The sequence below is a fragment of the Leptodactylus fuscus genome, chromosome 2, assembly GCF_031893055.1.
Source record: "Leptodactylus fuscus isolate aLepFus1 chromosome 2, aLepFus1.hap2, whole genome shotgun sequence".
In the NCBI taxonomy this organism is placed as follows: Eukaryota; Metazoa; Chordata; class Amphibia; order Anura; family Leptodactylidae; genus Leptodactylus; species Leptodactylus fuscus.
Genome location: NC_134266.1, coordinates 54,643,969 through 54,716,057, shown reverse-complemented (window position 1 = coordinate 54,716,057; position 72,089 = coordinate 54,643,969).

The window sequence follows — 72,089 nt, the reverse complement described above, 5'->3', positions numbered from 1 at the left end:
AATTTAGTCATAAAGAATCAGAATTTCTTCTCGCACGTTATTTCACTTTATGTCACTCCAGTGAACTTAATTGCTCTCCCTGATATACTAATGACCACCAGAGACTACTAACAATCTGGCAGAAGCTCTAATAACAAGGCTGATGCTTCCTCTGACAGACATCTACTGCTATTCCTTCAAGCCAAGGCTATTAATAATTCTATATCAGAGAGTGACAGAACAGGTTCTACAAATAACGTATTATGTGTGCTTGTAGCTTTAAAATGGTATTATGTAATATATATATATATATATATATATATAGTATTATGTAATATAATGTAATATACCAAACAATGGTTTACAAAATATTTACAACAAAAATATTTGTACTAGTTATAGTAATTATTTGTTTTATCTAAATTATAAAAAATAAATAAGTAAAAAATAAAGTTACCCCCGTCCAAACCCATTGTTAGGCTATGTTCCGAAATTTGAAGCTGATTTGGAGGTGGTTGCTACATCAAAATAATCTCCAAAAACATTCCGGGAACTGCCTCCCATTGCTTTCAATGGGAGGACAGTTATGGACACTTATATTTTTCAGCCCACTGAAGACAGAAGTGTCCTGCTCGATCGGGGCCACACGGTGGCTCAGTGGTTAGCACTGCAGCCTTGCAGCGCTGGAGTCCTGGTGTTCAAATCCTGCCATGGGCAAAAAACCATCTCCAAGGAGTTTGTATGTTCTCCCCGTGTTTGCATGGATTTCCATCCCATATTCCAAAAAAAGACATACTGATAGGGAAAAATGTACATTGTGAGCTCTATGTGGGGCTCACAATCTACATTTAAAAAAAAAAGAAGTGTCCTGCTCGATCTTGCTGGGGTTTCCATAGTTGATTCAGCCGCAATATGAGTGATTAGCCTAATTTTATCTGATCAGTGTACAAGGTCTAGGAGGAGACTGCCTCAAATTCCTCTTCAGATTCTTCTGTGTGATCCTGCCCTAAGAGCAGAAAACTATCACAGATTCCCTGCCTCTCAACTCCAGCTCAGCGCCCCTTTTGTTAGAAAGAGAAGAGAGCACTTATGACTGTATTCACACTATCATCAGAGAATGTTCATGCAAGTTAAATGGGCCAATGTTATGCAAGAGACTGCCATGACAACTCATCAGCACCCCTCTAAGTATCTGAGGATATCACATTCAGAGTGGTGTAGTACAAGTAGTACAAGTAGTAAGCAGTATAGTGAATTGAGTAGTACTGTCTGCAGCATGTTAAAGGGAATCTGTCATCAGAACTTAACATATCACCCCAGCCTCGAGGAGGATAGGTTAGGGTTACCTGAATCAAACATTGTTTTCCCCTTGTCAATCGGCACCTCCATTGCAGAGATATCACTGTTCATGTCAATATACAAATGAGCTCCTTGGAGCTATGAGGATGCCGACTTTGCTCCAAAAAGATAAGGTGCAATGCTGTTGTTACTTCAAATAGTTCATTTGCATATTGACATGAATGGTGATATCTCCAAAATGAAGGAACCAATTCACAAGGGAAAAATACTGTTTGATTCAGGAGACCTCAAATTATTTATATGTTGAGTTCTGGTGACAGACTCCCTTTAAAGTGTTTGTGGTTTCAACCTTTGTTAAATATTTTGCAACCGTAAAGGTGACCCTATATTGTAAATATGCTCATGTATATTTCTCCCAAGAAACTAATGGAAATATCGACATTAATGGAGATGAGGGGAAGGAGGACTCCAAACTGACTATAAGCAAAGGTCTGGTAAGAGAGCACTTAGCCAAGTTACAGGAAACCAAGTCCCCAGGACCAGATGATTTACACCCTAGAGTCCTGAAAGAGATAGCAGAGGAAATAACAGAACCCCTTGCTATAATCTTCAGTAAGTCATGGGAAACAGGAGTGGTCCCTTTAGATTGGAAAAGGGCAAATGTTGTCCCCATCTACAAAAAGGGGAAAAGGGACGATCCAGGAAATTACAGGCCGGTAAGTCTGACCTCGATAGCAGGAAAAATCTTTGAGCAAATTGTCAAGGAACATTTACTTCGGTACCTGGATGGGAAGGCATTAATTAACCAGAGCCAGCACGGCTTTATGACCAATAAATCTTGTCAGACTAACCTGATTTCCTTCTACAACAAAATCACTGAATGGTTGGACCAAGGGAATGCCGTGGACATAGTATATCTTGACTTCAGTAAGGCATTTGATAAAGTATCACATAACCTTCTTATTGAAAAAATGATTAAGTATGGCTTTGACAAAAAATCAGTTAGGTGGATTCACAACTGGCTTAATGATCGGGCACAACGAGTAATACTAAATGGCTACACATCGAACTGGAAGAAAGTCAAAAGCGGGGTGCCGCAGGGCTCTGTTCTGGGCCCTGTACTTTTTAATATCTTTATAAATGATCTGGACGATGGAATTATTGGGGAACTCATAAAATTTGCAGATGATACGAAGATAGGAGGAATAGCCAACACTAGAGAGGAGAGAGAGTGTATTCAAAAGGACTTAGACACACTGGAACAATGGGCTGAGGCCAACAAAATGGTATTTAACAGGGACAAATGCAAAGTTCTACATCTGGGTAACAGAAATGTAAAAAACATATATAGTATGGGAGGAATAGAACTAAGTGATAGCATAGGGGAAAAGGACTTGGGCATAATAGTAGATCACAAATTCAACATGAGCCAACAGTGCGGTGCTGCTGCAAAAAAAGGCTAATAAAATTCTGGGATGTATTAAGACAAGCATTGAATCTAGATCAAGAGAGGTCATTATTCCGCTGTACTCTTCCCTGGTCAGACCACACCTGGAATACTGTGTACAGTTCTGGGCGCCTCAATTCAAGAAAGACATCGATATATTGGAGCAAGTCCAGAGAAGAGCAACCAAAATGGTGGAAGGTCTGCAAACCATGTCCTATGAGGAGCGGCTAAAAGAATTGGGATTGTTTAGTTTGCAGAAGAGAAGGCTGAGGGGAGATTTAATAGCAGTCTACAAATATCTGAAAGGTAGTCACAGTGCAGAGGGATCTACCCTATTCTCATTAGCACAAGGAAGTACAAGAAGCAATGGGATGAAACTAAAGGGAAAGAGATACAGATTAGACATTAGGAAAAACTTTCTGACAGTGAGGGTAGTGAGAGAGTGGAATAGGCTGCCACGGGAGGTGGTGGGCGCTCCATCAATGGAAATCTTCAAGCGGAATCTGGATAAACATATAGCTGGGATGATTTAGGAAAACCTGCACTCGCAGGGGGTTGGACCCGATGGCCCTTGAGGTCCCTTCCAACTCTACCATAAGAATAAGAATAAGAATAAAATGAATCATGGTATCTAGATGGGCATTGTGCCCAAATCATTGTACTGCCACTGTTGTGCTAAGAGAGAACCATTACCTAAGAGGTGTACAGTTATTCATAAACATCCATCATAATAATATTAGCTATTCAGAATTTCTGACCCTTTATTTTTCAGATGAATTGTAATATATTTGTGTAGATATGGTGTTAGGTTAACCATCTTGCGCTATATCTATTATAAGAACATTTTATGTGCTGTGAATATTGTATCCTAGTAACGCAGGTTCTCATCAAATTAAACATGCACTCTGCTGGCATTCACTGATGGATTTATATTTCCCCGGCTTTACACTACAATAAACTTCAATTTATTTACTATGCACTGTATACCTTGTAATCTTTGAAACTCATTTATATTGGGGAATTTTTCGCTCTTTTAATATACATAAACCACATTATTATTATGCTTAGACAACCTATATTACTTACAAATTGTCATCATAATGCATAGTGATGTATACTCTAATACCAAAATATACCATAAATTCTGATGATTTGCTACAGTCAGTGGACCTTCTGACTAGCGTTATCCGTATGCAGAGAATCCATAATTTTGTCCTGAGTACAAGTTCAAGGCCGAACTATTTTCCTTGGTCCATGACCAAACATATTTAATTTTTTTATGTAGTTTTGAAAGCAATAATGTGCTATTAAATAATATGCTTTTTTAAAAAAAATTATTCACGTTTTTTATTAAATTACATATTTTTTCAATGATACCTAGAGCTTTGTAATTTTTATTTATGTTTTTCTTTAATTTTTGGATATCCGATAAAATATATATTTTTTATAGCACAAAGTTCCACTAATATACTTTTTATGATTAGTCCTTTGAGGGAATTTCTCCATTGTTGCATTATTTGTATTGCTGATTTTAAACACAACTGGAACTGATATACTCTGTCTGCCAATAAGTATTTGGACACCTGTAGTCCGAGCAGCACAAGCAGCAATTACAGCCTCAACCCTCCGGGGCATGCTTTCCACAAGTCCTTGTATGACGGCTAGTGATATTTTATTCCATTCAGCTTGGAGTAGACAGGTAAGTTCTTTCACCGATTTTGGTCGGCTGCTGCACCCCTTAGTTCAGTGATCCAACTCATCCCAGAGGTGCTCAATAGGGTTCAAGTCTGGGCTTTGTGTAGGCCAGTCCACTCGGTTAACCTGATTGTCACTGTACCAAGCCATGGTAGACCTCGCTACATGACAGCTGGCGTTGTCATCCTGGAAGTAACATTGGTCCGACCCATAGAACCGCCATAATATAGGAAGCACACTGTTATCTAAAATAGCGCAACAGGCGTCGGCGTTGAGTTTACCAAGGGTCCCAGTCTATACCAGGAGAAACACCCCCAGACCATAACTCCACCTCTTCTGCACTTTACTGGGTTTCCAAATACTTATTGGTAGACAGTGTATTAGACCCAGTTAATACAAAAGGCTGTGAGTAAAGAAGTATATTTCTACTCCTCCAAAACGTATCAGCAATGCCTAGCAATGTAATGGAAATACAATAGATCCCATATGTCTTTAGTTTTTTTAGATGTGGATTTATTTAATTAAAAGTTAAGTTTTATGGAGTCACTGTGTAACATCTCTGCCTGTTCAGGTCACTGTGCCACCCTCTGCTTGCATGCGGAGGTGCAGGAGGTGTGTGCAGTTTAGTTCCTTGCTTATAGTTTTTGGTTGCACTGTGTGAACATGGCTCTAGTTCTTTAATTGAATTTGCACCACACCCGTCTTTTGCCCTTGTCTGCCTGTGTCCATGAAGTAGTTAAATTTGGTCTTGCCCTGTGATTGACAGCCTGCCTTCCTGTCAGCTCCAGGGCGGGTTCATCCTCCCCTATTTAGTCTTGGCTCACATTCACACTGGTGCCTGTTATTGCCTTGTGCTTTCTGGCTTTCTCTTGCTGTTTAATTACTTATATTCTGATTCTTGACCTTTGGCTTTCCCTATTGACTACTCTTTTGGAGTTTGATTTTGACACTGTGTTGCTCGACTGTTACTGGACCCTCGGCTAGCTGACCTCCCTTTGTTGTTGTTTGTCTTGTCTGCGTTTTGTGTTTCAAGTATATAGGAAGGGATCGACTCCAAGTTGCCACCTATTAGGATAGGACCGGCAAGAGGAAGGGACAGTGGGTGGCTTCAGATTAGGGCTCACTGTCTCTTGTGCCCCTTTCTCCAGGGTTTCCAGCATCTACTGGGGAATTTTCATCAAAGCAATTTCCTAACACAATGACTGCCGGATATTCCATTTTGTATTAATGCCCTACTCCGGGCCAAGGGAGTGTTTACAGCAGTTTCATCCAAACAGGAACCGCGTCTGGATTCTAGAGATTGAAGTGTGGTGAGTGGGCTGTTATTCCCTTTCCCTTTTTCTCTATTATATATTACTTAGACCCAGTTAGGCTGGGTTCGGATGTGCGTTGGAGTCTCTGTTTGGATCTCCAAGTGCAGATGTTAACATACCATTACAGCAGGAATATAGCCTTGTGAAATGCAAAAGAGTTGATCTAGGTCTGCAGTTACCTGGAAGTTGAATGATAAGTTTGGCACGTGTTTAGATCTAACATTACAATGCCTATTCTTTGGCTTAGTTTAATGGAATTAATAGTTTAATTCTGTTGCATTTAGCATAGTAAATTAATTCAAATGTATCTAATGTATTTATGAATTTAGCTTATAAAGGTTAGTAAGTATTAAAATCTATAGTATTAGTTAGCTGTTAAAAGTTCCTTATACAGGTTGACAAGGAATTTATTTATTTATTTATTTTTTTAAATGTAGATTGTGAGCCCCACATAGAGCTCACAATGTACATTTTTCCCTATCAGTATGTCTTTGGAATATGGGATGGAAATCCATGCAAACACGGGGAGAACATGCAAACTCCTTGCAGATGGTTTTATGCCCTTGGCGGGATTTGAACAGCAGGACTCCAGTGCTGCAAGGCTGCAGTGCTAACCACTGAGCCACCGTGTGGCCCCTGACAAGGAATTTATTTTTATGGCCTCAACTGTACAGGATCATATCTGATGTCCATACTGTACACAACATGGGGTCAACAGCAGTTGGAGTCTGTCCTTTTATAGTGGCCAGCTGTTTGTACGGGAGCTCAGCTCAGCTCAGTGTTTCAAAACAATAACTGTAGCTGTGATGTGTAGCATAAGTAATGCATTTGAGGTTTCCTTTTAGTCCTACCCATACTTAAAATGCTAAACTACAGTGCCTTGCAGTTTTTTTTATATTACAGTTGTTAGGGAATTGCTTGATGACAATTCCCCAGAAGCTGCTGGAGAACCCTGGAGCCCTAAGCTGAAGCCCCCAACTGTCCCTTCCTATTGCCAGGCCCTATCCTACGTAATAGGCAGCAACCACGAAGACGGTCCCTTCCTGTATATGTGACACACAAAACGCAGACAAGATGGACAACAACAAGGGAGGTCAGCTAGCCAAGGATCCGGTAACAGTCGAGCAATGCAGTGCCAAATCAAAGTCCAAAAGAATAGTCAGTAGGGAAAGCCAGAGATCAAGGATAAGAGTACAAGTAATTTAACAGCACGAGAAGCCAGCAAGCACGAGGCAATAACAGGCACCAGTGTGAATGTGAGCAAAGACTAAATAGGGGAGGAAGAACCCGCCCTGAACCTGACAGGAAGGCAGGCTGTCAATCACAGGCAAGACAAAATTTAACCACTTAATGGACAGAGGCAACAAGGGCAGAAGACGGGTGTGGTGCAAATACAATCACAGAACTAGAGCCGTGTTCACACAGTGCAACTAAAAACTTTAAGCACATTATCAAACTGCACACACCTCCTGCACTGCAGCACGTGAGCAGAGGGTGGCGCAGAGGCCCGAACAGGCAGAGATGTTACAACAGTATCATATCCTCTACTGGTGAGGACAACTAAGCCTGATTATATTTTACATCCTATTTGTTATGGTTAGATTCAAGGCCATAACAAAAGCAATAGCTGGAGAAGGGCTGATAACTGTGAGCAATAGAGACAGCTTTTTAAAACTAGCAGATCTCTGTGAGCAAACACAGACCCCCAGCTGCCTTCACCAGAGTTCACTGCAAGGTCAGTTGGACTTCTGCTGAATCTGAGAATCTGATTTGTCACAAAACAGAAATATGTACCAATAATAAATGCACTGCTGCAGAAACCAAGACAAAATCTACTAAAACTTAGAAAGGACATGGACACAAAAGCAATTGTACAAGCATAGGTCAAAACTAGTAGAGAATGTAATATGCAAGGTCAGGAGATCAGAGCAGGATCTGGGAAACAAATCCAAACTGGAACATCAAAGCAGAATCAGGAGGTAAACAGGGAATCCAGACAAAATGGAGAGCCAAACTAGGAAACAAACTAATTAGTTGTTGCTTGTGTCATGAAAGAGTGGTCTTGTATAGGTCTCTTCAGCTGTTAATTGGCCAAGGCATGGAAGTATATAACACAAAATTTTCCCCAGGTTGTCACGTCAGCCTTAAAGAAGCAGCAGCTGAAGTGACAGTCCTGACACTATTAACTCACAAGTTATAAAATGTATTTATTTTCAAACACTGACAGCCAAAGGAAATTGGTTACCCCCATCATCACGGTAAAATTAAGAAATGCCTAGTTTACATTAAGTAGTTGACAGAGAATGACTGGAAATTCGACATGAAGAATGTAATATAAATGTTGTGATGCGTAAACCTTGAAAGATTTGTTTTGTGACTATTTGAGAGGCTCTTTGGCAACTTCTTCAGAAATGCAGTAGTTATATTAATTGTAGGCCAGGGAATGTGCTGTAAAATAAAACCCACTGATACTCATACCTTCCCTGGGCTCCACTGTGGTGTACAGTCTTCTTTTCCTAGCTTACTCAATATGCTATGGCGTCCTTGTTAACGTTAGTGGACCCAGGCCACTACTAAGGCCTGTGCTTAGGCGAGGGGGCATCACTGTAATGACCCAGAGCAACTGACATCAGTGAGGAGGCTAGAAAACCCTGGTCATGGTCAGGAACAATGGGATTTGTAGTATGAGTGCTTTTTTTTTAATCTTCTCTGGTCTTTGATTTTATAATATGGGGTCTGAAGAGACCCTATAACATAACAATAATTTATGGGTGGTGAACCACAAAAATTTCAGGATTGGCCAAGCCTGAAATTTTTGAAAAATTCCTAATAAACCTGATTCATTATTTCCAGTAAACAGGATGTAGGAAGTTTTTGAACTTGGCAATATCATTATAATGATATGTTATAGTGTATTCCTGCCATATACCTTGGCTTATATAACCTTTACAGTATACATTTCTGCTATTATATTAACTTTACTGACCCAAATTAACAATTTAAAGTAGTTGATTAAATGTAAAAGTTGTTAAATATTTTGTTCCTATAGTGTTAAGTATCAGTGGCTTTCAATATTCTTCCCCCTGATTTTCTTTTCCATTACACTAGGTTTCCATAAACCTAATCCACTTAAAAACCAGTTACTGGTGGAAATTACAATGGGGTCTGTTGGGTTTACGCCCGCTTTTCACCCGAAAAATGCAAAAAAAATGCAGAGAGAAAAGTCCTGCTTGCAAGACTTTTCTTTCCACATTTTTCAAGCGGATTCAGGGACAGAAACTTTGAATGGAATACCGACACAGGTGTGAACCTAACCTTAGCCTGTGAATTCTTGATTTTGATCAAACAAAATCCCTAATTGAAGTAGTTGACAACTTTAGAAAAGCTCCAGATGATAAGCTGATCAGCTGTAATCTTCTTGGCAAGTTTTCCAGAGCTAGAGTAGCCACTGTAAGATATGACTTACAGATGAATTCCATATTGATGTAGAGTACAAATTTAGTTGAGAAAGAAATTTCCATTCAAGCAGGGAAGTCCTACTTTTACCTGTTGCAATGTAATGAATCAATTGTACAAATGGAAGAAAAAAAAATAGACATTGGCAAATATTTAGAAATGTTTCCTTCCAGTTTCACATAATTGGAAGGAAACAATTATGTCTTCGAAGGCTGGACAGATTCTGATACTACTTCATTTCTAGAACCCTCCTTATTCCTCCTAAGACCCTCCTTATTGATAAAGTCTTACTTTTCAGTGGAGGTCAGAGTACTTAATAGCTGCCTACTCTTCTTTCTTGTGATGCTGTATATCTTAATTGGATGGGTCATAGTACATCACAATCTCTTTTTTGTCCAGAGACTGCTTGGACTTGTTGATGGTTCTTTAGCTGTTCTCAACACAATAGCCCTGGTTGGGATGTCTTCTACTGTATGTGTACCACATTAAACTGCCCGAACAGAGAGATGATAAGGCTATGGCAGTGGAGTGTTCGGGTGGTTGCTATAGGCTTTGTGAAGCTTTCTTTTTTGTTAAAATACAATATATGTAACATAAATCATTCAGCACTTTTTAAATGAATGCATTTGATCTACTTGTTCTATATCTAGGAAAAATTCCTTAAATTTCCTCTTGGCTGGATATGTGCGGATATGAGTGTCACAAGATTAACACCTTTTTAAGACAGCATGATTTTGCAATATTGTACTACAAGGGGAATTCCTATATGCGATTATGTGCGGACACCAAGAGGTTGTGGTCAGGGTTTTGCCAGTAAGTTGTGAGGGCCCCTTCACACGGAGTAAACGCGCGTGTATTTTGGCAAAATACACTTGTAAAAATAAGACTCCCATTGACTTCAATGACATGTTACACGTGTATTTTGACATGTATTTTGATGTGTATTTTGACGTGTTTTTTTACACGTGTAAAAGAAAATGCCATTGAAGTCAATAGGAGTCTGATTTTTACACGTGTATTTTTACATGTGTATTTTTACACATGTATTTTGCCCAAATACACGCGTGTTTACTCCGTGTGAAGGGGCCCTGACATTGTATTGAATTGGTTTAATATGACAAATTGGAGTCCTTTACAAAAGTTAAAGGGGTTGTCCGAGATAAATTAAAACTTTACCACTAAGCTAAACCCCTTCCCCTTGCCTAACTTCTAATTCACGCCCTTTAAAAAAAATGTGTATTTACTAGAGATGAGCAAACACTAAAATGTTCGAGGTTCGAAATTCGATTCGAACAGCCGCTCACTGTTCGAGTGTTCGAATGGGTTTCGAACCCCATTATAGTCTATGGGGAACATAAACTCGTTAAGGGGGAAACCCAAATTCGTGTCTGGAGGGTCACCAAGTCCACTATGACACCCCAGGAAATGATACCAACACCCTGGAATGACACTGGGACAGCAGGGGAAGCATGTCTGGGGGCATAAAAGTCACTTTATTTCATGGAAATCCCTGTCAGTTTGCGATTTTCGCAAGCTAACTTTTCCCCATAGAAATGCATTGGCCAGTGCTGATTGGCCAGAGTACGGAACTCGACCAATCAGCGCTGGCTCTGCTGGAGGAGGCGGAGTCTAAGATCGCTCCACACCAGTCTCCATTCAGGTCCGACCTTAGACTCCGCCTCCTCCGGCAGAGCCAGCGCTGATTGGCCGAAGGCTGGCCAATGCATTCCTATGCGAATGCAGAGACTTAGCAGTGCTGAGTCAGTTTTGCTCAACTACACATCTGATGCACACTCGGCACTGCTACATCAGATGTAGCAATCTGATGTAGCAGAGCCGAGGGTGCACTAGAACCCCTGTGCAAACTCAGTTCACGCTAATAGAATGCATTGGCCAGCGCTGATTGGCCAATGCATTCTATTAGCCCGATGAAGTAGAGCTGAATGTGTGTGCTAAGCACACACATTCAGCACTGCTTCATCACGCCAATACAATGCATTAGCCAGTGCTGATTGGCCAGAGTACGGAATTCGGCCAATCAGCGCTGGCCAATGCATTCTATTAGCCCGATGAAGTAGAGCTGAATGTGTGTGCTAAGCACACACATTCAGCACTGCTTCATCACGCCAATACAATGCATTAGCCAGTGCTGATTGGCCAGAGTACGGAATTCGGCCAATCAGCGCTGGCTCTGCTGGAGGAGGCGGAGTCTAAGATCGCTCCACACCAGTCTCCATTCAGGTCCGACCTTAGACTACGTCTCCTCCAGCAGAGCCAGCGCTGATTGGCCGAATTCCGTACTCTGGCCAATCAGCACTGGCTAATGCATTGTATTGGCGTGATGAAGCAGTGCTGAATGTGTGTGCTTAGCACACACATTCAGCTCTACTTCATCGGGCTAATAGAATGCATTGGCCAGCGCTGATTGGCCAGAGTACGGAATTCGGCCAATCAGCGCTGGCTCTGCTGGAGGAGGCGGAGTCTAAGATCGCTCCACACCAGTCTCCATTCAGGTCCGACCTTAGACTCCGCCTCCTCCAGCAGAGCCAGCGCTGATTGGCCAGAGTACGGAATTCGGCCAATCAGCACTGGCTAATGCATTGTATTGGCGTGATGAAGCAGTGCTGAATGTGTGTGCTTAGCACACACATTCAGCTCTACTTCATCGAGCTAATAGAATGCATTGGCCAGCGCTGATTGGCCGAATTCCATACTCTGGCCAATCAGCACTGGCTAATGCATTGTATTGGCGTGATGAAGCAGTGCTGAATGTGTGTGCTTAGCACACACATTCAGCTCTACTTCATCGGGCTAATAGAATGCATTGGCCAGCGCTGATTGGCCGAATTCCGTACTCTGGCCAATCAGCACTGGCTAATGCATTGTATTGGCGTGATGAAGCAGTGCTGAATGTGTGTGCTTAGCACACACATTCAGCTCTACTTCATCGGGCTAATAGAATGCATTGGCCAGCGCTGATTGGCCGAATTCCGTACTCTGGCCAATCAGCACTGGCTAATGCATTGTATTGGCGTGATGAAGCAGTGCTGAATGTGTGTGCTTAGCACACACATTCAGCTCTACTTCATCGGGCTAATAGAATGCATTGGCCAATCAGCGCTGGCCAATGCATTCTATTAGCGTGAACTGAGTTTGCACAGGGGTTCTAGTGCACCCTCGGCTCTGCTACATCAGATTGCTACATCTGATGTAGCAGTGCCGAGTGTGCATCAGATGTGTAGTTGAGCAAAACTGACTCAGCACTGCTAAGTCTCTGCATTCGCATAGGAATGCATTGGCCAGCCTTCGGCCAATCAGCGCTGGCTCTGCCGGAGGAGGCAGAGTCTAAGGTCGGACCTGAATGGAGACTGGTGTGGAACGATCTTAGACTCCGCCTCCTCCAGCAGAGCCAGCGCTGATTGGTCGAGTTCCGTACTCTGGCCAATCAGCGCTGGCCAATGCATTCTATTAGCCCGATGAAGTAGAGCTGAATGTGTGTGCTTAGCACACACATTCAGCTCTACTTCATCAGGCTAATAGAATACATTGGCCAATCAGCGCTGGCCAATGCATTCTATTAGCTTGATGAAGCAGAGTGTGCACAAGGGTTCAAGCGCACCCTCGGCTCTGATGTAGCAGAGCTGAGGGTGCACAAGGGTTCAAGTGCACCCTCGGCTCTCCTACATCAGAGCCGAGGGTGCGCTTGAACCCTTGTGCAGCCTCGGCTCTGCTACATCAGAGCCGAGGGTGCGCTTGAACCCTTGTGCACACTCTGCTTCATCAAGCTAATAGAATGCATTGGCCAGCACTGATTGGCCAGAGTACGGAATTCGGCCAATCAGCGCTGGCCAATGCATCCCTATGGGAAAAAGTTTATCTCACAAAAATCACAATTACACACCCGATAGAGCCCCAAAAAGTTATTTTTAATAACATTCCCCCCTAAATAAAGGTTATCCCTAGCTATCCCTGCCTGTACAGCTATCCCTGTCTCATAGTCACAAAGTTCACATTCTCATATGACCCGGATTTGAAATCCACTATTCGTCTAAAATGGAGGTCACCTGATTTCGGCAGCCAATGACTTTTTCCAATTTTTTTCAATGCCCCCGGTGTCGTAGTTCCTGTCCCACCTCCCCTGCGCTGTTATTGGTGCAAAAAGGCGCCAGGGAAGGTGGGAGAGGAATCGAATTTTGGCGCACTTTACCACGCGGTGTTCGATTCGATTCGAACATAGCGAACACCCTGATATCCGATCGAACACTGTTCGCTCATCTCTAGTATTTACTCATATGCCTGGGATGGTCATGTGACCGCACTAGGCACATTTTCTGATTTCCTGGTGTCGTTCCATTTCCCTGTTTCCGTAGACGTGAGGCCACCAATGCTCCTCTCTCACCCTCATTACCCCCTAATACTCACCATGCTCACTTCGTCTTCTGCTGGGTGTCGCTTCCTTCACAATGGAGTCGATGCCTGCAAAATAGAATGCCAGGAGAAGAAAAAACAAGCAGCGTTCTATTGCGCATGCATGGCTTCTGCTGGCATTCTATTGCACAGGCACCAGTTCTGGATCCCAGGAGCATGTGAAGAAGGGACAGGGGCACCTCAAAGTCATCTCCAGGACAAGAAGATAGATAAGTATGATGGGGTGATGAGGGGTTTGGAGGACTGAGTTAGTTAGTTAGTTAGTTAGGTGGGGCTAGTAGTCCATGGGCTAGCTATGGAAATGAGGGGGAAGTGGGGATGGGGTTGTAAGTGGGGATCTGAGTGAACTGCAATGCATCATGGTAGTTGTACGCTAAGATAACAGGAAGCTACCTATGTAATCAAATGCAGAGGACATCAGGAGCTCCCAGAGAAACAAATCACTCAAAACATTCAAACTCAAAACCCTTTGAAAGGTATTTGGGTGCACTTATTATGTTCACCAAAAATTAAGAATAGAATTATTTAGTACAGATCGATTTCTGTGTTCCACATTTATCTACTAATTTGCACTTGTATACCTATATTACACGCATGTGATAATACTACCTGGGATTAGATTTGCTTATTATACAGTACATGTATTCTTTCCTCTGGGTACTGTTTTTCAACTGCGGAGAAAAAAATACAAAGACACACAAAAAAGCAAAAAACAAAGAAGAGAATCATATTCACATCGCAAATTGACAGTGTTCCAGCTATGAACACAAAAAAACAAGGAAAATGTACCAATCACTTTGTCTAGGAAAAGTTGTTTGTAGATTTTTGACAACTTAATAAGAATTTCTTGCAGTCTCCCAATATGACTTCATAGACATTTGGTAATAAAAATCTTCTTTCAACCATGTAATTATTCAAATTATCTCAGATGCTACATTTCCTATTTGATCTTCATTTCATATGCTAATCACCCCTTTAAAGTAGGCAATGGAGCAAGGAAATACTTCTGACTTGTCACTGCACAATATTTGACAGCGCAGTGCTTAGAAACTTTGGAATGAGAATAAAGTAAGATCGCACAGTTCCTGATGAGATATGTTAGTTCACGTGTCGATCAATATGACTGATTTCTATGTGAACGTGATATTTTTACAAATTATCATTCCGAGGTTTATTTCATAATAATATAATCCAAGCCATTAAGTGATATTAACTGAAAGATATACTGAGAAAAAAAGATATAAATGATCGTCGTCATGTTATAATATTTAAAACTAGAGTGTGGGCACCAAATTGTTTTCATCCTTCTTCTATGTGTCAGCCCACATTGGAGTAGGAGGGAATTGAAGACTCTAGAAGTCTACAGCTAACTGCTAGAGATGAGTGAACACTAAAATGTCCGAGGTTCGAAATCCGATTCGAACAGCCGCACACTGTTTGAACGGATTTCGAACCCCATTATAGTCTATGGGGGGAAATGCTCGTTTCAGGGGTACGCAAAATTCGATAAAATTATACTTACCAAGTCCATGAGTGACGGTCGGGCTGGATTCTCCTTGAAGTCTTCTCCCGGCGCAGGGCCCCCGAGGCATCTTCCGGCTGGAATTCACTCTGCCTAGGCATTGGGGCCTAGGCAGAGCCGACTGCACATGTGCGGTCGGCTCTGCCCGGCCCGACACCTGAGCAGAGCTGACTGCGCATGCGAGGGCATGCCCGCACATGCGTAGTCGGCTCTGCCTAGGCAGAGTGAATTCCAGCCGGAAGACTCCGCGGGAACACTGCACGGAGAAGACTTCTAAAGGTAAGAGAAGAACCAGCGTTGATTGGCAGAATGTATAGCATTCTGCCAATCAACGCTGGTTCTGCATCGAACCTTAAACTTCAAACAGCTAGTAGTGTTCGATCGAGTAGGAGTATTTCGAATACCGTAGTATTTTAGGGGCTTTTTTGTTATTTTTTTAATAGCATTGCAAGACAAGTATGATAGTGGTGTGAGTATCAGTCTACTAGTGTGATAATGTGAACAGGAACAGGGTTGTTTGTAAGCAGAGAATGGAAAGCAGTGGGAAGCCATAGACCTTTAAACAGTGAGCAATGCACCCAAGTGGAATAGCTGTATCAAGTGAGAAAGTGAGAAAGTTAGAAAATTGATAGAATATACTGTACGTTTGTCCAGTTTAACGTGTATAGTACTAGAGCAACTAAATTTCAAGTGCAGGACCGAAGTTAGTCAATACTTCAAGATGTCACTGCCAACATGAAACAATTTGTGTCGAAGGCTCTCTTCGTAGCCGCTGTCACAAATTCTATCGGAGTAACCAGAACTATTGCTGCCTACTGAGCTATTGTTCTTGTCAAAACAACAGAAACTTTGGCAGAACCTGACAAATAGGGTGCTGATGGCATCCATCATTCAATGGACCCTGTAGTGTGTTAGTGCTATTTGTTACAAATGGAATCCATAATCCAGATGGGAAAAGTGTTCCTATTAATCTAAAGCTTGCAACCATATTATATAAACACATTACCTACAAAAAAAATACAGAATTACTGCAAGTAAAACTGCAAATATAGCTTTATTATTCATGCAATTAAAAAGGTGCAAAAATGTATTACAAAAAATTTATCAAAATGTATGATAGACAGCACAAGATGATGAGGGTAGTAGGTAAATTCAATTAAAGCAGTTGCCATCAACTCCACCATTTTGCATCTTTGAATAGGCACTGCTTTGCTGATTTTGGTGCAGTTAAGAAATGTCTCTAGTCCTGACCATCATTCCTGTTGCTTTTAGCACCCAATATTGAGGTTAACCTCTTTACTCTCAGGTGGATGGAATCTGAATGCTGCATCCAAGGACCACCTGCTTGATACTAGAAAGATGGACTGGAGATATTCCAATACCAAGCATGGTACCAAAAAGAATGATCTGCGCTTACGGTAGTCTTCTTCAAACAATCTTTTATTGAGCCACAACAACACAACACATTTCTGGACTATCCTTGTCCTAAGGTGTACAATAGGCAGATCATTCTTTTTGGTACCATCCATGGTATTGGCATATCTCCAGTCCATCATTCTGTAATTATCTACGTCCTGGTGATGGAGGTCCAGCGATTACCCTTGTTGCAATGGTCTTCTTATTCTTGGCATTTGTAAGGGAGTTGTGACTTGGTCACAACCCCGTAAGGTGACCAGTTTAATGGATTTGCTTTTTTGTTGGTTTATATCGATGGTAATGAACTAGGTACCTGCACGGTGCTGTGTTTTTTGCGTTTTATTAGAAATTATTTTTCAGGAATGGTCAAGTCTAGAGAAAAAGTTACAATTGTGAATCAGTGAAGCAGCAGCTATTGAAGGTTACAAAGAACTGGAGAAGGTGGAAATGAAGAAATATCCTCTTTAAAACACAAAAGAACTGATGCTCACATAAGCAACCCCTGGTTTAATTCCAGTGCTTCCATGGTTCCAGATAATCCCTATTTCCTTTCCCAACACATCATGGAAGGCAGATTTGCATATTCTTCCCATAGTTCCTTGCAAAGTGGAGTGCTAAAGGCTTAACAAGTCTCCACACACCTATATGGTGGTCTCTCCCTAAGGAGTGACAATATCCCCTTAACCCTGTCTAAGCCTCTCACCTCTACCAGGTTATAGTCCTCTCTACACCGGGCTGAAGAGATCCAAGTAGATCGAAACAGCTGTCCTCGATTGAGAGACTATACCTGGTAATAATCCCAGTGTCATTGCAAAACAAAGGCCTCTTGGAAGGTCGGGCATGATGCTAAAGGGAGCAGCCATTATTGGGTTATTTCACTGGAATCCTGTCATAAGACAGGCTTGCACATTCCAGTGAGCACCCTCTATTGGTTTGCAACACTGAGGCAGCAACTGTCTTCCTAATTACATCATGGAAGGCAGATTTGCATATTCTTCCCATAATACAAAAACGGTCAGACTAGTATGAAAAAGCTAAATAATGGATATTCAACTTAGCCTTCATTTACTGTTTCCTTTATATTTCCCCAGCCTCTGCTGATGTCTTCTTTTTGGTCTTTCCTGACACATAGAAAATGACTGTTCAGACAGATTATAGATACTACATGATACACTTGATACTACTTACGCTGAGTTCACACTAGTGCCCGAACTCTGTTTTCAGGTTTCCGTCTTCTGCATGCAGAAGATGGAAACCTGTCAGACCGGGTCGGGCCGTGAGCGACGGTGAGCGTTTTATGCTCTCCGCCGCGAAACCGTTTATTTCATACGGAAACCTATATGAACGGCGACCGGGCACAGATGTGAACGAGCGCGTAGTTTAGCAAACTGTGCACCACCTTTTAGTGGATAGTATATGACAAGTAATTATCTGGATTCTATACAGTTCTGTAGGCATAGTTTTGATCAGGAATGTAAAGGTAATATTCTGAGGGGATCCAACAGCCCCTATATAACAGTCCGTGGAGTCTCATCTTTCTCTTAGATGGTGACCGCTATATGGGGGGGTGGGGTAATTGGTTTGGGGTATAACAGTCCGTGGAGTCTCATCTTTCTCGTTTAGTGACAGCTGGACACAGTCCATGGAGTCTCATCTTTCTCTTAGTTGGTGACCGCTATATGGGGGGGTAGGGGTGGTGGTTTGGGGTATAACAGTCCATGGAGTCTCATCTTCCTCTTGTTTGGTGACAGCTGGACACGTATTGGGCAGCGATCTCCACAGTGGCCTCTTCTTCTCCCAGTAGGATGTAGAGTTTCCTCTTTTCGTCTGCAGATATGAAGTCTGGGATGTGGCAGAGAGTCTTTGGTAGTAGACATCCCTCACAGCTGAGTATTTGGTGCAGTGTAGCAGGAAATGGGTCTCGTCTTCTAGGGCCCCCTGGTCACAGTGCTGGCACAGTCTGTTCTCTCGTGGCTCGTACATCTTCCTCAGTCCATGAAGAGACCTCAGAGTATAATAATAGCACTTCTAGTTCAGATCAAGCAAGTTTGTTCTGAACAGAAACCTGAGGGCAAATTTACAGAGACTGTGAAACACAAGGTGTAAGGTTCACTCACCCATCACTATATGATGGGCATATTGTCACTCCTTAGGGAGAGACCACCTAGTCGGGCATGATGTTCAAGGGAGCTTCCCATAGAGGGTAGCATACAGAGGCAGCGTTTCCCCATTTACATCTTGGGATACTTATTTACATATTCTTCCCATAACCACCCATCACTAGTAATAGCACATGGGTAATGACCAAAACCATATACAAGCAGAATTAACATCACATGGTTGTCATAGTCCAGGAATGATGCATTGATGTCAGAATGCAAGGGTATTGCACATGTATATATCACAATGCTGGAGCAATAAACACAAGGATTTCACAGTTGAAGCTGAATCACCCCAACTGTTACCACATAGTAATAATACAGAATATTGTACAAGGATTATCCACAGTTTCATGTCACAATATAGTAATGAATATCATAAAGTCATGATAGAAAGAATAAGCGCTAGTATTTCTTTCCATGGCCTAGTGCACCCCTTAAAACCTAAGAAATAGGTGTAAAATATATTCACCTCTATAGCAATACCCATGAAATTGTAATTCTTTTTTAATATCTGTCTGAATTTTCTTTCATCTGTTGTGTTCTGATCCAGTTTAAGTCTTCTCACCTGACTATATCACCATTTACTGTACTAGTAACCATTAATATTATTGATGGAAGGATCTGTATTCCATGCCAAAGTCTAAGCTTAAGTGTTGTATGACATATAGCAGCTGCACACAATGAAATTTGCACATTGGTAAGTAGAAAAGGGTTTGAAGCCCTGGGAATAAAGCATATACTGCATGTTCCATTCTGAACATTGCTCTGACTCAAAATGAAGCAAAATGGTCTTCTATAAAGCAAGAGATCAACAAATGCTTTCCAAGAAACAGGGATTAAAGCAGACTTGGATTAAAGTAAATGAATCTGTCAAATTCAGTACAGAGAATTGATTATTAGACTAGCTGGAGAGCAAACACTTTCTGTCCTGCAAGGATCAGACAACTATAACTCAGCATTGCTTCACTTTCCTACTGATAACTATAAGAAGACTGAAGAATTCCTTTTGAGAAAAATATTCCGTGCTATAAAAAGTACATTACACAATCTGCTGTGTTGTAGCATTCCAGTAAAATACTTGTCATTTCTATCATAATGAAATTTCTGCATTCATCTAAACTTTACAATACAGCCAACTATTTTTACATTGTTATATATAGAAACAAATGACTCATAAATTAAAGTGACATGGTGAATTTGAGGACAGAAGTCGTTTTAGCATGTGGGTATTAATTGGAGTCTGTTAGGTCTAAAATGTCTCCGAAAGTGGCAACAGAAATAGGAATAGAAATCAACCTTTGTGACCACAAAGCAATGAAGCAATAGAGAGATAATCCTCTTTTTATGGTAATAAAAATCTGCCTTTAAGTGCACATGGGGACAGGCTTGACTTGCCAGATATACTCATGGACAGCTGCAAGTGCTTTGACGCTAATCTGGAATCTTAGCTCTATGAAGTTCCCTATCCATTTTGTATGGAACCTCCAGTGGCGTAACTACCGCCATAGCAGCGGAGGCAGCTGCCACAGGGCCCGGGACATTAGAGGCCCGGTGACAGCCGCTACCGCTGCTATCATTATACTCAGGGGTCTTTTCGGACCCCCGAGTATAATGATTGGCGGACCAGGAGAGGTAAGAAACATAAAAAAACATGTTACTTATCTCTCCACGATCCTGCCAGGCCTCCTTCCTGACGTCTCTGACGTCACATGAACCCGGCCTGCGTCCCGGGTCATGTGACGTCCGACGTCATTGAACAAGGACAGCAGTGCAGAAGGCAGCAGAGAAGACCGTGTAGGAGCCGGGGGACAGGTAAGTAACAGTAGTTTTTTATGTTTTTATTCCCCTATTATTATACTCTAGGGTCTGAAAAGACCCCAGAGTATAATAATTGTTTATGGGTGTCCACAGTGGGACATAATACTGTGTGCAGGGGCCACTATGGGGGATAATATTGTGTACAGGGGCCACTATGGGGGATAATAATGTGTGCAGGGCCCACTATGGGGCATAATACTGTGTGCTGGGGCTACTATGGGGGATAATACTGTGTTAAGGGACCACTATGGGGCATAATAGAACATGCAGAAATGCATAGGAGGGGGTCGGTCGATGTCTTCAGTGTCAGTCGGGGAAAAGGGGGGGCCCCATGTCAAAAGTTCGCCACAGGGCCCTCCTAGTTATGCCACTGGGAACCTCCCAAATCAGGCCTTGTCCAAATACATTTGTAGGCTGATTTTCATATCTATAAAATGATGATTATCTCTATATTGCTTCACCAGTTTGTGGCCACAAAGGTATATTTTTGCTTCTATTTAAGTTCCCTATATGACACCATTGCTAGTTTAGGAAGTATTTTGGACTTGACAGACTCTCTTTAAGATGATAAGAGCTTAATATTAAATAAGCAAGGACGACTTTATCTTAAAATACTGTAAATCATTAACAGAGACAAAAAAAGAAAAGATGACTAGTATGGACTAAAGAAGGAGAAGTATCAAGCTAATACATAGAAAGAAATTCCCCTGTAAGGGAATTGCTAGTTATGCAATTCCCTAGAACTGCTGCAGAAACCAGGAAGAAGGGAAGACAGAGACAGAGTCCTAAACTCTACCCAGCCCCTGTCCCTACCTACTTGCCTCACTGCCCAAGGTGACAGATGGCCACTGGTCGACAAAGCCCTTCCTAGATATATGTGGCACACAGAACAAGACAAGACAAACAACACTGAAGAGGAGTCAGCAAGACAAGGGTCAAAGCCAGAGAGACAAAGCAGTACAAAATAGTAATCCAAAAGAGTAGTCACAAGGGAATGTCTGAAAGGACTGAGAAGTCATATAAGTAGACACTACTGTTTTAAATGGCATATGGTATGTATAATGCTCTATTACAGGTTTTGCATGGGGTCCAGATGCTTCATGTTATGTCTTTGGATGTGAGAAATAATATAACATGGATTCACAGTTGGAACTCCCAACTAAGGTACCATGCACACGACTGTGCTAATTTAGAGTGCTATCCAGGTTTTTTTGGATAGCACAAGACCGTTATTTCCATGAATCTGTGTGCGGGACAACAGTCCGTGTCACAAAACTCAGGACATTTCCTATTCCTGGCCTGTTTTGCAGCCATGCTTTTGGACCCAAATGAACGGAGCATTGGAAATGTGGCGGGTGCACAGTGGCACAAGGATGACATCGGTGTGCGACCCACGCCATTCAATTAAAGCCTGTGCCTCGCACACAATCGTGTGAATGAGCCTTAACACCTAACTTTAGACAGTTTCATGAATTACCAATATTATTTACCAATTCTTTTCTTGCATAAAGAAGCAAATAGTCTTACATCTTATAAGATTCACATATGAGGTTAGTTATTGATATACAGAAAATTAAAAATCCCTTTAATTTAATGTATAGATGTGTTTTTCCTAACCTTTTCTCTTGGCTCAACATCCAAAGATGAAAGTTGGGAGATGACAACCCTTGATAAAAAGATTTTGGGATATTCTGTTCAGTGTTATTTGTCTACTTGTGGCCATCCAGTGGTTGTCATTTGTATTATAGTCTGTAGGGGATTTTGCTAGCATATTGCAATATTTTATTGAATTTGTATCAAGAAAAACTGGAGTTCTCTACTCGGTTTATATACTAAACAATAATCTGTTGACATACGTTCCCTAGATAATACAATCTGTTAGACGTATTATTAAAGCTGCCGGAACACAACTGCATTAAATCCTAAGAATATATAGTCTCCCCTAATATTTTTTTTATAACATCCGTGTTCTATAACATCACAGATGCTTTTGACAGGTGCCAGTTCATAGAAAGTTCCTGCATTCTTGGTTGTATCCACTGGAAACCAATAAAGACAGAAGATTGTCACCACTAAAATGGCTAAAGAAAATCTTTAAAACTCAAGTTTTTAATTTCTCATGTTGTAAAAATGTTTAATTTTTAGCTGTCTACTGTCTATCTATCTACAAACTCAACAATACTTAAAGACATTACAAAGTAACAAGTAGCAACAATAAACACTGACAATTGGTACATAATAGTTGACTCTCAAACAAAAGTAGAGAATTGCTTATTCAGCCGTGCTGAGCACACAATGAAGGTGCATTGCTATTTCAGAAGTTCACGATGCATTGTGTTTATTGAAGAACTATCTATTCACTCATTCATTTATTCAACAGACACAAGTGGAGAGAAAGCTGTAAAGCATTTGTCGATTGTTATGCCGAATCTGCAGAACGTTTCTAGCACTGAAGTTATAATAAATACATTAAGTTCTTTTTATTCAAAAATAAATAGACAAAAAAATGCAGAATTTAAAATTCTAGAGGTCTAAGATATTCAAGCAGGTATTAGCATTAAATCCAAGTTGTTATTAATTGTAAATAAGTGAAAGAACTCCCGGCGGGCCATCTGTCCATTTATCATCAAAGTTGTAGGAAGAGGAGAATACATCCCTTTATTGGAAGGCAACTTTAGTTTAGATACTATAACTGGTATCTAGAACAAAGAGATCTCTGTCGTTGCCGGTTCATGACCTGAAACCATTAAAGAACATATTTAAGAAAGTGTTAAGACATGCACTGAACCCCCCTTTCAATCAATAGGAACGTTGGGTTCAGGCACACACTGAGCATGGAAATTATGCTGCAAAGTAAGGCCTGGTTCCCATCTACGTTTGGTATACCATTTGGGGAGTCTGCTTGGGAACCCCCAACAGAATACCAAACACATTAAAAAGTGGTGAACAGTGAAAGCACATGGACCCCATAGGCAGGGGTGAACCTACCCCTTTCGCCGCCTGAGGCGAACTACAGAAAGCCGCCCCCCCCCCCCGGGAGGAGGGGGCGGAGCGGACGTGGCGGAGCGAAGGGGGCGGGGTGAAGCGCCGTTCGCAGGCAGAGAGCAGAGGCAGAGGGCACGGAGAGGACCTGCTCTCTGCCTGAGCGTGAGGGGAGGCTGCTGGATCAGCGCTGCTCCAGTGGCCTCCCCAAACCACCGCTCGGTGCTAAGGTAAGCAAAAATGCCTCCCTCCCTGGGGCCCTGGCATAGCACCGCCTGAAGAGGTCGCTTTAGGTCGCTTTATGGGAGGTGCGGCGCTGCCCATAGGCTATAATGGGATCCGTGTGTTTTCTGCATGATGTCCGCACAAGTCATGCAGAGACAAAAGTACTTTAAGCACTACTTTCTTCTCCGCATGATTTGTGCGGACACCACACAGAAAAACACACAGACCCCCCATTAAAGTCTATGGGGTCCATGTGCTTTCACTGCTCACTGCTTTTTAATGCATTTGGTATTCCATTTGGGGAGTCCCTAAGTGGACTCCCCAAAAGGAATACCGAACACAGATGTGAACCAGGCCTAAGAATGTTCACAGAAATAGAAATGCTTATAGATTATTCTTGTTAATTAATAGAGATGAGCGAAAAGTAAAATGTTCGAGGTTCGATATTCGTTTAGAGTAGCCCCTCAATATTCGACTACTCGAATCGAATATCGAACCCTATTATAGTCTATGGGGGGGAAATGCTCGTTTCAGGGGTAGGCAACGTTCGATCAAATTATACTTACCAAGTCCACGAGTGAGGGTCTGGCTGGATCCTCCGAGAAGTCTTCTCCTTGCAGCGTCCCCGCGGCATCTTCCGGCTCTGAAATCACTCTGCCAGGCATCGGGCCTGGGCAGAGCCGACTGCGCATGCCCGCACTACAAGCAGACATGTGCAGTCGGCTCTGCCCAGGCCCAATGCCTGGCAGAGTGAATTCAGAGTCGGAAGACGCCGCGGGGAAGCTGCACGGAGAAGACTTCTAAAGGTAGGAGAAGAACCAGCGTTGATTGGCTGACTGTATAGCATTCAGCCAATCAATGCTGGTTCTGCATCAAACTTTTACATTCGAATAGCGAGTGGTACTCGATCGAGTACGAGTATTTCGAATACCGTAGTATTCGATTGAATACCTACTCGATCGAGTACTACTCGCTCATCTCTATTAATTAACAAAATGAAGTAAATGAACTAAAGAGAAATCTAAATCACATCAATATTTGGTGTGACCGTACTTTGCTTTCAACACAGCTTCAACACTTGCTGACAGATTTTGAAGGAACTCATAAGGGAGGTTGTTCCCAAATATTTTGGAAAAGTAAGCATCAGTGGATGTTGTAAGATCCAAATCCTTCTTTCTTCATGTAATCCCAAACAGACTGGATGATATTGATCGTAGGGCAATATTAAGACCATATAATCATTTCCAGGACTCTTCCTCCAAAGAGTAATTGTGCCATTTTGTTAAACTAACACTTCTATTTTTGAAAGCATTCTTATTCTGCAGCATTTTCCCCCATAATTGTAATGTGCACATTGGACTATATTTTCTGTAGCATCAACATATTATACAGTATCATACAGAAGTATTCATTACATCTGTTTCCTGGTTAAATTTTTGTTTGGGAGTCAATTAACCTATCATCATATCTTCAAAGAGTAAAAGGAAACTGGAGTAGGTGGAGCAAATCCAAGCAAACAGGGAAAGAACAAGTTCTCAGCAGGAGCAGACCTTAATCTGGTATGAATCCAGGACTCTATTGAACCAAACCAACCGCACTATCCACAGAGCAGAGTACTTCAAGCATGCTGCGATAATCAAAGAGTAGTGAACCATCTATTTGGTTTTTTTATGAAATTAAGAGGCCCTATCTTACTAGATATGAGCGAACACTAAAATGTCCGAGGTTTGAAATCCGATTCGAAAAGCCGCACACTGTTCGACTGTTCGAACGGATTTCGAACCCCATTATAGTCTATGGGGGTAAATGCTCGTTTCAGGGGTAGGCAACATTCGATGAAATCATACTTACCAAGTCCACGAGTGATGGTCGGGCTGGATTCTGCTTGAAGTCTTCTCCTGGCGCAGGGTCCCTGCGTCCTCTTCCAGGTGGAATTCACTCTGCCTAGGCATCCGGCCTAGGCAGAGCCGACTGCGCGTGCATGCCCGCGCATGCGCAGTCAGCTCTGCCTAGGCCAGATGCCTAGGCAGAGTGAATTCCACCCAGAAGAAGACGCAGGGATGCAGCGCGGAGAAGACTTCGGAAAGGTAAGAGAAGAACCAGCGTTGATTGGCAATGTATAGCATTCTGCCAATCAACGCTGGTTCTGCATCGAACCTTAAACTTCAAACAGCTAGTAGTGTTCGATCGAGTACGAGTATTTCGAATACCGTAGTATTCGATCAAACACCTACTTGATCGAACACTACTCGCTCATCTCTATATCTTGCAATTTTATGTTCTCAGTTGCTTGATAGGAGGATGACATGGGCAACACTTGGTCTGAGCCTCAAAATGATGCTGCATCGTTACTCCCATATTCCTTATAAAGCTTTTTTGCAATTCTTTTGTACATATAGGCTTATGAATGGGGGAAAACTAAAAATAATAATTTAGAAAATGACAGTAAATATCTATATACGTATGAATTATTGTATTTCCTGGAAAAATAAATACTCAATAAAGTCAGTTCTGTAACAGCAAAAAATAAATCACCTACAATATAACATAAAAATCTCAACTTGTGGTTGAGCTGCTACACCAGACAGTGATAGTTGAATGAAAGGATAGGGTATCATCGATATCTCAGGGAAAATGTAAAATATAAATTTTATTAATTGCAAAGATAAAATAATAAAAACAAAAAATTAACAGATAATGAGCCAGCAGAATGAGGGACATATATATGGTACTTATATAGTCGATTGTATCAGTTAGATGCACATACAACCATTTTTGTTTTGCTCAATACAACGAAAAACAGATCTTCTCAGGTAAAATGTGTCCTATTATAGAATGGACTCTGGAGTTCTGTACTCCTATAGTACTGACCTTCCCCTCTGTTCAGTGAGAGGAAATAAATAGAGATGAGCGAACAGTGTTCTATCGAACACATGTTCGATCAGATATCAGGGTGTTCGCCATGTTCGAATCGAATCGAACACCGCGTGGTAAAGTGCGCCAAAATTTGATTCCCCTCCCACCTTCCCTGGCGCCTTTTTTGCACCAATAACAGCGCAGGGGAGGTGGGACAGGAACTACGACACCGGGGGCATTGAAAAAAATTGGAAAAAGTCATTGGCTGCCAAAATCAGGTGACCTCCATTTTAGACGAATAGTGGATTTCAAATCCGGGTCATATGAGAATGTGAACTTTGTGACTATGAGACAGGGATAGCTGTACAGGCAGGGATAGCTAGGGATAACCTTTATTCAGGGGGGAATGTTATTAAAAATAACTTTTTGGGGCTCTATCGGGTGTGTAATTGTGATTTTTGTGAGATAAACTTTTTCCCATAGGGATGCATTGGCCAGCGCTGATTGGCCGAATTCCGTACTTTGGCCAATCAGCACTGGCCAATGCATTCTATTAGCTTGATGAAGCAGAGTGTGCACAAGGGTTCAAGCGCACCCTCGGCTCTGATGTAGCAGAGCCGAGGGTGCACAAGGGTTCAAGTGCACCCTTGGCTCTGCTCCATCAGAGCCGAGGGTGCGCTTGAACCCTTGTGCACACTCTGCTTCATCAAGCTAATAGAATGCATTGGCCAGCGCTGATTGAAGCAGAGCTGAATCTGTGTGCTTAGCTCAACTACTCCACCGGTGTAGTTGAGCTAAACACACACATTCAGCACTGCTTCATCATGCCAATAGAATGCATTGGCCAGCACTGATTGGCCAGAGTACGGAATTCGGCCAATCAGCGCTGGCTCTGCTGGAGGAGGCGGAGTCTAAGGCCGGACCAGAATGGAGACTGGTGTGGAGCGATCTTAGACTCCGCCTCCTCCAGCAGAGCCAGCGCTGGTTGGTCCAGTTCCGTACTCTGGCCAATCAGCGCTGGCCAATGCATTCTATTAGCCCGATGAAGTAGAGCTGAATGTGTGTGCTAAGCACACACATTCAGCTCTACTTCATCGGGCTAATAGAATGCATTGGCCAATCAGCGCTGACCAATGCATTCTATTAGCGTGAACTGAGTTTGCACAGGGGTTCTAGTGCACCCTCGGCTCTGCTACATCAGATTACTACATCTGATGTAGCAGTGCCGAGTGTGCATCAGATGTGTAGTTGAGCAGAACTGGCTCAGCACTGCTAAGTCTCTGCATTCGCATAGGAATGCATTGGCCAGCCTTCGGCCAATCAGCGCTGGCTCTGCCGGAGGAGGCGGAGTCTAAGGTCGGACCTGAATGGAGACTGGTGTGGAGCGATCTTAGACTCCGCCTCCTCCAGCAGAGCCAGCGCTGATTGGGCGAGTTCCGTACTCTGGCCAATCAGCACTGGCCAATGCATTTCTATGGGGAAAAGTTAGCTTGCGAAAATCGCAAACTGACAGGGATTTCCATGAAATAAAGTGACTTTTATGCCCCCAGACATGCTTCCCCTGCTGTCCCAGTGTCATTCCAGGGTGTTGGTATCATTTCCTGGGGTGTCATAGTGGACTTGGTGACCCTCCAGACACGGATTTGGGTTTCCCCCTTAACGAGTATATGTTCCCCATAGACTATAATGGGGTTCGAAACCCATTCGAACACTCGAACAGTGAGCGGCTGTTCGAATCGAATTTCGAACCTCGAACATTTTAGTGTTCGCTCATCTCTAGAAATAAATCAAGGCAGACGCAATAAGTGAATACTCCACCAAAACGGATGGTATGTTCTTAGGAGTAGAGATGAGCGAACAGTGAAATGTTTGAAGTTCGAAATTTGATTTGAGTAGCCGCTCAATACTCGACTGTTCGATCGAATATCGAACCCCATTATAGTCTATGGGGAAAAAATACTCGTTAAGGGGGAATGACTATTCGACTCAGGAGGGTCACCAAGGCTACTATGACACCCCAGGAAATGATGCCAACACCCTGGAATTCAACTGGGACAGCAGGGGAATCATGCCTGGGGGCATCTAACATGCCCAAGTCACTGTATTATGTCGGCATCCCATAGGAATGCATTGACCAGCGTTGATTGGCCGAATGCCATACAGAGTACAGCATTCGGCCAATCAACGCTGGTTCTGCCGGAGGCTCGTCTGTGAGGAGGTAGAGTCTAAGATCGGACCAGAATGGAGACTGCTGTGGACCGATCTTAGACTCGGCCTCCTTCGGCAGAACCAGAGTTGATTGGCCGAATGCTGTACTCTGTCCGATCTTAGACTCTGTCTCCTCACAGACGAGCCTCCGGCACAACCAGCGTTGATTGGCCGAATGCTGTATGGCATTCGGCCAATCAGAGCTGGTCAATGCATTCCTACGGGAAAAAGTCAGCTTGCGCATATTGCAAGCTGACAGGGATCCCAGATAGAGCCCCAAAGAGCTGGGTGAATGACATTCCCACCTAAATAAATGTAATCCCTAGCTAACCCTGCCTGTACATCTGTCCCTGTCTCACAGTCACATAGTTCACAGTCTCATATTAATCGGATATTAAATCCACTGTTCGTATAAATTGGAGGTCACCTGATTTAACCAGCAAACTACTTTTTCCGATTTTTTTCGATGCCTCTGTTGTCGTAGTTCCTGTCCCACCTCCCCTGCACAGTTATTGGTGCAAAAAATCTTCAGGGAAGGTGGGAGGGGAATCAAACTTTTAGTGAGTTTGCCACCTGGTGTTCGACTGGAATCGAAGATCTCGAACAGCCTGATATCCGATCGAACATGTATTCGATCGAACGCTGTTCGCTCATCTCTACTTAGGAGTTCTAGTCATCAGAGGTGCCAAGACACTAGGAAATTCCAACCAAGAATTAAATGGGAGTATACGTGTAACCAGTGCCATCACCAGAGTATTCACTGCACTGGGGGTAAGGCTGGGGACTCCCTTAAGGTCTATTGTCCTAGGATAAATAATGATGACAGATGCTTCCTTCACAAATCAGAGCTTATCTCTGCCCAGGTTTTTTTCAAAATAAATCAAGACGTGTCTCTGTCCAGATAAAGTAGTAAATTATAGAGACAGCCTCCAAAATTTGCATATAAATAGATGATATTGCATGCTAGCCCACATAGTGCTACTCAAATTATACTGACACACTAACAGGCTCCGCATCCTGTATTACACACACATAGTCAGCATTGTGTGCTATGCGTCAGAGCACTGTCAATGAGACAATTAGTCTGCACCCTCGTTGGATTGAGCTCTTAAAGGGATTCTATCATTAGAATCCATTGTTTTTTTTTTAAAGACCACATTGGAATAGCCTTTAGAACGGCTATTCTTCTACTTTTGATATTCTGATCCGCACCGCCATTCCTGAGAAATGTCTTATTTCTTCCTTATGCAAATGAGTCTTCAGAAAGCACAGGGGTATCCCCTGTTCTCCCTGTAGACTCTTCAGTAACGCCTCTGTCTTGTTCCGCTGACATCAGTTCGGCCATTTTCCTGTGGCTGAACGGACACTTGTGTAAGAGGCCACAGGAAAATGGCTGAACGGACATGTGCAGTCGGCTCTGTTGGCTGATGACTTGTGTGATAATGCGGTGTGGAGGTTTTGGTGGAAGAAGATAGAGGCGTTGCTGGAGATTCTTTGGGGAGCACAGGGGACACCCCTATGCTTTCTCAGCACCGGGGGAATGCCTCCTGTGCTTTCTGAAGACTCATTTGCATAAAGAAGAAATAAGAAATTTCTTGGGAATGACAGCTTGGATCAGAATAACAAAGGTAAGAGAAGAATAGCCTAAAGGCTATTTCGACGTGGTCTTTGTAGAAAAAAGGATTCTAATGATAGAATCCCTTTAAAGGAGCGTCAAGCCGATATCTCACTACTGGCTCCAGAGAGAATCTAATCTGAGCACTTATATGATGATAGATCTGTCCCTCATACTAAGGGAAGTTATAATAACAAACTCCCTATACGTATTTCACGCGCACCCTAAATGGTGCTGGATCATCGGGGGAAACAAACACAATGACCTCTCAGTCTAAGAGGTAAGAGGCAATGGCTTGGGAAATTGATTCCCCAAAATATTTCATGTATAGCATCATTTCCTAAAGTTAAAGAAAAATCATTTGTTGCATAATGTTTTGTCAATACTATAAAATAGCATCATTGAAGCATTGAATAATGTAAAGGTTCTGGATTATTCCTCTTATTGCTTTAACTATTTTATAGTATAGTTTTCTGATTCTCTGTAAGAATTTTATTGAATCATTTATCTTCTTGTCTAGTTAACCTAAGCAACTGGAAATAGCAACATACGCCTCAAATAGTATAGCATTTGTGCCAAGTCACATTAAAGACAGCCTAATTCTACAGTGAAAGCTGGAGATAAAATAGATAAAATGCAGCAGCAGGACAAAAGATCCTGTTCTAAATTATTTGCTGGAATTTTGTGTAAGAAAGGCCTTTCCGTTAGATGACCGTGGCAACTATTCTAGCACCTGCTTATAAATAGAATCAGTAGCCGACCCTCACCATGTATACCCTATTCTTACTATGCAACGTACATATATTCGCTATACAATCATGTCACATTATTGTTTTACTCTATGTTGCTCTACATTTCTGCCCTGTGCTAAAGAAAACCATTTCAATACAAAAAAGTGAAAGTATGTAACTGTCCAATAGATAAAAGTAACTGGCAAGAGAGAATGTGACTGAGCCGCTGCACCAGACACTGCCCATCAAAATCCTTTATCCTCTATAACTTCCAGCCCGATCACAATCTATAATACAAAAGGAACACAATATAACCGATTCAGTCTGGCAATAACGGAATTGTATTTTATAATCTTTTCTAAATTGTAGAATCATAAATGTACTCGCTAAACTACCTAGATTTCTTTTGTGCTCATTTTATAATACATTTTATAAGGATAATACCATTAGGTCATACGGAAAAGTAAAAAAAAAAATCAGCCAATCATTTAAGATTTTTATTGTATTTTTATTTGTATAGTATTGTCTATGTCCATATTATTTTACACAGACTAATAATGGGTAACATATTGTAACAAATACAAAAGACTGGGGTACAGAAAAGGGAACTGGCACACATATGATGTCTTTGGTGTTGTTCTTAATCCTGGTTCACATCTGGGTTTAGTATTCCATTCGGGGAGTCTGCTTGGGGATGGAATACTGAACACATTGACAAGGGGTGAGCTTAAGAAAGCACATGGACCCTATAGACTATAATGGGGTCTGTGTGTTTTCCACGCAGTGTCCGCACAAGTCATGCGGAGAGGGAAGTAGTTTATGAAGTATTTTTCTCTCCACATGACTTGTGCGGACAGCATGTGTAAAACACACGGACCCCATTATAGTCTATATGGTCCATGTGCTTTATTAAGCTCACCCCTTGTCAATGTGTTCGGTATTCCAATCATGGGGTCCCCAAGTGGACTCCCCAAATGGAATACCAAATGCAGATGTGAACCAGGCCTTAGCCAAATAAGCACTTGGAGATAGGTGAATCTCCCAAGATCTGACAATTTCAGGTCCGGGTATCTCGGGGTCCTGGTTCGTTTCAGATCCAACAAGTTTGGTACAACCCGGAAGTTAAATTCGTATACTCTGGGGTCCTTTCCGACCCCAGTCTCTAAGAGAGGTTTAAAAAATATGAAAACAATTATATTCCCCTTCCCTCACCTTTTTTTTTGCACCCCCTTGTGGTGTCTGGTGCTGTCTCTCAGTCTCCTTTGTAATGTCATACAACCAGGGTTACCTGAGACCTGTAGAGACCCCAGAGTATTATACATATCAGCACCCATTTTAGCTCATCTGAGATGAATCCCCAATTCTCTGCTTTTGATAAAAAAATAATAATACTAATTTGCATCAAATCCAGCTCATGCTGAAGCAGTTTTCGCGCTTCCACCTACATTCTACAAATGTACTATATCTTTTTACTGTTCCTCTAATATTATGTTAATTGCTGTATATATTTCTGCAAGTAATACTGCCATCCAAACATTTGACCACGTAATATCCATCTTTTGTTAGCTTCACATGTGTGTTTTCCATGCTCAGCATATACATAGGGATTATAAACGGACATGCCCATAGATTCAATAGCCAAACAAAAAGAGCGACTTTTTGGCACTGGTTTGTAGGTATTCCTCTCCGTCTTTAATATAAATTAAAATCGAAATACCACATAAAGAGAAATCAATCAAACCACTGTCCAAAAGATGATCTGCAAGTGGAGAACATTTCAAACTACTGGCAGCTTGCCTGGTGCAGGCTGTTAAAGTAGGTTCAGCTTGAGAGGAGTCTAAAAGAAGTCACTTAGAACATCACAATTGATATAATAAAGAAATCCCTTCCCCTCTTCCAGCTATTTTCTTAATTTTGTGTTTTTGTTTTTTATTCCAAGGCCCTTCCAAAAACCTCACCTTACTTTTGTGTTGAAAAAGCCGTCTGAAGGCTTGTTTTTTTTTATGGGGCGTAGTACTTCCTAATGGTTCCATTAAAAGTTCTATAAGATGTACTGAGACTGAAAAAATCTTTTTATGATGTTCACTTAGCATAAAATATTTCATTGTATTTTTCTGTGGTTCTTTACAATTACAGCAATTCCAAATGTATATCATACATGTATGTATTTTTGTTGTTCCTTGGAAGTATGAGAATAACTAGAGTTGAGCAGAGAATGCCTTGTTTAGCCTGATTGGTTTGGCCTATTTGTTAGGCCAAACAGGTAAATACAGTCCTATGAAAAAGTTTGGGCACCCCTATTAATCTTAATAATTTTTAGCTCTAAAAAGTTTGGTGTTTGCAACAGCCATTTCAGTTTGATATATCTAATAACTGATGGACACAGTAATATTTCAGGATTGAAATGAGGTTTATTGTACTAACAGAAAATGTGCAATATGCATTAAACCAAAATTTGACTAGTGCAAAAATATGGGCACCCTTATCATTTTATTGATTTGAATACTCCTAACTACTTTTTACTGACTTACTGAAGCACAAAATTGGTTTTGTAACCTCACTGAGCTTTGAACTTCATAACCAGGTGTATCCAATCATGAGAAAAGATATTTAAGGTGGCCAATTGAAAGTTGTTCTCCTATTTGAATCTCCTCTGAAGAGTGGCATCATGGGCTACTCAAAACAACTCTCAAATGATCTGAAAACAAAGATTGTTCAACATAGTTATTAAGGGGAAGGATACAAAAAGTTGTCTCAGAGATTTAATCTGTCAGTTTCCACTGTGAGGAACATAGTAAGGAAATGGAAGACCACAGGGACAGTTCTTGTTAAGCCCAGAAGTGGCAGGCCAAGAAAAATATCAGAAAGGCAGAGAAGAAGAATGGTGAGAACAGTCAAGGACAATCCACAGACCACCTCCAAAGAGCTACAGCATCATCTTGCTGCAGATGGTGTCACTGTGCATCTGTCAACAATAGAGCGCACTTTGCACAATCAGAAGCTGTATGGAAGAGTGATGAGAAAGAAGCCGTTTCTGCAAGCACGCCACAAACAGAGTCACCTGAGGTATGCAAAAGCACATTTGGACAAGCCAGCTTCATTTTGGAAGAAGGTCCTGTGGACTGATGAAACAAAGATTGAGTTGTTTGGTCATACAAAAAGGCGTTATGCATGGCATCCAAAAAAAACAGCATTACACGAAAAACACTTGCTACCCACTGTAAAATTTGGTGGAGGTTCCATCATGCTTTGGGGCTGTGTGGCCAATGCCGGCACCAGGAATCTTGTTAAAGTTGAGGGTCGCATGGATTCCACTCAGTATCAGCAGATTCTTGAGAATAATGTTCAAGAATCAGTGACGAAGTTGAAGTTACGCCGGGGATGGATATTTCAGCAAGACAATGATCCAAAACACCGCTCCAAATCGACTCAGGCATTCATGCAGAGAAACAATTACAATGTTCTGGAATGGCCATCCCAGTCCCCAGACCTGAATATCATTGAACATCTGTGGGATGATTTGAAGCGGGCTGTCCATGCTCGGCGACCATCTAACTTAACTGAACTTGAATTGTTTTGTAAAGAGGAATGGTCCAAAATCCCTTCATCCAGGATCCAGGAACTGATTAAGAGCTACAGGAAGCGACTAGAGGCTGTTATCTTTGCAAAAGGAGGATCTACTAAATATTAATGTCACTTTTCTGTTGAGGTGCCCATACTTTTGCACCGGTCAAATTTTGGTTTAATGCATATTGCACATTTTCTGTTAGTACAATAAACCTCATTTCAGGTTTCACCAGCAGCTATTGGGGAATTGATTTCTTACCAATTCCCTAATAACAGTATTATACCATATTACAAGTGTAGTTGAAATATTACTGTGTCCATCAGTTATTAGATATATCAAACTGAAATGGCTGTTGCAAACACCAAAATATTTAGAACTAAAAATGATTAAGATTAATAGGGGTGCCCAAACTTTTTCATAGGACTGTATGGGTAGGTAAATCTATGGGTAAATACTGGTAAATAAACATATATTGGTGGTTAGTGAGAGTTCTGGAAGCACAGGTAGGGAGACTTGTATAGATAAGGGCGGGTAAAGAGCAGGTCAATATAGGTCAAGATAGGTAAGTAAAATTACAGGTAACTAAAGGTAGGTAAATATACTTTGGTGCTAAGTGGGAGTGCTGGGAGCATATTTAGGGAGGCAGTTAAAGTACATGTAAATATAGTTAGATAAAAATACATTGGTGGTAAGTGGGAGTGCTAGGCGCACAGCTATTGATGGATATTAAAAAGTTACTCATTGTTGGTGGATGGTGAGCAGTGATTCATACGAAGTGCACTATACGAGGTGGTGCATGCGCAGAAGGTGCATTGCCTCCATGTAAGTTAAGGCATCCTATAGTGCATGTGCAGATGCCCCAAAGGAGCCAGTGGCCATAAAATAGGAAGGCAAGAAGAAGGGAATGATCAAAAACAAAAGATTCTGTCTCTCACAGTTGAAGTGTATCTATGATAAAAATTACAGACCTCTCTCTTCTTTGTAGTAAGAAAACTTGTAAATATGTGTTATGATCCTTTTTGACTTGGTGTAGCACAGCTGATGATTTGTTGCTTTTTGTTAGTCCAGCCAGTACTTCACTTCCTTTGGTTACTGTGGAGTTAACTTAGTACACTTTTGATTGACATTCCTCCTGCCCAATCAAGTTCAGGGCCTTTATATACTTATTTGCTTGCTGTTGCCTTGTGTGTGCTGGCTGTTTATTGTTTGCTATCTTTATTCATATTACTGCCCTTTGACTTTTTCCTCTGACTACTCTTTTTGGATTCTGACTCTGTACTTCGCTGTCTTACTGCTCCCTTAGCTAGCTGACACCCGTTCGTTACTGTTTGTCTTGTCTGTGTTCTGTGTTATCACTTGCATCATAGAAAAGGACTGTCACCCAGTTGTCCTCTGCCGCTTAGGATAGTTGAGGCAAATAGGCAGGTACAAGAGGGCGGGTTCAGGATTAGGAATTATTGTCTTGTCGTCCCCTTCCTCTCAGGTTTCACCAGCAGCTATTGGGGAATTGATTTCTTACCAATTCCCTAATAACAGTATTATACCATATTACAAGTGTAGTTAAAAGTTTCACATGACTTTTAACCCAATATCTGAACAGTTGCTAATAACTTTAACTTGATGTTTTCCATTGCTTTCAATTGCTTTGCTTGTGAGTCATTACAGTGCAGCAAGTTATCAGATTCTAGATGAAGATGGCATCTGTATATGGCATTACATAATATAATAATGCAAACTATAGCAAAGGTAGCCAGGAGATATATCTAATAAATCAGTCTCAAATGTAGCCCTAACTGTATCTGTACTATTATAAATATACTAATAATGCATTATACATTTCATTTAAGTATTCCAATATTAAATACCTTTTATTCCATTTGTTATGTAGAAGACAGTGCTTGTCGATTCACTCATAAAGGTAAAGACTCAATATTATCCACTTACTTAATGGTAATGCAAAAGCCCAAACAGATTGCTTTTTTAAATACAACCACAAGATGGTGCAAATTTAGCACATAACCTATATACATTGCATCAATAGTGAACCTGGCACCTGCTATATCTGTATACTTGTATTTTTCTAAATCAGACAAACTCCTGTAAAATACCATAAATGTAGAGTATATAGGGAAATATTACAAAACAATGTAAATGTTACATTGCTAGAATGCGATTGATATTAATTTAACAAGTCTAGTATGAGATGTTAAGTATCTGTTTGATAATTACATTTCTTATTACAACAGAGTCAGAAGTGACAGTATTTTAGATTATGAGGAATTAGCATATATTGATATATTGGAGGAATCAATTATCCAATGGTCCATACAGATTTAACAAAGTATGTAGTGAATCTGAACCCTGGGCCATGCACACAAAGGAGCAATTGTGCTCGACAGTTATAGAGCATGTGACATTTTATGAATTAGATCAACTCCTTGGATCTCTGGGATCTCAAACCATTAGCACAAAGATTAATTGAAAAGGGATTAAGAGACCATGTGTCTAATTGATTTTAAGAGTTTTGTACTTGCCAGAAAGAACACAAAGGTTGATACATTAACTGTGAAATAAACAGTTATAGTTAAAGTAGATAGAATTACATAAACCGGGTGCAATTAAAACCATGTGTTATATCTATATAAAATACAATTAATTACTTTTATCTAACTATAACATTCAATGTATTTTGCCATTTTGTCATATGATGGATTATATGGAATACCTGAATATAATAGGTTACAGTATAATAATACTGAGCTTCTCATCGGGCACAAGTTATCTAGATATTACATTGTATTTTCTTTAGTTTTCCATGGAACTACAACTTTCAGCTCCGGTAGATTTTTTTTTTTTACTTTTTTTTTGCATGATTTTTGGGATAAAGTACAGGGAAAAAGTGATAAAAATTTGCTTAGTGCCAAAATATTGTGCATGAACTCACCAAAATCTAGGTGCCAGACAGCAGTTCCCCAGTGCTGTAGATGAACCCTGGAGGAAGGGGCACAAGAGACAGTGAGCCCTGGTCTGAAACCCCCCACTGTCCCTTCCTGCTTGCCAGATCTATCCTAGGTAATAGGCGACAACTGGACGACAAAACCCTTCCTAAATACGTGACACACAAAATGCAGAAAGACAAACAACAACATGGGAGGTCAGCTAGCCAGGGCAGTGCCAAAATCGATATCCAAAAGAGTAGTCAATAGGGAAAGCCAGAGGTCAAGAATCAGAATACAAGAACAAGAGAAAAGCCAGTACACACAAGGCAATAGCAAGCACCAATGTGAATGTGAGCCAAGAATAAATAGGGGGGGAGAACCTGCCCTGGACTTGATAGGAAGGCAGGCTGTCAATCACAGGGCAAGGCTAAAATTATCTATTAGAGGAGCAGAGGGAAATAAAGGTGAAGGAGATGGGTGTGGTGGGAAATCAATTACCAAGGTGAAAGGATAAGACAGCGTTTAGACAATGCAACACGAACCCCAAAGAAGAAATCACAGCCGAACATGTCTCCTGCGCCGCAGCATGCAACCAGATGATGACGCCGAAGTCCGGACGGGCAAAGATGTTGCACTAATAATATTCAAACATATCACTTCGAAGATGTTTCCTGCTACATATGAAAGCACATACACATTATTTATTTGGATGCAGGAGTATAAGTGGAAATAGTACAGCTAAGACAAATGTCAGTATGCAAGAACTGAATGTATCAATTGCAACATAAAAGAAACATAGCAAATTCAAGATTCCTACATCTAGCGGCATTCATTATTAACTAACACATATGGGGACTAAAAGGGAAGTATCATATATATTTTTTATGCATTAAAACCAGATGACTGCTGGAGACTGGTACAAAAAGGGAAGTTTCAACTTATTATCAGACCCAGAGAAAACTGCAAAATCTCTAGATTAATATATTTAAAGCATAAAAACTTTCAGCAATTTGCAGAGTTTAAAATATTTTTTAAAGTTTTTTTTAAAAGATTTTTCTTCACCCATTGCCAATGGATATGTTCATGAATGCAGAAACGCTCTATAGCCTAACACTTGTCAGTAACTCATTTATTTGCACCTTTCACTTTTTTAAAAAATTAATTATTTTTAGGGGAATTAGAATCATTTCTGCATTCCGAGAGCTATCAATAATTTTTTTAAAATTTTCTGGTCAAGGTAGACGTATGTAACAAAGTGAGTGTAGACCGAATGTGTCATTGAACCTATTTTGACTTGAAACTGAGGGCAAGTGATTATCTGATATTTATCCTTTAATCCCTTTATGGGGATCTGGTCTTTTGCTGCAGGGAAAAACCAGGATTCTGTCCCTAGGAGTAGTCTCAGTTCAGTGGCAATTGATGCAGGTGGGTTAAGAAATGTAGGACTTCCCTCCCCTTTATACCCTGGAGACAGAGGGGAAATTGACCCAATACACTTTACAATTGTTGAACACAAAGATAGATCAGCTATACTAGAGGGAAAGTTGTCAGAGAGGTCCATAATGGGGTGGCCAGCGTGGACCACTGAGGTTACAATTACATATTTTTATAGCTTGTAATTTTTAGTTTTTATTGGTGGTCTTTTGGGAAACATATCATTTCTTGACTCATTTTTTAATGTTTTTGTATGGAATTGGAAATAAATATCTGGGATCAGCAGTTTCTCTAAACCCAGTAAGTACTCTGAGATTCTGCTTGTCAATAACTGTCTGGATACCACTGTTTAACCCTTTCTTTGACTATGTGTTCCTCCTGAGATAACTGTAACGCATAGAGCTTTTAAGCAAAGCGATCCATTTTATTACGGAATTCCAAAGTATTAAAGAGAAAATCCAGTTCTTCCAAAATTTCTCTCCATTACTAATCCATGTCTTACATTTTTAAGGTGCTATGGTGTCCTGTATATCTGAGCTATATGAATAAAAATGAATATTTTATAGGATGTCTATGTTTATTTATGTTTGTTTAACTTCTTGGGATACAGTATATCAGGTTTAAGGGCAAGTTAAGCAAGGAGGCATCTGTATGTACACTTAAAATATATCACAATTATGTTATTGTGCATTTAGGAGAGATTATTACACCATTATCCCTCCTTCTAATGCTGCTTTCTTATGTTTTCAGGAGGGCTAAGGATTCTCAGATTATTGGGCTCCAGATCTGAATGATCCTGCTCTCTCTACTGTTATTGTAGGGTTTCAAGAAGACACTACTGAAAGTGATATAATATGTTTATATTATTGTGTATATTGTCATTGTGACTGCAGTGTAAATTTTGCTGTAATATCTGCATATTAATCACATATTTTACTAATGTTATTTATTCATTTATGGTTATGTTACTTTGAATTGTAGGAATAGACCAGTTGTCACTGGAGCTACAGGCAACAAAATGTTTTCCTTAACAGTATATTTCTAGAACATTCTAGAAGGAACTTGATTTCATCTAGATACACTTGCCTCACCCTTTGCTCTTGGTCAGTTGGGAAGTTGAAGTTTTGGGAGGGAGATCAGCTTTTGTTCAGTTCTGCTCCTTTTGGGGAGAGGAGAATTTTTAAAGAGCCTCATAGCTTTGTATAGGGCTCTAAGAGCTCTGGCCAGGCCTAGCACTCGCCATCATATCTACACCCCACTGTTTGGGTTGTGGGGAAGTTAGCGCGGTAGAAACAGTGGTGCAGACAGTCAAGACAGGGACACAAAATATGCAGCAAACTGATTTATTTAGAAAAAAAAAAACCAGGAAAATATATAAACCTTGACTTCAGGCACACAATGAGCAAAACAAAAGACAGCCTTAACTTCAGGCAAAAACAAAATAAAAACCTGCTCGTCTGAGCCACTAGCTAAACAGATCGTTTAACCACTTCCGGACTGCCCATAGACTATATACATCCGGGAAGTGGTTGCCTTGTTCTGACAGGACGTACCTGTACGTCCAGTCAGAACACAGCAGCTGCACAGAGATTGTGCAGCTGCTTTCAATGGGAGCTGGCTGTAACTTCAGCTGGAGCTCCCATAGAGATGGCAGGGAAGATTTATTACCTCCCCTGCTGATCGTTGTGTATACAGCGCTCAATGAGCGCTGTATACACAGCTATGCACGCTGCCATAATTCAGCTACCCTCTGACCCGGCAGACACGTGACCGGGAGCAGAGTCTTGCAAAAGCTGGTGGGTCCTACAGGACTCAGATCAACTCAGTAAGCTGTGTATACAGCGTGCAGGAGGCTGTATTTCTCCTGCAACTGGGGTTAAATGTAGCAGCCCCAGTTATAGGAGAAATCAGCCTCAAGTACAAAAAAATAAGTGATCAGATGTCCCCAAAGGTCTCTTATCACCTTATGGGGACACAATCTGGAAAAAAAATAAAAAAAAAATATAATAAAAAAGAGAAAAAAAAATGTAAATAAAAAAAAAAAAAATAAAAAAAAAATAATAATAATAAAAATAATACGCCAATAAAACGCTGTTATTAAAGGTTATAGCCCCACCCCCGACGACACCATACAAAATAAAAATTACCGTAACGGAGAGGAAAAACTATATTATAAAGTTTTTCAGTGACACTTTGTGTTATGAAATAAAAAAATAATAAATTGAAAACCAGACACAATTTCCCTCCTATTTTGTTTATATTTTCCTGGATATAAAAAAAATTTAAAACACATTTGAAAATAAAAGTAACATAAAAATAAAGCCCTATGTGTCCCCGAAAAAAGACGCAAAAATTAGTTGACTGAGACATAACAGAAAAATTTTATAGACCTCAAAACCGCACATACGTGTGGCATACTTCCAGCCACATGAGCAAAACAGGCACAATATAGTCTCACCGGACTCAGGGTTACAGGACAGAATCATAAACCTTCTTTCACCTCATGGAACTGCAGTGGAATACAGGAGCTGTAGCCTTTTTCTGGCCCAGTAATGAGCCAAGGATCTACACCTGTGCTGAGGCCTACTCCAGATCTGCCCTGGACCACACATATGTCAGAAACCTGTGGCTGATATACAGTGGGGAAAAAAAGTATTTAGTCAGTCACCAATAGTGCAAGTTCCACCACTTAAAAAGATGAGAGGCATCTGTAATTTACATCATAGGTAGACCTCAACTATGAGAGACAAAATGAGAAAACAAATCCAGAAAATCACATTGTCTGATTTTGTAAGAATTTTTTTTCAAATTATGGTGGAAAATAAGTATTTGGTCACCTACAAACAATCAAGATTTCTGGGTCGCACAGACCTGTAACTTCTTCTTTAAGAGTTTCCTCTTTCCTCCACTCATTACCTGTAGTAATGGCACCTGTTTAAACTTGTTATCAGTATAACAAGACACCTGTGCACACCCTCAAACAGTCAGACTCCAAACTCCACTATGGTGAACCCTGGGAAGACTGAATCTGCAATAGGCAACCAGCTTGGATTGAAGAAATCAACTGTGGGAGTAATAATTAGAAAATGGAAGACATACAAGACCACTGATAATCTCCCTCGATCTGGGGCTCCACGCAAAATCTCACCCCGTGGGGTCAAAATGATCACAAGAACGGTGAGCAAAAATCCCAGAACCACATGGGGGGACCTAGTGAATGAACTGCAGAGAGCTGGGACCAATGTTACAAAGCCTACCATCAGTAAAACACTACGCCGCCAGGGACTCAGATCCTGCAGTGCCAGACGTGTCCCACTGCTTAAGCCAGTACATGTCCGGGCCCATCTGAAGTTTGCTAGAGAGCATTTGGATGATCCAGAAGAGTATTAGGAGAATGTCCTATGGTCTGATGAAACCAAACTGGAACTGTTTGGTAGAAACACAACTTTTCGTGTTTGGAGGAAAAAGAATACTGAGTTGCATCCATCAAACACCATACCTACTGTAAAGCATGGGGGTGGAAACATCATGCTTTGGGGCTGTTTCTCTGCAAAGGGGCCAGGACGACTGATCCGGGTACATGAAAGAATGAATGGGGCCATGTATCGTGAGATTTTGAGTGCAAACCTCCTTCCATCAGCAAGGGCATTGAAGATGAAATGTGGCTGGGTCTTTCAATATGACAATGATCCAAAGCACACCGCCAGGGCAACGAAGGAGTGGCTTTGAAAGAAGCATTTCAAGGTCCTGGAGTGGCCTAGCCAGTCTCCAGATCTCAACCCTATAGAAAACCTTTGGAGGGAGTTGAAAGTCTGTGTTGCCAAGCGACAGCCCCAAAACATCACTGCTCTAGAGGAGATCTGCATGGAGGAATGGGCCAACATACCAACAACAGTGTGTGCCAACCTTGTGAAGACTTACAGAAAACGTTTGACCTCTGTCATTGCCAACAAAGGATATAGAACAAAGTATTGAGATGAAATTTTGTTACTGACCAAATACTTATTTTCCACCATAATTTGCAAATAAATTCTTACAAAATCAGACAATGTGATTTTCTGGATTTGTTTTCTCATTTTGTCTCTCATAGTTGAGGTCTACCTATGATGTAAATTACAGACGCCTCTCATCTTTTTAAGTGGTGGAACTTGCACTATTGGTGACTGACTAAATACTTTTTTGCCCCACTGTATCTGGACTCCAGCACTCGGCCTGTCACATTCTAACTGGGCATTTTAGTTGAATGTTGAATTTTTAAGATAAACAGAATTGAAAAGAAACTAAAAGTGTCCTTCTGACCCTGAGGAGGAACATCTTTGATCTGCTCACACCCAGAGGTCTACTATTGTTGCTACTATTGAAAGTACCTTAGTTATCAGAAGAGTTTTTACAAATTCACTTCAGTTTTTACAACAGCCTTCAGTTACGATCTGTTACTAAAAGTTACTCTTGATGACGTCATCCTGCATCAAGGGCATCCCAACCACCATCAGCCAGGACACACTATCACTTGCTGTGCCCTGGTGGATCTACTACCATCATCATTAATAGAGATGAGCGAGTACTATTCGAAACTGCCGTTTCAAATAGCATGCTTCCATAGGAATGAATGGATGCAGCCAACACACAACCTGTGCCGGCGTCCGGCTGCTTAACCCCCTGCGCACCAGCTGCGCCCATTCATTCCTATGGGAGTGTGCTATTCAAAACTGCAGTTTCGAATAGTATTCGCTCATCTCTGATGATTAACAGTGCAAATTCAGATAGGATTGGTGGAGATGACTACAGGTATCATGACAAGAGGACCACTACCCCCATTCTTTCCTCACCCGTCCCTGAGTTGCTGCACTACAGCAGTAATATGAAAAGTATGGTTATGTTGTAATTCAAGATATAATAATATTTTACTGTATTACTGTATTACATTTGTGTACTGTATTCATTAACTTAGTTTGCATAGGAATGTTATAGTCTCATTTGTTTCTATTTAGTCTGAAAATTATCCTCCTCAATGATTCTCAAACTTCAAATTATGCTAATTACAATGGCACAATCATAATGAAAGAAAACCTTTTAAAGAAAATAAACTGGAAATAAAGCCATCCAGCAAGTTTTCAATAATTACTGACCAGAGTGCACCTTATATTAATTTGCAAGGCATGCAAATATAAATCAACTGTTTGCTTTTCTGTAGAGTCCTGGTTGAGAAAAGAAGAGCCGGATTGTAGATCAATACTTAAGTATTTATGCCCCAGCCAAAAATCTAATGTCAGCAGATGCAATAAATAACTTAATTTATTACACTAAAGGGAAAGCAAAGCCTGTAGTTAGCTTTAGATTTTTAACACTCCCAGCAGAGGGGCTAACCATAAAGAAAATAATTGATCAAATGTATCATAAAAATTCACTTTTGCCCATTACTATAGACAGATTTAGCCCACATGACTACAGAATGTGATTCAGCTAATTGTAGTGCTTATGTTCTATCTCTTATTCATAGCTTGTTCAAGAACAATGCTTAAAGAGGCCATCCACATCTATGAAATGTATGTATACGAATGCCCGAAGCCTCACTAACAAGATGGAGGAACTAGAAGTGATGATGTTGGAAGACAATTATGACATGGTGGGGGTAAGTGAGACATGGCTGGACTCTAGCTATGACTGGGCTGTAAATATACAAGGGTACAGTATGTTTAGAAAGGAGCGTACAAATAAGAAAGGGGGAGGGGTTTGCTTATACGTAAAAACCGGCCTTAAGCCAGTCCTGCGTGAGGACATCTGGGAGGAAAATGATTATGTGGAGTCCTTATGGGTGGAGATTACGGGAGGAACAAATAATAATAAAATACTGATAGGGGTTTGTTATAAATCTCCAAATATAAGGAAGAAGCTGAAAATATACTAGTAAAACAAATACATGAGGCCGCAAAGCATAATAAAGTCATTATTATAGGGGATTTCAACTACCCAGATATCAACTGGGAGGCAGAAACCTGCAGATCCAACAAAGGGAACAGGTTCTTGTCAGTAATAAAAGACAATTACCTATCGCAACTAGTGCAGGACCCAACAAGAGTCGAGGCACTTTTAGACCTAATTTTAACAAATGAACCTGACACACTGTCAAAAGTGGAGGGTGGGGGACATCTGGGTAATAGTGACCATAACATAATAAGTTTTCTTGTACACATTAAGAAGACGTTCATTAGAGGGGGTACAAAAACACTAAACTTCAGGAAGGCAAATTTTAACCAGCTGAGAGAGGAGCTTAGCAGCATAAACTGGGACAATGTCCTCAACGTGATGGGAACACAAACTAAATGGGACATCTTCAAAAATATGCTAAATAAGACCACTAGAAAACACATACCCTATGGGAATAAGCGGGCCAGAAATCATAGAAAACCAATATGGCTAACTAAAACAGTACAGAATGCAATGAGGGATAAAAAGGAAGCATTTAAAGTACTAAAACAAGAAAGTAGCGACACAGCATTAAAAAACTATAAGGAGAAAAATAAATTGTGCAAAAAACAAATAAAGGAGGCGAAGATTGAGACTGAGTGAAAAATTGCCAAGGACAGTAAAAGTAATCCAAAATTATTCTTCAATTACATAAATAATAAGAGAATAAAAACTGACAATGTGGGCACTCTCAAAAATAATCTGGGTGTAATGGTGGAGGAGGATGAGGAAAAAGCACAAGTATTAAATGCCTTCTTCTCTACAGTGTTTACACAAGAAAATCCATTGGCCTACCTGCTCAGGAGGCTGAGGGCCTTCGGAGTCCGGGGGACACTTCTTAGGGCCTTCTTCAACTCTGTGGTTGCCTCAGCCATCTTTTTCGGTGTGGCCTGCTGGGGAAGCAGTATATCAACCAGGGACAGAAATAGACTTGACAGGCTGATCAGGAGGGCCAGCTCTGTCCTGGGGGGCCCATTGGACCCAGTACAGGTGGTGAGTGACAGAAGGATACTGTCTGTGGTGACCTCCATGCGGGAGAACAAATCCCACCCCATGTATGGGACCCTGATGGGACTTGGCAGCACTGTAAGCGACCGTCTGCTTCACCCCAAGTGTGAGAAGGAGCGCTATCGCAGGTCCTTCCTTCCAACCGCGACCAGGCTGTATAATCTACATCAGACCAAACGAAGAGCTCTCCGCACAGAGAACTAATGATTATGAGGATGACCATGAGGTCTTCCTCTTTCTCTTCTGTTTTTCCTTAGCTGCCATGGACTCCTAGTATATCTTCTCTTCTCAGCTTATCTGTGTCTACGTCTGTAACATATTACTCTGTATTATCCTGTATCTGTATTACTATGCTGCTGTAACACGCTGAAATTTCCCCAAGGTGGGACTATTAAAGGATTATCTTATCTTATCTCTTATGATTAGGGGGAATGTAAACTCTCAATTAAATGTCACCTGCTTAACCCAGGAAGAAGTGCAGCGCCGCCTGCAAAACACTAAAATAGAGAAATCGCCCGGTCCAGATGGTATACACCCCCGAGTTCTGAGGGAATTAAGCATGGTCATAGATAGACCCTTGTATCTAATATTTAAGGATTCAGTAATGACTGGGTCTGTTCCACAGGATTGGCGAATAGCAAATGTGGTGCCAATTTTCAAAAAGGGGTGTAAAAGGGAACCTGGAAACTATATGCCAGTAAGTTTAACTTCTGTGGTGGGAAAGATATTTGAGGGCTTTCTAAGAGATGCTATCCTGGAGTATCTCAATGTAAATAATCTTATAACACCAAATCAGCATGGGTTTATGAGGAATCGGTCCTGTCAGACTAATCTGATCAGCTTCTATGAGGAGGTAAGTTCAAGACTGGACATGGGTAATGCAGTAGACGTGGTGTACCTGGACTTTTCAGAGGCTTTTGATACTGTTCCACATAAACGGTTGGTATGCAAAATGAGAATGTTGGGACTGGGGGAAAACATATGCATTTGGGTTAGCAACTGGCTCACTGATAGGAAACAGAGGGTACTTGTTAATGGTAAATATTCAGACTGGGCCACAGTCACCAGTGGGGTGCCACAAGGGTCAGTATTAGGTCCTCTCTTGTTTAATATCTTTATTAATGACCTGGTAGAGGGTTTACAAAGCAGGGTGTCTATATTTGCAGATGATACTAAACTTTGTAGGGTAATCAATAATGAGGAGGATAGTAGAATATTACAAGGGGATCTAAGGAAACTGGAAGCATGGGCGGAGACTTGGCAAATGAAGTTTAATGTTGACAAATGTAAAGTAATGCACTTTGGGCGACGTAATAAAATGTATGACTATGTACTAAATAGTAAATTACTGGGTAAGACTGTCAATGAAAAAGACTTAGGGATTTTGGTGGACACCAAGCTTACCTTTAATGACCAGTGCCAGGCAGCTGCTGCCAAGGCAAATAAAGTTATGGGATGCATCAAAAGAGGTCTAGATTCTCATGACAAGGACATAGTTATGCCTCTATACAAATCACTGGTACGGCCACACTTAGAATATTGTGTGCAATTTTGGGCCCCGATATACAAGAAAGACATAAGTGAACTTGAAAAAGTGCAAAGACGGGCAACCAAAATGATTAGGGGAATGGGTGGACTGGAGTACGACGATAGATTAACAAACTTGGGGTTATTCAGTTTAGAGAAAAGACGTCTACGGGGAGATCTAATAACAATGTACAAATACATGAAGGGACAATACAAAGAACTTTCTAAGGATATTTTTACTCCTAGGCCAGTGACAGTGACAAGAGGACACCCTCTACATCTGGAGGAGAGAAGGTTTCACCAGAAACATAGAAGGGGATTCTTCACAGTAAGAACAACTAGGCTCTGGAACTCTCTGCCCCGGGAAGTGGTGATGGCGGATTCACTGAACAAGTTCAAAGTGGGCCTGGATGCCATCCTTGGAGAGAAAAATATAATGGGTTATGGTCTCTAGATTTTAAGGACACGTTGATCCAGGGTTTTATACTGACTGCCAGATTTGGAGTCGGGAAGGAATTTTTTTCCCCTGAAATAGGGCAATTGGCATGAGCCTCATGGGGTTTTTTGCCTTCCCCTGGATCAACACTGTAGGGGATTGTAGGGTTATAGGTTGGACTTGATGGACTCATGTCTTTATCCAACCTCATCTACTATGTAACTATGTATAAGAACAACAGGTAATATTTAGAGATGAGCAAATAGTATTCAATCGAATTCCTCGCTCCCATAGGAATGTGTGTAAGCGGCCGGACACCAAGGGGTTAAGTGCAGTGAATATTTGATGCGCTTAACCCCTTGGTGTTCGGCCGCTTACACGCATTCCTATGGGTGTGAGGTATTCGATCGAATACTACTCGCTCATCTCTAGTAATATTTAAGGAGATTAAACATAATATAGCTGAATTTGTATATAGAAAAAACATCCGTTATATATGACCAAAGAGAAATTTATGCAGCAGTGCTTTGGCTATTTATATGCTTATTTATCTATTAAAAAACATGTTTGTAGAAAATATAAGTATGAAAAAGACAAGACACAGATCCATCACCTCATATGTATAGTTTTACACTGTTGAAGGTGCTAAGGTGCTGCTCCACTGATTCTGGCCCAGTTGGAATTTTCTTTCAAGCCCTCACCATGGCTGAGCAATCAGTACTGTTAGTTTTGGTGCCCGATGTGCTCTTTATGCTTTGTACTGTCAGAATGGTGATGTCAGACAGGACCTAATTCTGATTGGAGCTCTGAATCACATCCCCCCTCCCCCACAGGCCTGACACTGCCCTTCTGACATTAAAGACCTTTCACGTCCTCCTGCACAGAAAGCCAACAGTGCGCTCAATTCAGCAGACTGTTAGTTTTCACCATATGTACCCTGCTGGTGGAGATGAAACTAACAGCACTGATATCTCCCCACTGTCAGGAGGGCATTCCTCGTAGCTCAGCGTCATTGTTGTGAGGAACGACCACCCTGACTGTACTTGTCCATAGATTTGTACTGGGGGAGGGGCGTTCCTCACAGCTCAGCATCGTCGCTGGATGATAGGGGAGACCCCCTCTCATAGTACAATGTTATGCTAGATTACAGTCAGAGGAGGGTGATGACATTGAGTTATGAGGAATGCCCTTCTGACATGGGGGAGATACTGGTTCCGAAACTAACGGCACCAATATCTCCAGCCCCAGGGTACATCCCAGGAAAACTGGCATTGTATACTGAATTCAGCGCACTTTCATCTTTCTAGAAGTATATAAAACCGCACTTTCATGAGAACATGAAAGGTCCTCTTTAAATAGCAGATCAGGCATCAAAACTAAGTGTGTTTGTTGCTCAGGAATGGTAGGGGCTAGAGAGAAAAAGCCAACTACTCTGAAATTAGTGGAGCAGCGCCTATTAATAAATGCAGAACTTGAAATGGTAGAGGTGATGAAAGGTCCTCTTTTACTGTGTTTCATCTTTTTTTATTAGATACATTTTCCCTGGTGGTTATAGACAGTGTTCGATCGAGTATATGTTTGATCGGACATCACGCTGTTCACACTGTTCGATTCCATACGAACACCGCGTTGAAAATGCACTTACAGTTCAATTCCCCTCCCACCTTCCCTGGCGCTTTTTCTGCACCAATAACAGCGCAGGGGAGGTGGGACAGGAACTATGACAACGGAGGCATTGAAAAAACTAGGAAAAAGCCATTGGCTACCGAGGACATGTGACCTCAGATTCAAACGCACAGGCGTCATCAGCTCCGATTCATTCTGTGCTTGCACTTAGTTAGAGACAGACATCTGCTGAGGGCTAGTTAGGTTTTTAGATTCTGCTAGGCAGGAATAGCAAAGAAGAAGAACCACAACAGCTATTTTAAGAGCTACACTAAAGGGAGAAGCTGAAACAAGCTTGGCACAGTGTCTACCCACAAATGCTAAAGTGGGATTCACAGCAATTAAGCCAGGCTGTATCTGCGCAACCCAACTTTCCATGTTGGGGATTAAGCTAAATGGGATACACTGAAATTGTATGCTCATATACCCTATATATGCTTAATCCAGGGTTCAACACTGTGTCCCCACCCCCTGAAACTAAGAGGTATACAATGAAATTCTCAGCCCATATACACTATATATGCTTCATCCAGGTTGTCACGGTGTGCACCCACAAAAAATCAGTGGGATATACATTCTAATTCTCAGGCTATATACGCTTCATCCAGGTTGTCACGGTGTGTAACCACAAAAAAATCAGTGGGATATACATTCTGATTCTCAGGCTATATACGCTTCATCCAGGTTGTCACGGTGTGTACCCACAAAAAATCAGTGGGATATACATTCTAATTCTCAGTCTATATAAATTTCATCCAGGTTGTCACGGTGTGTACCCACAAAAAAATCAGTGGGATATACATTCTAATTATTAGGCTATATATGCTTCATCCAGGTTGTCACGGTGTGTACCCACCAAACCATCAAAACCATCTAAAAATCTGCAAGGCTACCAGTAAGGAACGTGGACGAGGCTGTGGGCGAGGCCGGGGGCGGGGAAATGCTGCTGGAGAGCAAGCTCGCAGTGAATCCACAGTGCATTCTGTGCCTACTCCTCAGGGGCAGCAAGCATTGCGCTTCTCCACAGTCTCCGGCTTGCTGGCCACATTAAGTAGGATGCAGGGCACAAACCTAAGTAGGCCCGAGCACCAGGAACATGTGTTACAATGGCTGGCGGATAATGCTTCCACCACAATATCCACCAGCCAGTTAGCCTCTACCTCAACTCCTCCTCCTACACAACATTCTGGTCAGCCTTCCTCCCAAAATGCCCAATCTTCCCAGCAGAGTAATCCCAACTTTCCCTGCTCCCCGAAGCTATCTGGTCCTTTAACTGTCCCTCTCCCTGTCCCTCCATTTCCCGATTCCACGGAGCTACCAGATGACTTTCTGTTTCCAGATGCCCAACCACTGTGGTCTCCTCCATCTCCTGTTGATTTTGTGATGGTTGACCAGCAACACACCCTCAGTGACGATGACAAGACACAGTTACCATCAGGGCAGCCTGTTTCCATGTGCGGTGTGCAGGAGGAGGAGGCGAGAGAGGAATTGGCAGAGGAGGTGGTGGACGACAAAGATACTGACCCAACCTGGACAGGGAGGATGTCAAGCGGGGAAAGCAGTGTTGATGTGAGGGAGGTGCAGCAACAAAGAGGGAAGCTAGAGGCAGAGGCATGTCCACAGGCAGAGGTCAGCTGCTTTTCCAAAGCCAGGCCACACCCAGAATGGCCCAAGATGTTCCCTATTATAGCCAGCCCAGAAAAACTCCCCCATAGAAGGCACGTTCCTCGATGGTGTGGAGATTGTTCAAGGAATGCGCGGAGGACAAATATAGTGCGGTTTGCACAATTTGCCACTTGAAACTGAGTAGAGGCTCTGAAAAGAGCAAAGTTTCGACCACTTCCTTGCGCCGTCATTTGGAATCCAAGCACTGGGCTCAGTGGGAGAGAGCAAGCACAGGACAATCGTCATCCGGCGTTGCCATCACTGCCTCTCCCAAAGTTGCCAGTGCTGGCGCTGTAGTCCAGAGCACCGCCACTTTGGGGACTTGTCCCTCATCCTCCCCGTTCCTGTCTCAGCTCCTTCTCCTGCAGCATCATGCACCTCCTTCCAGCAACCTACCATCTCTCAGGCATTTGAGCGCAGGCAAAAATACAGCGCTAACCACCCATGTGCGCAAGCCTTGAATGCGCACATCTCCAAACTCCTGGCCCAGGAGATGTTGCCGTTCCGGCTTGTGGAAACTCCGGCCTTCCAGGACCTGATGGCAAGTGCGGCACCTCGCTATGCTGTCCCTAGCCGTCAATACTTCTCCCCGTGTGCCGTCCCCGCCTTACGCTAGCACGTGTCACTCAACCTCAGGTGGGCCCTAAGTTCCGTGCTTTGCACAAAGGTCCACTTGACCACCAATGCATGGACAAGTGCATGCGGACAGGGACACTACATTTCACTGATGGCACACTGGGTGAATGTAGTCGAGGCTGGGACTGGATCACAAACTGGGCGGGTGTAACTCGTCTCCCCGCCTATCATTCCTGGCAGGGGTTTCTGAAACAACAACGTCCTCCTCCTCCTCCTCTGCCGTTAAATTGACTCCAGCTAAGAGCTGGAAACGTTGCAGCACTGGTGTGGGTAGACGTCAGCAGGCCATGTTGAAGCTCAACAGCTTGGGGGACAGACAGCACACTGCCTCTGAGGTGAGGGATGCCCTCCTTGATGACACAGCAATATGGTTTGAGCCGCTGCACCAGGGCCCAGGCATGGTCGTGTCTGATAACGGAAGGAACCTGGTAGCAGCACTTGAGCTTGCCAGCCTCCAACATGTTCCATGCCTGGCCCACGTCTTTAACCTAGTGGTGCAATGTTTTAGATATACCCAAATGGGCACAAGCTACTGGTGAAAGTGCGGCACTTGTGCGCCCACTTTTGCAAGTCTACAGTAGCCGCTGCTAGCCTAAAAAAACTCCAGCAATGCGTACATCTGCCCGAATATTGGCTGTTGTGTGACATCCCCACACGCTGGAACTCAACGTATCATATGTTGAGCAGAGTGGTTGAGCAGTAGAGACCTTTGATGGAGTACCATCTCCAAAACCCTAGGATGCCACAAAGTCAGCTCCCTTAGTTTCTCAACCATGAGTGGCCATGGATGGGAGACCTATGTGAAATCCTACGGGTGTTTGAGGAGTCCACCAAGAAGGTCAGCAGTGACAACGTACTAGTGAGCATAACAATCCCGCTCTTGTGTGTGATGCGAGAATCCCTCATTGCCATCAGGGATAATGCAGATCACCCTGAGTCAGGGATAGCAGCAGAATTGTCACAGCAGGAGAGTAGTTCCACACACCTGTCCGCTTCACAGCATTTAATGACGGAGGAGGAGGAGGATGAAGACGTGGCAGATGATATGATTGTGACACAGGAGGAAACTGGGGAAGTTCAATGCGTCCCATTCTTGCAGCACGGATGGGGCAAAAGGGAGGAGGAGGAGGAAGAGGAGGAAATGGAGAGTAGGGGCAGCGAAGTCATGCCAAGTAACACTCTAGCACAGGTGGCTGACTTCATGTTGGGGTGCTTTTCAAGTGACAAGTGCGTAGCCAAGATAATGTAGAGCAACCAATACTGGATATTTTCAATCCTTGACCCCTGGTATAAAAATAACATCTCGTCTTTTATTCTGGTAGATGTGAAGGCCAATCGCATTAATGACTGCCACAAGCAATTGGTGCAGAACATGATGGAGATGTTTCCATCAAGTGTCGTTGGCGGCAGAGAGGACAGTTCCTCCATGAGGCGAACAAGTGCCGGCCAGTCCACACCCACAAGGGGTACACTGTCTAAGCTCTGGGACACGTTAATAGCACCCCCTTGCCAAACTCTCGCCACTGAGGGGTCTAGTGTCACCAGGCAGGAAAAATATAGGCGCATGTTGGGGGTAATACCTGTCCGACCACAGCCCTGTCCTCTCCAATCCCTCTGTGCCCTACACATATTGGGTGTCAAAGTTGGACCCCTGTGGCTTGAACTTGCCCTATACACCTTGGAGGTGCTGTCCTGTCCTGCTGCCAGCGTCCTATCTGAGAGGGTGTTCAGTGCAGCCGGTGGTATCATCATGGATAAGCGCAGCCGGCTGTCAGCTGAGAGTGCCGACCGGCTGACTTTCATTAAAATGAACAGCCACTGGATAGACCTATCATTTTCGTGCCCACCAGTGTCAAGCACCCCAACATGAATTGTCATGTCTGTGCTCAACCTCTACAATTCCTCCTCATATTCCTCCACCATCTGCGTTGCACAATTCTGATCCTTCTAGGCTGAATCCACCCCGATTTCCCCAAACTCTGCTGGTTAGAGGTTGAATCCACCCTGATTTCCCCAAACTCTGCTGGTTAGAGGCTTAATCCACCCTGATTTCCCCAAACTCTGCTGGTTAGAGGCTTAATCCACCCTGATTTCCCCAAACTCTGCTGGTTAGAGGCTGAATCCACCCTGATTTCACCAAACTCTTCTGGTTGGAGGCTCAACTCACTCCAAGGGCCAAAAACACTGCTGGTGTAAGGCTCAACTAAGTTAAAGGGCCTAAAATTCTGCTGGTAAGAGGCTGAAGTCACCTAAAGGGCCTCAATCTCTGCTGGCAAGAGGCTGAAGTCACCTAAAGGGCCTCAATCTCTGCTGGTAACTCAGCTTATGGGCCTTTAACTTAATTTGGAAGGGCTCATGTTAAGGGCCAGGAAAGTAAATTTTGGAAGGTCTTACCACATCACACACACATCCACAATGACATTTAAGGGTGGGTACTGCTGGATTTCCCATTGCCTATTCCATCTGTGGTTGTCATGGGCAACGTGATTTAAAGGGGTACTTGTTAAGGTTTCATTAGTGTAAAATTTGGTTTTCTGTCCATCCAATTGGGGAGGAAAAAAGGTTTCCAGGTATTTTTCCACTTTCATAGTGGGCTTTTTAAAGTGTGGAAAGTGTGTAGTTGATAGGCTGTGATGTTGGGGTAAAACTGTGACTTGGGCTTGTTAGATGCCCCCAGACATGCTTCCCCTGCTGTCCCAGTTGTATTCCAGAGGTGTTGGCATCATTTGCTGAGGTGTCATTGTGGACTTGGTGACCTTCTTGAGTCGAACATGGGTTTCCCCCTAAACGAGTATTTTCCCCCATAGACTATAACGGGATTCGAAGTTCGATCGAACAGTCGAGTATTGAGCGGCTACTGGAATTGAACTTTGAACTTCGAACATTTCACTGTTCGCTCACCTCTATTATAGACTTCAAAATTTTACTTTCTATGTATGTTAACATTGTCACTTTATGTGTACAGGGAAAGAGCTAACATTTCTATGACATGGTTGACAACTCTTGTCTTGACAGCAATATGGTTTTGTTTCACTACATCAACATATAAAAAAAGTTCTTCTTGACAACAGATTTTACAATACAATGGGTGACAAATACCAATGTGCAACTACATATTCAACGAGGGAACATTTGTATTTCTTCGAAATTATTAATATAGTCTGCCAGAAATGTTCATAAAATACTTTTATATTAGAATGTTAATAAACATAAGCATAACATTAAATTACCGATCCAACATCTGTGTGTGGAAAGAAACAAAGGTAATATAGTGTATAATATCCGGATTATTCTGACTAGGTCCTATAAACATTATTCACTACATAGTGTTTGCACTGCTGTTTGTAGAATTGTATTAAGGTGGATCTGTCATGAGACAGATCATCATGACCGGTCACACCAAAAATTATATCGGAATATACAAAAAGACACTATGCTGGATGGATAATAGTGAAAAACAAAGAAGTAGTTAGTATTACTTAACATACTTATGTATTGTGTATTAAAGGAATTATGGGATTTGGAGAATTTGTAAGATAAGGCCGTAGACAATAATTTGATCACAAAGTGACTTCCTTTGTGTATAGTGTCCTTGCAGCACCACAACAGTGTTTATTAAAGGGGCTTTCTCAGGCAGCATGATGGCTCAATGGTTAGTCTTGCAGCACTGGAGTCCTGGGCTCGAATCCTACCAAGAACAACATCTGCGAGGAGTTTGTATATTCTTCCCGTGTTCGTGTGGGTTTCCTCTGGGTACTCTGGTTTCCTCCCATACTCCAAAGACATAATGATAGGGAATGTAGATTGTGAGCCCTATATGGGACAGTGATTGATAATATCTGTAAAGTGCTGTGGAATATGATGGCGCTATACAAGAAAAAAAAAAATCTCTCTAAGGCCTTTATCCCCTGTCCACAAGGATAGGGGGTAAATGTTTGATCACTAGGGTCTGGAGATGCTCTTTGTAAAGTTTCTTTACTCTGGCTAAGAGATAAAGATCCTAAACAATCCTCCTCTCTATTAACCATGAATCCTCTAAATCTGTATGACAAAATAGATTTTCCGAACTGCACAAACTGCCTTTACTAGAGATGAGCGTGTAGTGTTCGATCGAGTAGGTGTTCGATCGAATACTACGGTATTCGAAATACTCGTACTCGATCGAACACTACTAGCTGTTCAAAGTTTAAGGTTCGATGCAGAACCAGCGTTGATTGGCAGAATGCTATACATGGTTCTTCTCTTACCTTTAGAAGTCTTCTCCGTGCAGCGTCCCCGCGGCGTCTTCCGGCTGGAATTCACTCTGCCTAGGCATCTGGCCTAGGCAAAGCCGACTGCACATGCGTGGGCAGCCTAACATAGTTGTCCAAGCTCTATCCACATGTTAAAGGACACGACTAGTGACGGCTCACAAAGTTTTGTTTGTGTAATGACTGTAACCTCTATTACAAAATTGTCTGAACACTGTATAAGCAATGCCGCCCCTGCTACCTCTTGTGTCACCCCCTCTACCTCATAGATTGTAAGCTCTTTTGAGCAGGGCCCTCAGTCCCATTGTGTGAAATGACGTTCTTTGTTATGTATGTCTGTATCTGAACCCTATAAATTGTACAGTGCTGTGGAATATGTTGGCGCTATATAAATAAAATATATTATTATTATTATTATGCCCTCACATGCGCAGTCGGCTCTGCCTAGGCCCCGATGCCTAGACAGAGTGAATTCCAGCCGGAAGACGCCGCGGGGGCGCTGCGCCGGGAGAAGACTTCAAGGAGAATCCAGCCCGACCGTCACTCGTGGACTTGGTAAGTATAATTTTATTGAATTTTGCGTACCCGTGAAATGAGCATTTCCCCCCATAGAATATAATGGAGTTCGAAATCCGTTCAAACAGTCGAACAGTGTGCGGCTGTTCGAATCGGATTTCGAACCTCGGACATTTTAGTGTTCGCTCATCTCTAGTCTTTACCTTTGCCCACCTCCTTCTGCTTATCTTATGAATGATAAGATAAGATAATCCTTTAACCCTTTCCCGCCGACGGCATTTTTTGATTTTCGTTTTGGACTCCCCTCCTTTCAAACCCCATAACTTTTTTATTTCTCCGCTCTCAGAGCCATTTGAGATCTTAATGTTTGAGGGACAAATTTTTCTTCATGATGCTACCATTATTTATTCTTTACAATGTACTGGGAAGCTGGAAAAAAAAATCAGAATGGAGGGGATTTGAAGAAAAAGTGCATTTGTGCGATTTTCTTATGGGTTTCGTTTTTACGGCATTCAATATGCAGCCAAAATGACATGTCACCTGTATTCTATGTTTTGGTACGATTCTGGTGATACCAAATTTTTATGGTTTTATTTACATTTTAACCCCTTAACAAAAATCCAAAACTGCCAATTTTTTTTTCTCTAAAAACTGCCATATTCTGACACCCATAACTTTTTTATACTTCTGTGTACAGGGATGTAAAGGGCATTTTTTTTTGCGGGTTGGGTGTATTTTTTAGTTATACCATTTTGGGGAATTGGTATTGCTTTGATTATTTTTTATTCAAATTTTTATCACAGGGATGCCTAACATGTATGTGTTTCACAGTACTTAACTACGTTTATATTTGTTCTAGGGAAAGGTGTATGATTTGAATTTTCAATACTTTTTAATTTTTTCAAATTTTTTAAAATTTTTTATTTTTTTTTGTATTTATTAGACCCCCTAGGGGCCTTGAACCTCAGGGGGTCTGATCACTAATGCAATGCATTACAATGCTAATGCATTGCAATACATTGCAAAAAAAATCGTCATTTCTTTTGCAGGCTGCTAGAGCAGCCTGGAAAAGAAAATCACTGCAGACTGGCTGGGGAGCCTTTACAAGGCTCCCGGCTGTCATGCCAATGTGACATCGGCCCTGGAGCATGCTCCAGGCGCTGGCGATCACCGGCAAAATGGCGGCGCCCATGCTCCGCCTGGAAAATGGTGCCTCAGGGGAGGGGTTAATGCCTCCGATCGGTGTGGGCACTGACCAGGGGCATCAGCACTGGGTGTCTACTATGTAAAACAGTAGACACACGGCAGCTATGGCGGCCACCTGACTCCCGGGCGGCCACCATAGTTAAACACCCGCTGTACACCGTAGTATTACGGCGGATGTCAGGAAGGGGTTACTAGTCCCACCATGGGGATATTCAGTGTGATACAGCAGTGTGGATAATACAGTAAATTACAAGAAAAAATACAAACAAAGCTCAGAATAGAATAGAAAAAAGATACTAGGAGTCATAACAACTACAAAGAAAGACTTCAGGATAATTTAGTTCTCTGTGCGGAGTGATCTTTGCTTAGCCTGATGATGATTATACAGCCTGACCGTGGTTCGGAGGAAGGATCTCCGATGGCGCTCCTTCTCACACTTGGGGTGAAGCATTCGGTCACTGACAGTACTGCCCAGTGCTATCACAGTCACATACATGGGATGGGAGTTATTCTCCAGCATGGAGCTCACACGTACAGTATCCTTCTGTCACCCACCACCTGTACTGCGCACAGGGGGCTCCCCAGGACAGAGCTGGCCCTTCTAATCAGCTTCCATACAGAAAAATGTATAATCATAGGGCACACAATAGAGGTAGACAGAAATGAAGATATCTGAACATTTGGACCAAAGCCCCATGCGTTACACATAAAGTAATGGCATTAACTCTCTGTTTACATTCCTTCACTTTAAAGGTGTAGTTTACACAATGGTACATTCAATGTAGATACTATTGTTTAGCCACATTCATTCAAACACATTTGCGGTTCTTTTTTAATAGCATATGTACTTTAACTACATTACCCTTTCTGTGTCATTTGTTAATTCATTCGCTATACTTACCTGTATGGTGGTTTACTTGGATGTGTTTCTTCTTCCTATTTTTTAATTGATGTATTTGTTTTTTTAGCAATTATTCAAATAAACTTTGGTCATACTTTTAATCAATTGGTGTTTTGATAGTCTTGCCTATTCTGCATTCAAACATTCGGATATCTTCTAATCAGCTTGTCAAGTCTATTTCTATCCCTGGCTGGTATGCTACTCCCTCAGCAGGCCACTCCGAAGAATATGGCTGATGCCATCACAGAGTTGAAAAAGGCCCTAAGAAGTGGCCCATGCACTTTTATGCCCTTACCTACTGGTGATGTTAGGAGTATTTAGGTTCTTTACTTTCTATTTTTCTTACCTGGGGAGTTTTTGGCTGCGCAGTGTCTGGGGTGGCATCCTGGCACTGCGGGGTTGTCCTGTCGTGAGTATTGGTGCACACCTTCTGACTTGCACGTGCGCACTGATGGTAGGCAGCTTTATCTCCTGGTTGATTAGTCTGTCCTCCCATTTGCACCTGGGAGGAGTGGTCTCTACTCTGTATTTAAACCCATGCCTCCCATGGTTCTGTGCTGAGTGTCGCTTTTACAGAGCTAGGCCTTAGCAGGAGGAGTAGGTGGTGTTCTGGGATAGAGGAAGTTCCGTGGTTGATTTTTGGGAGGTTTGGGTGAACGAGTTGGTTTGTGTGTTTTCCCTTCTGTGTTCACCAATCCTCCCTCTGTGTATAATTGACTGTGTGAGTGAATTGCCTTATCCTTTGATTTCTACTCAGTTTCCCTGTGTTTGTTTCCTAGTGTAAGGTTCCTTCCCATATTGGTTTGGGGGAATCCTTTCCCACATTTTTACTGTGTGCTGCTTGTGTTGTTAGTCAGCGCACACCCTTGTCAGTCCCTGTCAGTAGCAGCTTCACTTGTTCGTTAGGGGTGACCCCCTTTAGTCTCCAGTCCCTAGAGGTCTTATAGGGCATTCCTTCTCCCACTTTCCTCTAGGCCTACGGTATCAGTGAGAGAGGAGCTGTCGGGGTCAGGCTTAGCCTGAGTACAGCCGACCCACACCCGTGAGGCAGGGACCGGGATAGCTAGTGGGAGTAGTGCAGGGCGAGATTCCCTACGGCTATCCCTTAGCCCCGTTGCAGCTACCTGGACTGACATAACAGTACACTCAGCCGGTAAAAAAAAAAAAAAAAAAAAAGGTTTGTTTGCATTATGACGGACCTGAAACAGTTGTACCAGGCGGTGCAGCAGATTTCCACTGAGATGGAGGGGATCAAGCTACGAATGGATGCCATCCAAGCTTCTGGCGTATCTCAAGTACAGCAGTTGGCTCAACACACAGCCTCTCAGGTGGAGGGCATACAGAGGCAGGTGAGTAGCGCCCCTGTGGGTCGGCCTCTGGAGCCAAAAGTCAGCTTACCTGAACCCTTCCGAGGTAAGAGGTCAGATTTTTTTCCGATTTCAAAAGGACTGTCTTTTGTATTTCCGGCTACGGCCGTTTTCCTCCGGTTCTGAGGTACAGAGAGTTGGGATTATTATTACGTTATTGAGAGATGATCCCCTCATCTGGGCACATTCGTTACCAGCCGACTCAGCTTGCTTACTAACTGCAGAGGCGTTTTTCTCCACAATGGGGTTACTGTATGACGACCCAGACAGGGTACGCACGGCTGAGTATAACCTACGACGTGTGGTGCAAGGGGATCACGCTATAGAGAAATATTGCACAGAGTTTCGTAGGTGGGCAGCAGAAGTACATTGGAATGACCCCGCTCTACTTAGTCAGTTTGAGACAGGACTCTCAGACCAGGTTAAAGACCATCTAGTTTCTCACCCTGTTCCGGGAGATCTAGATGAGGCCATGCAGCTGGCAATTAGAGTTGGACGGCGCCTCCGGGAGCGTGGAGACAAGAGTCCTGGGGGGCTTAGCCCTCCTCAATTCTCTGTTTTTAGAGAGGACCCGGGGGACCAACCCATGCAGATTGGGGCCACTGTGCGAAGTGCAAGACCCAAGAGTGAAGGGTCCCGCACAGTACGCTGTTTTGTGTGTGGAGGGATGGGACATGTAGCAAGGGTATGCCCCTCCAGAGAATGGTTCGCCAAGGAGAGTAATAACCCCAGGTCTATTGAGGGTAAAGGGAGAAAACCTACTAAGGGGGGAGGTGTGCATATTTCCTGTACTCAGACTGCCGGGTTGACCCTTGAAGGATGGGTAAATGGGCAGAAGTGCCGGATTTTGGTTGATTGTGGTTTGGCAGTCAACCTTATTGACTCAGAGTTTTGTGAGCAATTAAGGGTGAGTCCTTTGGTCTTGGAGTCTCAGATACCGGTGTGGGCTATTGATAAGACCCCTCTACAGCAAGCTGTCATCTCCAAACAGGTGGAGGGTTTGGAGTTTATTGTGGGTGGCCACAGGGAAGAGATTGACTTGTTCTTGTTGTCTAAGTTACCAGCACAAGTAGTTTTGGGGTGGCCCTGGCTGAAGCAGCATAACCCTATTATCAACTGGGAGACCGAGTCAGTAGTTTCTTGGGGGCAGGGGTGTAATGGTCGATGTCTGCCCATATCCGTTATGTCTTTGTCTATAGACAATTTGCCTCAAGAAATATGTGAGTTCAGGGAGGTCTTTGAGGAAAGGGCAGCCAAGACATTACCACCACATCGCACCTATGATTGCTCGATTAAATTTATACCTAATGCAGTGTTACCCAAGACAAGGTTGTACAATCTCACTATTCCGGAGAGGGAGGCGCTCAAAGAGTATATTGAGGGGAGTCTAGAGGTGGGGCATATTCGCCCATCTAAGTCCCCAGTAGCAGTGGGGTTTTTCTTTGTAAAGAAGAAAGATGGAGGGTTGCGCCCTTGTTTGGATTTTAGGGAGATTAACAAAATCACGGTGCGGAACCCCTATCCCATTCCGTTGATCTCGGATCTATTCAGCCAGATTACGGGAGCCCGCTGGTTTAGTAAAATAGATTTACGTGGGGCGTATAACTTGCTGAGAATCAAGAAGGGGGATGAGTGGAAAACAGCGTTTAACACACCCCTAGGACACTTTGAGAATCTTGTGATGCCTTTCGGTCTAACCAATGCGCCTGCGTTTTTTCAGAATTTTATTAATGATGTACTAAGTGCCGTCATAGGGAGGGGGGTTGTGGTCTATCTGGACGATATACTCATTTACACCCCGGATTTGTAGACTCATTGGGAGAGAGTGAGAGAGGTTTTAGATCTCCTGAGGGTTAACCAATTAAGTGTTAAGCTGGAGAAATGTGTGTTCGCGGTCAATAAATTATGTTTCCTTGGCTATATCCTATCTGACAAGGGGTTCGAGATGGACCCTGAGAAGGTCAGGGCAGTCTTGGAGTGGCCGCGACCCGAGAACCTAAAGGCGGTCCAACGGTTCTTGGGGTTCTCCAACTATTATCGCCGGTTTATCAAGGGATTTTCTGAGGTTGTGAAACCTATCTCGGACTTGACTAAGAAGGGGGCTGACTGTGCTAAGTGGTCGCCAGAGGCGCTAGCTGCGTTTGAAGAACTGAAGAAGCGATTCTCGTCCGCTCCCATTTTGAAACAGCCGGATGAGAGGTTGGCCTTCCGAGTGGAGGTGGATGAATTTGATTTATCTTGGGTCGGCGAAGAGATTAAATGCACGGCAGGCCAGATGGGCTCTATTTTTTGCGCGGTTCCATTTTAACGTGACTTATGTGCCGGGTTCAAAGAATGTTAAGGCTGATGCTTTATCCCGGTATATGTCGACTGAGGAGGAACGAGAGGCGCCTGCCACTATTCTTGGGGATGGAGTGGTGGTAGCAGTATTGGGCGCGAAATTGGAGAAGGCCTTGATCGAAGCGCAACACGCTGCACCTTCCAAGATACCTAGAAACAAGCTTTTTGTCCCAACTACTCTCCGACAAAGTCTCCTGAGGGAGTGTCACGAGTCGGTTCTTGCCGGTCACCCGGGTGTTTCAGAGACCATGAGATTGGTGTCTAGGAATTTTTGGTGGCCAGGGTGGAGTAAGGAGGTCTTGCAGTTTGTTCAAAATTGTTCGGTCTGTGCAAGAGCCAAGGCATCGCATACCCGTCCCCACGGTCTTCTACATCCATTGGAACCTCCTAAGGCACCTTGGACTCATCTGTCTATGGATTTCATCACGGGCCTTCCGGTGTCTAAGGGTTTCACGGTCATTTGGGTAGTCGTTGACCGCTTCACGAAAATTTGTGCCATTTGATACCGTTTTCTAGGCTGCCATGTGCCAAGACACTATCTGAGGTGTTTATTAAAGAAATTGTAAGGTTGCATGGTCTTCCTGAGGAGATCGTTTCGGACAGGGGACCGCAATTTGTGGCTAAATTCTGGCGGGCTTTTTGCAGCAGGTTGGGAGTTACACTGTCGTTTTCCTCCGGGTTTCACCCAGAGTCTAACGGACAAACAGAGAGGAAGAATCAGGATGTGGAACAGTTTTTGAGGTGTTTTGTTCGAGAGAACCAGAATAATTGGGCTGCCTTTCTCCCCCTGGCAGAATTTTCCCTAAACAACCATGATTCCAATGCCACAGGTACCACACCTTTTTTTTGCTCCGGTGGTAGACATCCTGTTTTCGGAGTATTTTCTTCCATTTCTTCCCCAGTTCCGGAGGAGGAGCTATTTTCTAAAAAGCTGCAAGGGGTATGGTCCCGTATCCGAGAGAATCTGGTGCGGGCGTCGCACCAGGCTAAGGTCCAGGCGGATCGGAAGAGAGGAGAGTTGCAGTTCTTCCCTGGTGAGATGGTTTGGTTGTCCACCAAGAATATCAGGTTGAAGGTTCCTAGCAAGAAGCTGGGTCCCAGGTTTGTGGGTCCTTTTAAGATCATCAAGATGGTAAATGAAGTGGCGGCGCAGCTGCAACTACCTAAAAGGTGGAAGATAAACCGGGTCTTCCATGTCTCCTTGTTAAAGAAGGCCAAGAAGGGAACGTCTCCAGTTAAGGTTCCACCAGTTTCTGAGTCCGGGGAGTATGAGATATCCCGAGTTCTGGATAGCAAATATGTTCGGGGGAAGCTATGGTATCTGGTGGCATGGAAGGGATACGGTCCTGAGGATAATTCTTGGGTCCTGGAGTCGGATATGTCAGCCCCCAGACTCGTGGAGAAATTCCACAAGGAGTTCCCGAAGAAGGATGCTCCTAGAGAATCCGGAGTCTTCTCCTTGAGGGGAGGATCCTGTTAGGAGTATTTAGGTTCTTTACTTTCTATTTTTCTTACCTGGGGAGTTTTTGGCTGCGCAGTGTCTGGGGTGGCATCCTGGCGCTGCGGGGTTGTCCTGTCGTGAGTATTGGTGCACACCTTCTGACTTGCACGTGCGCACTGATGGTAGGCAGCTTTATCTCCTGGTTGATTAGTCTGTCCTCCCATTTGCACCTGGGAGGAGTGGTCTCTACTCTGTATTTAAACCCATGCCTCCCATGGTTCTGTGCTGAGTGTCGCTTTTACAGAGCTAGGCCTTAGCAGGAGGAGTAGGTGGTGTTCTGGGATAGAGGAAGTTCCGTGGTTGATTTTTGGGAGGTTTGGGTGAACGAGTTGGTTTGTGTGTTTTCCCTTCTGTGTTCACCAATCCTCCCTCTGTGTATAATTGACTGTGTGAGTGAATTGCCTTATCCTTTGATTTCTACTCAGTTTTCCTGTGTTTGTTTCCTAGTGTAAGGTTCCTTCCCATATTGGTTTGGGGGAATCCTTTCCCACATTTTTCCTGTGTGCTGCTTGTGTTGTTAGTCAGCGCACACCCTTGTCAGTCCCTGTCAGTAGCAGCTTCACTTGTTCGTTAGGGGTGACCCCCTTTAGTCTCCAGTCCCTAGAGATCTTATAGGGCATTCCTTCTCCCACTTCCCTCTAGGCCTACGGTATCAGTGAGAGAGGAGCTGTCGGGGTCAGGCTTAGCCTGAGAACAGCCGACCCACACCCGTGAGGCAGGGACCGGGATAGCTAGTGGGAGTAGTGCAGGGCGAGATTCCCTACGGCTATCCCTTAGCCCCGTTGCAGCTACCTGGACTGACATAACAGGTGACTGCCGACTATTGGTGGTGGTGGTGGTGGGGGGGGTATGATGAGGCGAATTTGTAAAGCTGTAGTTAGAGATGAATGGAAGCACCTGGCACGTACATTTTGCCGGTGGCCGGTCGCCGTGCCAGGTGCTTCCATTCATTTCTATGGGAGCATGCTGTTCGGAACGGCTGATCCGAACAGTGTTCGCTCATCTCTAGTTGTAGTCAATTAATTCTAAATAAATACCCAATTTTGGAGGTATTATGTATATTGTGCTATTTTGTAGAATACATAAACTAAACCTGTCATACTAATAGCAACCTTTTATATCAGCAGCATACTTTCATGACAGATTTATTTTAAGATAGGGGGCGGAGCCTGACCGGGGAACGAGATGGCGGCTTGATCTGCAGCTCTGCCACTCGAGTGTCCACATCCATCTCCATCCAGCCTTGTAACAGGGCAGAATGGTTCGTACAGGGAAGGAAAGAATAGCAGAAACCCCTGGCTACCAGAAATCCCAAACCTCGCAAGCCGGCATGCACAAGTTTCTAAAGAAAAGCTCTCTGAAGCTTCCTCTCTCTGCCGACAATATGGCGCCTGATGATAACAGCAGCGTGGGTGAGGCAACTGCTGACTCAGATATGGACTCCTACCCTCCAGAACCCACCACCGTTCCAGCCTCTGCACCTATCTCTAGAAATTACCTTAAAAAGACTCTGGCTCAAGCACTAGCACAGGCAATAGCCCCGGTCATGTCTGAACTCTCGGAGCTCCGAGCAGACATGCAGGACATTGGAAAAAGAGTTGACCGCCTGGAGGCCACGCACTCTGTGTTCATGAAAACAGCTAAAGCCAACTCCAGACAACTTGACATTCACACAGAACATTTAAATAAGACTTACCTTATGCTTGAGGATGTGGAAAATAGGAGTCGTCGCCGAAATGTGCGTATCCGCGGCCTCCCGGAGCAAATTCTCCCAGATGCCTTGCCGGAAACTGTCTCCTCCATCTTCCACACGCTCCTGTCCTCCGCTCCCGAACTTCACACTGTCACCCTGCCTTTTACTGCCTCCCGCATTGAGAGAGTGCACAGAGCACTTCGCCCCAAGCTTGGCCCTGACGACCCGCCGAGAGATACCATCTGTGCGCTTCTTACTTCAGCAGACACAGCGGCGATATTGAAAGCTGCGAGGGAAAATCCTGACCTGATGCACGAGGGTGTCCGGCTACACCTCTACCAGGACCTTTCCCCAGCCACTCTCCAGAAGCGGAGAGTTCTCCGGCCCCTCTTAGATGCTCTCCGTGCAAAGAATCTTCAGTACTCCTGGCTCTTCCCCTTCGGCCTGTCCGTGCTGAGAAATGGGAAGAGATTTAATGTATACTCCCCGGCTGACCTGGAAGGACTGTACCTAGCTCTGGACATTCCTCCCCTGGATATCCCCTCCTGGCTGCCCGTACCAGACTCACTGCCCCCGGAGCTTCCATCTGCTTCAACTGCCTCCCCCCGCACGCCAGGAAGAAACAAATCCCCTAGAAGCAGACGAGTTCATCCCAAGCAGAGCCTGCTCCCGACCACCTTGTCTCTGGGGTGATGAGACACTCTCTACCTGCATTACTTAAATTTGCCTTGTCTACAAGCACACTTAACTATCTCACAAGTGCTTCCCTTATACCCTGGACTGGTATGAGCCCTCTTAATTTCACCATTTTTGAATAAGCACTGGTTTACTGTTTGTCATAGTTCCATGTTTTACACATAAGGACTCCCGTTACTCTGCTGCAGAGCATGCAGCTCCGCCCTCCTCACCTTCCTCGCTTACCACTCCTCCTCCACCCGCACCTTTGGCTCCTCCCCCCTCTGTTCTCCTCCCTTTCTTTCCCCTCGCCCCTCCTTGCCCGGTCCCACCCCCTGCTATCTCACCCCGCCCCCTGTTCTGTCACCCCGCCCCCCTGTTCCGTCGCCCCGCCCCCATCCCCTCTCCCTCCCTTCCCATGGTCCCCCTTTCTTCCTCTTAGTCCCATGCTTCTCATCTCTGTGCTCGTGCTCCACCCTCCCCCTCTCCTCATCTCTCCTGCCTAGAGTGGATGCAAGCTCTCATTTGCTGGATTGCACTACTACATATGCTGCCAATCTCCTTCTCAGGTACACCTCTCTCCTTCCCTTATCCCCCCCCCTCATCCCATCCTTATCCCCTCCCCCCCCTCTGGTTATAGTCTTGTTTAAAGGTATTAATTTCATGTTCCACGTGCAGCACATCATTTGTCTTTCATGACATGTCTGCCTGTCACTAAGTGCACTGGAGTACATGCACTTCATCACACTGCAGTCTCAGATCTATCACCCTGGCGCTTCTATGCACACCTATGCACACCCAGTCACTTTGTTAATAGCTCTAATCACTACTCCCGGGGTTTTCGTCCCCGTTCATATGCCCGCGCCTCTAGGTCATGGATCGCTACTGTCACGTGTAGTTCTATGTCTCATGCCTGGTGATTTCTCTTTGTTATGTGCACAATTTATGATGTATGCCTCTCAGAACCATTACTATTCCCTTTCTGCCTTTTTTCCTCTCCCTTTGGTCTCTACCTGTCTTCCTAATTCTCACCCCCCCCACACGCTCCCCCCCCCCCTCGTTCTCCTGCCTTCCACTCCGCTTCTCACCTAGAATGATTCTATCTCTAATGTGAGACTATACATTATCTACTGTGCATTTATCCTGTTTAGTGGTTATGTCATTGTCACATGTTCATCTAACATATGTTGCATATAGGCTGTTTAACTGTTATTATGTCCTATGTCTCTATTGTTGTACAAAATTGGAATCTCTCGCCGTTCCTTATATAGCAACGTCTGACCCATCACCCTGGCATGTTCACACACAGCTACTTAGTCCGCTCTCCGTTCCAAATTTTGCCCGGGGAGTTACGTCCCAGTGCACACAATTATGCCCAGGGGTTATGAGTCATCCTTGTTTTGCCCCCATTTTACTGTATGATAACCGCCCCAGTTCAGTGGTTCCCAAAGTTTCACTTGCTATGTCACTCCAATCTCATTATTCCCCTTCCGCCCGCCCCTTCTCTTTTCCTCTCTCCCTGTCCCCATCCCCCTCCCCGCCTCCTTATCCGCATGTCGCATATTATCAGACCTTACCACACCACCTCCCATGACTGTGACTCTTCTGTATCATCCCCCCCGACCTCTGTTTGCACTGCTATAATTTTCAGACGCCTCATAGGTTCCCTCCATGTCATTCACCACTTGATAGTTCCCACTCTGTCTTTGTGGACCTTCCACCTGTCCCCCCTTTTCCCCACTCCCACATCCTACAAGCCCATCCACGTCCTCCCTCCTCCCCTGTTTCTTCCTCACTATTGCTATTATGACTTTTGCTCTGTTGCAATATTATTTCGCTATAATCCGAATTCTATGGAGATGTTTGTTTGGACACGATTTTTGATCAGGACTTTTTCTTTTCCCCGCCTCTGACAACACTTACTCGCTCATTACCTTATATTGCTGTCTCTTTGTTGTCTTTCCGTTATTCACTATCTATTCAGTGGATACGCAGATCTAATCCACTACCCTTGTTACACCCTCCACGGCCTTTGGCTGTAGCTCCGCAAAACTCCCCCCCCCCTCAGACGCGGACCCCGCGGCACCCCTTCTCCCTTCCTGAACTCCTTCTATCCTCTCCCCCTCCTTCCTCCCCCCCCCACCTCCTCTAGGCCTCCCGCTTCTTCTCCTCCTGCGCACTTTTCCTGTCTTTTGCCCATCCTCCTTGCCCTCTCTTCGCTGCCACCCCCTCACATCTTTGCTTCTCTCGACCCTCTATTTTTCATCCCTCCCTCCCTGCACCTTACCCCTCACCCCTCACCAGAGGCTCCTATGGCTCGAATCACCTGTTCTACCTTTAATGTGAACGGCCTCAACTCACCTGAAAAGAGACATCACATCTTGCTTCTATTGAATAAACTCAACTCAGGAATTGCTTTCTTACAAGAAACACATTTTAAGGAGGGTCGCGTCCCGTTGCTCCCTAAAAAACACTTCCCCATGTGTTTTCATAATCCTCACCCCACTTCGGCCTCTAAAGGGGTTTCTATACTTGTCCATAAATCCATTCCTTTCACCTGTTTGGACCGATTTGCTGATGCAGAGGGCAGGATCTTGCTCCTTAAAGGGACAATCGCCGCTCAACCCTACACCCTAGCGAACTTATATGTGCCGAACAAAGGTCAAATCAAATGGATTCTGGACGCCCTCCAAATCCTGAGATTATTCGCTGAGGGTCCTATTATCCTAGGCACTGATTTGAATGTGGCCCTTAATCCCCAACTCGACTCCTCTTCTCCTACCCACACCTTCACACAGCGCTCTTTGGGGAAACTTATGGCTACCCTCCACGACATGAACCTTCTCGATGCCTGGCGGACACAACACCCCAACGATAAGGATTTCACCTTCTTTTCGACCCCTCGTGCCTCCTTTCACCGATTAGATTATGTCTTCGTCTCCCGTCCCCTGTTGGACCACCTCCTAACCTCCCACATCGGCTGCATCACGGTCTCTGACCATGCCCCGGTAACTCTCACCTTGCGGCTTGGGCACTTGCCGCGTCCTCAATGGTCCTGGAGACTTAATGAGTCTTTACTTGACTCGGAGGAAAACCGCTCTTTTCTCACGACGCATTTAGAAGTCTATTTTCGCTTAAATTCTACACCGGATGTCCGTCCAGCTTCCATTTGGGAAGCCCACAAGGCATACATAAGAGGTGTCTTGATCGCCTTGGCCTCCAGAACGAAGAAAACCCGACAGAAGGAAGTGGATGATCTCCTTCAACGCATAGCTGAGATAGAACGTATCAGGAAAAAATCCCAGGTCCTGATTCTTCAGGCAGAACTGGAATCTCTAAGAAATAAACTTCGTGATGTTCTCAACCTGAAGGCAGCTAAACATCATCTTCACTACCGGAAACTTGTTTACGCGCATGGGGACAAAGGAGGACGCCTCATGTCCAACCTCATTAAGAAAGACAAAGCTAAGTCTTACATTGCCAGCGTTAAGGATTCCAGAGGGAAGATCGTCACTCACACTTCTGAAATCGCAGCCGCCTTTGTTCATTTTTATTCCTCCTTGTATAATCTGCAGCAGGAAGATGGTCAACATTCCCAGACCCAGAGGACCGCTTTAATGACCCAATTCCTTGATTCCCTCTCTCTACCCAAACTTCCCCACTCGGCCTCTTCGTCTCTTCTTGAACCCATCTCCTTACAAGAAGTAAACGATACATTGAGTAGCTTCCCAACGGGTAAGAGCCCGGGCCCGGACGGCCTACCCCTTTTCTACTACAAGCGCTTCCAAAATGTACTCTCCCCACAACTTTCCTTACTTTGTAATGCACTTCTGAAAGGTGAACCCCTACCAGGTCAAGCACAGGAGGCTCATGTCACCCTTATCCCCAAAGAGGGCAAGGACCCATCCGCATGTGGCAGCTACCGCCCTATATCCCTGCTCAACGTGGACGTGAAAATTTGGGCCAAAATTCTCTCCAGGCGCCTCCAGTCCTATATACCCGCCCTAGTAAATGAAGAACAATCGGGCTTTGTGCATGGCAGAGAAGGAAGGCACAACACCGCCAAGCTTCTTCCATTGATACACCTGGCAAATTCCTCCCACACCCCCCTGGTCCTTTTAGGTGTCGATGCTGAGAAGGCATTCGACAGAGTGGACTGGCAGTTTATGAGATCCGCCCTGCTTAAGTTTGGCTTTCCGGGTCCATTTGTCGATGCCATCTTCTCCCTTTACAACTCGCCTACGGCCAGGTTACGAGTAAACAGCATTCTCTCTCCCAGTTTTGCGATCACTAACGGGACTCGGCAGGGATGCCCGCTGTCCCCAACGCTCTTCATTCTGGTCCTGGAAACGTTACTCCAGAGAGTCCGTCAGGACTGTAGGATTCAAGGTATGAAAGTGGGTGATCTGACCCTTCACTCTACGGCTTATGCGGACGATGTCCTCTTTGTCGTCACGAACCCCGAAGAAGGCCTCCCTGCCTTAGTTGAGGTACTCTCTGAATTTGGCAACGTCTCGCGTTATAAGGCCAACCTCTCCAAATCAGAGGTCCTAAATATCTCTCTCCCTGCATCCAGAGCGGCACAACTTAGATCTGCCACTCCTTTCTCCTGGACCAACTCTGGCTTAAAATATCTTGGTATCCACCTTACTCCCCGCGTCTCGGACCTCTATGCACGCAACTTTCCCCCTTTTCTTGACGAGGTCTCGAGATCCCTTGCATCTTACACACTGCTACCCCTCTCCTGGTTTGGGAGGAAGAGCTTGATACAAACCTACATCCTCCCGAAGATCCTATACAAGATCATGATGCTCCCGATCTTCATACCCTCCTCCTTCTTCACATCTTTGAGAACCATTTTCTCCAGGTTCATCTGGCGGAACAAAACCCCGAGGATTGCCTGGGAGAAGCTGACAGAACGGAAACACTCGGGTGGAATAGGCCTCCCGGACATCCGCAAATATTACAGAGCGAATCAACTGGCATGGTGGCTGGAGTTGACCTCCCCTATTAGATCCCGATTGCCCCTTCTTTTCCTGTCACCACGGAGTGCCCCCCCCACTCTGCCCGCCCTCTGGATCCCTGCTTCTAAGGCCGGCAAATCGCTGCAATCTAACCCTTTACTGAAAGGCCCAATGTCTCTCTGGTCGGACCTGGGGGATGTTCTTGCACCGGCCCCTTCTCCGCTGATGCCTCTCCTGGCTCTCCCGGATCTCTTGGGACTGGATGGCGCTCCTTATCGAGAGATGTGGTCCAAATTTGGCTCCACCACCCTTCTGGACATTTCGACTGGGGAAGGTCTCCTGCCGCTGCCTAAGATTCTCGCTTTATTTCCAAACCTTCCTCTCTCCTTCCTCCATGTCCAGCACCTGAAAACTTGCTTAAGCCTCCTTCCTCAGAAATTTACACTCAGGACTAAACTCACAGAGTTTGAGAAACTGATGGTTTCCAAAACCACCCTCCTCAGGAAGACCTCTCGTCTTTTACAAAGCTATATTGACCCTGTCCGCTATAACAAACCGCACTTTATCGACTCGTGGGAGCAGGAATTAGGCACTGTCTTTCCGAACCATGTGGTCGATTCTATTTTACAGCATTCCCACGGCCCATCCAGATGCATACGCCTACAGGAAAGCCACTATA